Source organism: Bufo gargarizans, chromosome 6 (assembly GCF_014858855.1).
Source record: "Bufo gargarizans isolate SCDJY-AF-19 chromosome 6, ASM1485885v1, whole genome shotgun sequence".
Taxonomy (NCBI): domain Eukaryota; kingdom Metazoa; phylum Chordata; class Amphibia; order Anura; family Bufonidae; genus Bufo; species Bufo gargarizans.
In genome coordinates this window covers 379,572,757-379,644,845 of record NC_058085.1, presented here as the reverse complement: position 1 = coordinate 379,644,845, position 72,089 = coordinate 379,572,757, and the positions used below count along the sequence as shown (strand labels likewise).

Here is a 72,089-nt window from a genome sequence, read left to right as displayed (position 1 = left end):
ATATCCCGCTAAATCTGTCCTTAGTGCTGTAGCTGGGCGAGTTATTTAGTGTCCGTTCAAGCACATTTCTTGTTCTGGGTTGAAATACAATTCCCAATTTAGCAATTTCATAATTTAGTGGTTTCTGCTATATCAGAGCTATTTGAAATCTATCCCTAAAAGGGTATATAATATTCAAGGTGCACATAGGGTCATTCAGAATAACTTCACACACACGCTTCTGTGCATTTCCAAGTCTAATTCTGTCACTAAATCCATACCGGTCACCCAGCGCCTAAATACTAGGCCTCAAATTTATATCCAGCTAAATCTGTCCCTAGTGCTGTAGCTGGGCGAGTTATTTAGTGTCCGTTCAAGCACATTTCTTGTTCTGGGTTGAAATACAATTCCCAATTTAGCAATTTCATAATTTAGTGGTTTCTGCTATATCAGAGCTATTTGAAATCTATCCCTAAAAGGGTATATAATATTCAAGGTGCACATAGGGTCATTCAGAATAACTTCACACACCCGCTACTGTGCATTTCCAAATCTAATTCTGTCACTAAACCCATACCTGTCACCCAGCGCCTAAATACTAGGCCTCAAATTTATATCCCGCTAAATCTCTCGTTACCGCTGTCCTGTTGTGGCTGGGAAAGTTATTTAGTGTCCGTCAAAGCACATTTTTTGTTCTGGGTTGAAATACAATTCCCAATTTAGCAATTTCATAATTTAGTGGTTTCTGCTATATCAGAGCTATTTGAAATCTATCCCTAAAAGGGTAGATCATATTGAAGGTGCACATAGGGTCATTCAGAATAACTTCACACACACGCTTCTGTGCATTTCCAAGTCTAATTCTGTCACTAAATCCATACCGGTCACCCAGCGCCTAAATACTAGGCCTCAAATTTATATCCCGCTGAATTTGAATACAATACATTGGGCCAAATAATATATTTGTTGTTGTGGTGAACCATAACAATGAGAAAAACATCTAGTAAGGGACGCGGACGTGGACATGGTCGTGGTGGTGTTAGTGGACCCTCTGGTGCTGGGAGAGGACGTGGCCGTTCTGCCACATCCACACGTCCTAGTGTACCAACTACCTCAGGTCCCAGTAGCCGCCAGAATTTACAGCGATATATGGTGGGGCCCAATGCCGTTCTAAGGATGGTAAGGCCTGAGCAGGTACAGGCATTAGTCAATTGGGTGGCCGACAGTGGATCCAGCACGTTCACATTATCTCCCACCCAGTCTTCTGCAGAAAGCGCACAGATGGCGCCTGAAAACCAACCCCATCAGTCTGTCACATCACCCCCATGCATACCAGGGAAACTGTCTCAGCCTCAAGTTATGCAGCAGTCTCTTATGCTGTTTGAAGACTCCGCTGGCAGGGTTTCCCAAGGGCATCCACCTAGCCCTTCCCCAGCGGTGAAAGACATAGAATGCACTGACGCACAACCACTTATGTTTCCTGATGATGAGGACATGGGAATACCACCTCAGCATGTCTCTGATGATGACGAAACACAGGTGCCAACTGCTGCGTCTTTCTGCAGTGTGCAGACTGAACAGGAGGTCAGGGATCAAGACTGGGTGGAAGACGATGCAGGGGACGATGAGGTCCTAGACCCCACATGGAATGAAGGTCGTGCCACTGACTTTCACAGTTCGGAGGAAGAGGCAGTGGTGAGACCGAGCCAACAGCGTAGCAAAAGAGGGAGCAGTGGGCAAAAGCAGAACACCCGCCGCCAAGAGACTCCGCCTGCTACTGACCGCCGCCATCTGGGACCGAGCACCCCAAAGGCAGCTTCAAGGAGTTCCCTGGCATGGCACTTCTTCAAACAATGTGCTGACGACAAGACCCGAGTGGTTTGCACGCTGTGCCATCAGAGCCTGAAGCGAGGCATTAACGTTCTGAACCTGAGCACAACCTGCATGACCAGGCACCTGCATGCAAAGCATGAACTGCAGTGGAGTAAACACCTTAAAACCAAGGAAGTCACTCAGGCTCCCCCTGCTACCTCTTCTGCTGCTGCCGCCTCGGCCTATTCTGCTGCTGCCGCCTCGGCCTCTTCCTCCGCCTCTGGAGGAACGTTGGCACCTGCCGCCCAGCAAACAGGGGATGTACCACCAACACCACCACCACCACCTCCGTCACCAAGCGTCTCAACCATGTCACACGCCAGCGTTCAGCTCTCCATCTCACAAACATTTGATAGAAAGCGTAAATTCCCACCTAGCCACCCTCGATCCCTGGCCCTGAATGCCAGCATTTCTAAACTACTGGCCTATGAAATGCTGTCATTTAGGCTGGTGGACACAGACAGCTTCAAACAGCTCATGTCGCTTGCTGTCCCACAGTATGTTGTTCCCAGCCGGCACTACTTCTCCAAGAGAGCCGTGCCTTCCCTGCACAACCAAGTATCCGATAAAATCAAGTGTGCACTGCGCAACGCCATCTGTGGCAAGGTCCACCTAACCACAGATACGTGGACCAGTAAGCACGGCCAGGGACGCTATATCTCCCTAACTGCACACTGGGTAAATGTAGTGGCAGCTGGGCCCCAGGCGGAGAGCTGTTTGGCGCACGTCCTTCCGCCGCCAAGGATCGCAGGGCAACATTCTTTGCCTCCTGTTGCCACCTCCTCCTTCTCGGCTTCCTCCTCCTCTTCTTCCACCTGCTCATCCAGTCAGCCACACACCTTCACCACCAACTTCAGCACAGCCCGGGGTAAACGTCAGCAGGCCATTCTGAAACTCATATGTTTGGGGGACAGGCCCCACACCGCACAGGAGTTGTGGCGGGGTATAGAACAACAGACCGACGAGTGGTTGCTGCCGGTGAGCCTCAAGCCCGGCCTGGTGGTGTGCGATAATGGGCGAAATCTCGTTGCAGCTCTGGGACTAGCCAATTTGACGCACATCCCTTGCTTGGCGCATGTGCTGAATTTGGTGGTGCAGAAGTTCATTCACAACTACCCCGACATGTCAGAGCTGCTGCATAAAGTGCGGGCCGTCTGTTCGCGCTTCCGGCGTTCACATCCTGCTGCTGCTCGCCTGTCTGCGCTACAGCGTAACTTCGGCCTTCCCGCTCACCGCCTCATATGCGACGTGCCCACCAGGTGGAACTCCACCTTGCACATGCTGGACAGACTGTGCGAGCAGCAGCAGGCCATAGTGGAGTTTCAGCTGCAGCACACACGGGTCAGTCGCACTACAGAACAGCACCACTTCACCACCAATGACTGGGCCTCCATGCGAGACCTGTGTGCCCTGTTGCGCTGTTTCGAGTACTCCACCAACATGGCCAGTGGCAATGACACCGTTATCAGCGTTACAATACCACTTCTATGTCTCCTTGAGAAAACACTTAGGGCGATGATGGAAGAGGAGGTGGCCCAGGAGGAGGAGGAGGAGGAGGAGGAAGAGGGGTCATTTTTAGCACTTTCAGGCCAGTCTCTTCGAAGTGACTCAGAGGGAGGTTTTTGGCAACAGCAGAGGCCAGGTACAAATGTGGCCAGCCAGGGCCCACTACTGGAGGACGAGGAGGACGAGGATGAGGAGGAGGTGGAGGAGGATGAGGATGAAGCATGGTCACAGCGGGGTGGCACCCAACGCAGCTCGGGTCCATCACTGGTGCGTGGCTGGGGGGAAAGGCAGGACGATGACGATACGCCTCCCACAGAGGACAGCTTGTCCTTATCCCTGGGCAGCCTGGCACACATGAGCGACTACATGCTGCAGTGCCTGCGCAACGACAGCAGAGTTGCCCACATTTTAACCTGTGCGGACTACTGGGTTGCCACCCTGCTGGATCCACGCTACAAAGACAATGTGCCCACCTTACTTCCTGCACTGGAGCGTGATAGGAAGATGCGCGAGTACAAGCGCACGTTGGTAGACGCGCTACTGAGAGCATTCCCAAATGTCACAGGGGAACAAGTGGAAGCCCAAGGCCAAGGCAGAGGAGGAGCAAGAGGTCGCCAAGGCAGCTGTGTCACGGCCAGCTCCTCTGAGGGCAGGGTTAGCATGGCAGAGATGTGGAAAACTTTTGTCAACACGCCACAGCTAACTGCACCACCACCTGATACGCAACGTGTTAGCAGGAGGCAACATTTCACTAACATGGTGGAACAGTACGTGTGCACACCCCTCCACGTACTGACTGATGGTTCGGCCCCATTCAACTTCTGGGTCTCTAAATTGTCCACGTGGCCAGAGCTAGCCTTTTATGCCTTGGAGGTGCTGGCCTGCCCGGCAGCCAGCGTTTTGTCTGAACGTGTATTCAGCACGGCAGGGGGCGTCATTACAGACAAACGCAGCCGCCTGTCTACAGCCAATGTGGACAAGCTGACGTTCATAAAAATGAACCAGGCATGGATCCCACAGGACCTGTCCGTCCCTTGTCCAGATTAGACATTAACTACCTCCCCATAACCATATATTATTGGACTCCAGGGCACTTCCTCATTCAATCCTATTTTTATTTTCATTTTACCATTATATTGCGATGCTACCCAAAGTTGAATGAACCTCTCCTCTGCCTGTGTGCTAGGCCTAAATATATGCCAATGGACTGTTGCAGTGGTGGCTGACATGAAGCCTGATTCTCTGCTATGACATGCAGACTAATTCTCTGCTGACATGAAGCCAGATTGTCTGTTACGGGACCTCTCTCCTCTGCCTGGGTGCTGGGCCTAAATTTATGCCAATGGACTGTTGCAGTGGTGGCTGACGTGAAGCCTCATTCTCTGCTATGACATGCAGACTGATTCTCTGCTGACATGAAGCCAGATTGTCTGTTACGGGACCTCTCTCCTCTGCCTGTGTGCTAGGCCTAAATATATGCCAATGGACTGTTGCAGTGGTGGCTGACGTGAAGCCTCATTCTCTGCTATGACATGCAGACTGATTCTCTGCTGACATGAAGCCAGATTGTCTGTTACGGGACCTCTCTCCTCTGCCTGTGTGCTAGGCCTAAATATATGCCAATGGACTGTTGCAGTGGTGGCTGACGTGAAGCCTGATTCTCTGCTATGACATGCAGACTGATTCTCTGCTGACATGAAGCCAGATCCTCTGTTACGGGACCTCTCTCCTCTGCCTGTGTGTGTGCTGGGCCTAAATATATGCCAATGGACTGTTGCAGTGGTGGCTGACGTGAAGCCTCATTCTCTGCTATGACATGCAGACTAATTCTCTGCTGACATGAAGACAGATTCTCTGTTACGGGACCTCCCTCCTCTGCCTGGGTGCTGGGCCTAAATATATGCCAATGGACTGTTGCAGTGGTGGGTGACGTGAAGCCTCATTCTCTGCTATGACATGCAGACTAATTCTCTGCTGACATGAAGCCAGATTGTCTGTTACGGGACCTCTCTCCTCTGCCTGTGTGTGTGCTGGGCCTAAATATATGCCAATGGACTGTTGCAGTGGTGGCTGACGTGAAGCCTCATTCTCTGCTATGATATGCAGACTAATTCTCTGCTGACATGAAGACAGATTCTCTGTTACGGGACCTCTCTCCTCTGCCTGTGTGTGTGCTGGGCCTAAATATATGCCAATGGACTGTTGCAGTGGTGGCTGACGTGAAGCCTCATTCTCTGCTATGACATGCAGACTAATTCTCTGCTGACATGAAGACAGATTCTCTGTTACGGGACCTCCCTCCTCTGCCTGGGTGCTGGGCCTAAATATATGCCAATGGACTGTTGCAGTGGTGGGTGACGTGAAGCCTCATTCTCTGCTATGACATGCAGACTAATTCTCTGCTGACATGAAGCCAGATTCTCTGTTACGGGACCTCTCTCCTCTGCCTGTGTGTGTGCTGGGCCTAAATATATGCCAATGGACTGTTGCAGTGGTGGCTGACGTGAAGCCTCATTCTCTGCTATGACATGCAGACTAATTCTCTGCTGACATGAAGACAGATTCTCTGTTACGGGACCTCCCTCCTCTGCCTGGGTGCTGGGCCTAAATATATGCCAATGGACTGTTGCAGTGGTGGGTGACGTGAAGCCTGATTCTCTGCTATGACATGCAGACTAATTCTCTGCTGACATGAAGACAGATTCTCTGTTACGGGACCTCCCTCCTCTGCCTGTGTGTGTGCTGGGCCTAAATATATGCCAATGGACTGTTGCAGTGGTGGCTGACGTGAAGCCTGATTCTCTGCTATGACATGCAGACTAATTCTCTGCTGACATGAAGACAGATTCTCTGTTACGGGACCTCTCTCCTCTGCCTGTGTGTGTGCTGGGCCTAAATATATGCCAATGGACTGTTGCAGTGGTGGCTGACGTGAAGCCTCATTCTCTGCTATGACATGCAGACTAATTCTCTGCTGACATGAAGACAGATTCTCTGTTACGGGACCTCCCTCCTCTGCCTGTGTGCTGGGCCTAAATATATGCCAATGGACTGTTGCAGTGGTGGGTGACGTGAAGCCTCATTCTCTGCTATGACATGCAGACTAATTCTCTGCTGACATGAAGACAGATTCTCTGTTACGGGACCTCCCTCCTCTGCCTGTGTGTGCTGGGCCTAAATATATGCCAATGGACTGTTGCAGTGGTGGGTGACGTGAAGCCTCATTCTCTGCTATGACATGCAGACTAATTCTCTGCTGACATGAAGACAGATTCTCTGTTACGGGACCTCCCTCCTCTGCCTGGGTGCTGGGCCTAAATATATGACAATGGACTGTTGCAGTGGTGGCTGACGTGAAGCCTGATTCTCTGCTATGACATGCAGACTGATTCTCTGCTGACATGAAGCCAGATCGTCTGTTACGGGACCTCTCTGCTCTGCCTGTGTGCTAGGCCTAAATATATGCCAATGGACTGTTGCAGTGGTGGGTGACGTGAAGCCTCATTCTCTGCTATGACATGCAGACTGATTCTCTGCTGTCATGAAGCCAGATTGTCTGTTACGGGACCTCTCTGCTCTGCCTGTGTGCTAGGCCTAAATATATGCTAATGGACTGTTGCAGTGGTGGGTGACGTGAAGCCTCATTCTCTGCTATGACATGCAGACTGATTCTCTGCTGTCATGAAGCCAGATTGTCTGTTACGGGACCTCTCTGCTCTGCCTGTGTGCTAGGCCTAAATATATGCCAATGGACTGTTGCAGTGGTGGGTGACGTGAAGCCTCATTCTCTGCTATGACATGCAGACTGATTCTCTGCTGACATGAAGCCAGATTGTCTGTTACGGGACCTCTCTCCTCTGCCTGGGTGCTAGGCCTAAATATATGCCAATGGACTGTTGCAGTGGTGGCTGACGTGAAGCCTCATTCTCTGCTATGACATGCAGACTAATTCTCTGCTGACATGAAGCCAGATTGTCTGTTACGGGACCTCTCTCCTCTGCCTGGGTGCTGGGCCTAAATTTATGACAATGGACTGTTGCAGTGGTGGCTGACGTGAAGCCTGATTCTCTGCTATGACATGCAGACTGATTCTCTGCTGACATGAAGCCAGATCCTCTGTTACGGGACCTCTCTCCTCTGCCTGTGTGTGTGCTGGGCCTAAATATATGCCAATGGACTGTTGCAGTGGTGGCTGACGTGAAGCCTCATTCTCTGCTATGACATGCAGACTGATTCTCTGCTGACATGAAGCCAGATCCTCTGTTACGGGACCTCTCTCCTCTGCCTGTGTGTGTGCTGGGCCTAAATATATGCCAATGGACTGTTGCAGTGGTGGCTGACGTGAAGCCTCATTCTCTGCTATGACATGCAGACTAATTCTCTGCTGACATGAAGACAGATTCTCTGTTACGGGACCTCCCTCCTCTGCCTGAGTGCTGGGCCTAAATATATGCCAATGGACTGTTGCAGTGGTGGCTGACGTGAAGCCTCATTCTCTGCTATGACATGCAGACTAATTCTCTGCTGACATGAAGACAGATTCTCTGTTACGGGACCTCTCTCCTCTGCCTGGGTGCCGGGGCCTAAATATCTGAGAATGGACTGTTCCAGTGGTGGGTGACGGGAAGCCAGATTCTCTGCTATGGAACCTCTCTCCAATTGATTTTGGTTAATTTTTATTTATTTAATTTTTAATTTAATTCATTTCCCTATCCACATTTGTTTGCAGGGGATTTACCTACATGTTGCTGCCTTTTGCAGCCCTCTAGCTCTTTCCTGGGCTGTTTTACAGCCTTTTTAGTGCCGAAAAGTTCGGGTCCCCATTGACTTCAATGGGGTTCGGGTTCGGGACGAAGTTCGGATCGGGTTCGGATCCCGAACCCGAACATTTCCGGGATGTTCGGCCGAACTTCTCGAACCCGAACATCCAGGTGTTCGCTCAACTCTACTCTCCGCCCCTCCTCCTAAGGATGTCCTGTAGGCAGTACGACCATGTACAACTGTAATACACTACATAATACTAAATTTACTAAGGTAAATCCTCCTCCTTGCTCCTAAATAGTGTCATAGGTAGATATGCCTTTTAGGTTACTGGGAAAGCTGGGTTACGACCATGTGGAACTGCAATAGACTTCAGAATACTAAATATACCAAGAAAATCACCTCCTCCCTCCTAAATAGTGTCACAGCTAGGCAGATTTGCCTTTCAGGATCATGTGAAAACTAAGTTACAACCATGAGGAAGTGTAATTGACTGCAGATTAATAAATCTACCAGGATAATCCCTCTCTTCGCTCCTAAACAGTGCCACAGTTAGGGAGATTCACCTCTCAGGATCCTGGGAACACTGGGTTACAATCATGTAGACTAGAAAATGCTAAATCTACCAAGATAAATCTCCCTCCTTACTCCTAAATATATAGAAATATAATGCCATGGTTTGTAGCAACAGTCAGTGAGAAAAGATGCCTGTTCTGATGGAAACCTCCCCATCTGTCAGAAATCTATTAGATCCTCCTCTCTAGTGATGTTATTACTGAAATGTGTAAGGCTGTTATTATGGGGCATCAATGGTACAGAAATCCCAATATTCCTCTATTACATGTAGAAGGTCTGGGAAGCCGAGATCTGAGCAGCTGTTTTCAGGTTCTACAATCAGGACCGAATGTTCAATAAGGCACTAGAGGGCCGGTACCTAGGGCAGCATCCAGCAGGGGGCGCCACCAGATTGGCTTTATTTTTTTTTTTAACATAACATTTTTTCTTTTGCCATACAGATTTTATACTCCTCAACCTTCCAGGTCTCACCTCTTCACTCCTGGTCCCATTAATTGTACCGGGTTCTCAGGGTCAACACCCCATCTCACCTCAGGATCTTCATGTGCCCCAATATATATATTTTCTAGTCCACTGCCACACCCCACCGCCATATCTTGTATCCTGTACCCCACTGTACCCAGTCGCCACCCCTGCTATCTACTACCCCATATACCTCATAACTTGATAAATTTTTAACACCTCTTATAGCCATTGTCCACATATTATATTTCTACACCGCTATATCTCTACCAGCTTTCTCCTGTTATCTAACACGCTCTTATCAATCTCAGCACTCAGTCTGCATCTCTCTCTCTCCATTACTTCTCAGCACCCAGTCTGCAGCTCTCTCTCCACTACTCAGCACCCTGTCTGCAGCTCTCTCTCTCCATTATATCTTAGCACCCAGTCTGCAGCTCTCTCTCCACTACTTCTCAGCACCCAGTCTGCAGCGCTCTCTCTCCACTACTTCTCAGCACCCAGTCTGCAGCTCTCTCTCCGCTACTTCTCAGCACCCAGTCTGCAGCTCTCTCTCTCCACTACTTCTCAGCACCCAGTCTGCAGCTCTCTCTCTCCACTACTTCTTTGCACCCAGTCTGCAGCTCTCTCTCCATTACTTCTCAGCACCCAGTCTGCAGCTCTCTCTCCATTATATCTTAGCACCCAGTCTGCAGCTCTCTCTCCATTACTTCTCAGCACCCAGTCTGCAGCTCTCTCTCCATTATATCTCAGCACTCAGTCTGCAGCTCTCTCTCTCCTCTACTTCTCAGCACTCAGTCTGCAGCTGTCACAGAAGGTGTACAGGAAACAAGACAACACAAAATGAATATACGACTCACTGGATCCAAAACTAAGGAACAAAAAGGGAGACCCCTGCATCAGACCTGGCACTCTCCCTGACTGCTCAGCCTATGCGAAAATCCCAATGGTAGATGATCGCATATCCTCGTACCTCGACTGTATAACACCTGAACACCCTATAATAGTGAGGGGACACAACCACCGGCTCCCTACACTAGATACGGAGGGAGTCAGGGTCACCTGGGATCCAGCAAACAGAAAAACAGAAATGAATGCACAACACTTATCTTGTAGAAGACTGGGAAGTAGGATCAGCATGGACACACACTCCAGGAAGTAATATAAACCGCAAACTGATGCACTCTGGGGAGGAATTTAAAGGGATGCAATCAGTACAACTACATGACAGCTGAGAGAGGCTAACGAGATGAGGAACTGAAAGCAAAACAAAGGAAGCTCAAGGAGGAGGTTCTGAAAGGCATCTGTCAGAGCTTCTCAGATGTCTGGTGGTGACAGTACCCCTCTTTCTACGAGTGGACTCCGGACACTCAGAGCCCACCTTCTCAGGATGGGACCTATGGAAAGCCCTGATGAGACGAGTGGCCTTAATGTCCGTCACTGGGACGCACATCCTCTCCTCAGGACCATAACCCTCCCAATGAACGAGGTACTGGAGAGAACCGCAGACAACACGAGAATCCACAATCCTAGAGACCTGAAATTCAAGATTACCATCAACCATAATCGGAGGAGGAGGCAAAGACGAGGGTACAATGGGTTGGACATAAGGTTTTAATAAGGACTTATGAAAAACATTATGGATCTTCCAAGTCTGAGGAAGATCAAGACGGTAGGCAACAGGATTGATGACAGACAAGATTTTGTAAGGCCCATTAAACTTAGGACCCAACTTCCAGGAGGGAACCTTCAATTTGATATTCTTAGTAGACAACCACACCAGATCACCAACATTCAGGTCCGGACCAGGCACACATCTCTTATCTGCCACACGCTTATATCTCTCACTCATGCTCTTTAGATTATCCTGAATCTTTTGCCAAATAGATGACAAAGACGAGGAGAATCTGTCCTCATCAGGTAAACCAGAAGACCCCTCTCCCGAGAATGTCCCAAACTGCGGCTGCCACAAAACCCTCAACCGACTTACAAAGTGCCGGCCACCAGAATCTCCGAGCGATGAGATCCACTGTGGCTCTTGCCCCCGGGTGCCCAGCAAGGACCGTATCGTGGTGTTCCTTAAAAATCTTGTGTCTTACAGCGAGAGGCACAAACAACCTCCCAGGAGGACAAAGATCAGGAGCCTCTGACTGGGTTGCCTGCATCTCTGCCTCCAATTCAGGATAAAGAGCAGAGACCACCACACCTTCAGCCAAAATGGGACCCGGGTCTTCAAAATTCCCACCTCCCGGAAAACAACATGACAGGGCATCTGCCTTCACATTCTTAACCCCAGGGCGGAACGTGACAACAAAATTAAACCTTGAAAAGAACAAAGACCATCTGGCCTGTCTCGGGTTCAGACGCTTGGCTGACTCCAAGTAGGCCAGATTTTTATGGGCAGTAAACACGGTAATAGGGTGTCTGGCTCCCTCTAGCCAATGGCGCCATTCCTCAAAAGCCAACTTGATGGCCAACAACTCCCTATCTCCCACATCGTCATTTCTCTCTGCGGAGGAGAGTTTCTTCGAGAAAAAGGCACACGGTCGCCATTTGGCAGGAGAGGAACCTTGAGACAAGACCGCACCCACACCCACCTCAGAAGCATCAACCTCAACTATGAAGGGTAACGAAACATCAGGTTGTACCAAGATGGGAGCGGAAGCAAAACTCTCCTTGATATCAGAAAAGGCCTTACGCGCCTCTACCGACCAGGAAGAAAAATCTACCCCCTTTCTAGTCATATCAGTGAGTGGTTTAACAACAGAGGAATAATTCAAAATAAACTTCCTGTAATAATTGGCAAAGCCCAAAAAACGCATCAGCGCCTTCTGATTCTCAGGAAGCTCCCACTCAAGCACAGCGCGGACCTTCTCGGGGTCCATGCGAAAACCAGAAGCGGAGCGAAGAAACCCCAGAAATTGAATTTCTGGAACCGCAAACACACATTTTTCCAATTTCGCGTATAATTTATTCTCCCGCAGGATGAGCAAGACCTGACGTAAGTGTTCCTTATGAGTTTTGAAATCAGGAGAAAAAATCTAAATGTCATCCAAATACACTAATACAAATTTCCCCATTAAATGATAAAAAATGCTGTTCACAAAATGTTGAAAAACGGCTGGAGCATTCATCAAACCAAAAGGCATAACCAAATTCTCAAAATGGCCCTCAGGGGTATTGAAGGCCGTCTTCCATTCGTCTCCTTCTCTGACCCTGACCAGGTTGTATGCCCCTCTTAGATCTAATTTGGAAAAGACTTTAGCCCCAACAACCTGGTTAAACAGGTCCGGGATCAGAGGAAGCGGATAAGGGTCATGAATTGTGATACTTTTCAGCTCCCTGAAATCCAGACATGGTCTTAAAGAACCATCTTTTTTCTTAACAAAGAAAAAAACAGCGGCAACAGGTGACTTCGAGGGTCGTATGTGTCCTTTTCTCAGACTCTCAGAGATATAAGTATGCATAGCGATCCTCTCAGGTTGGGAGAGGTTGTATAAACGAGATTTAGGCAGCTTGGCGCCTGGGATGAGATTAATAGGGCAATCATACTCCCTGTGCGGGGGCAAATCCTGAACTCCACTCTCAGAGAAGACATCCGAAAATTCAGAGAGAAAAGATGGTACAGTCTTAGTAGCAACCTCAGAAACAGATGTCGTGAGGCAATTCTCTCTGCAAAAGTCACTCCAACCATTTATTTGCCTCGCTTGCCAATCAATGGTGGGGTTATGTTTAGTGAGCCAGGGTAGCCCCAACACTAGAGGAGTAGGCAATCCGCTAAGGACGAAACATGACACATCCTCAACATGAGCATCACTCACAATTAAACGGATATTGTGAACTATGTCTTTTAATGATTTCTGAGAAAGTGGAGCGGAATCAATAGCAAAAACAGGAATATCCTTTCCCAAAGTGCGCACCTGGAAACCATGAGTTATCGCAAATTGATTATCAATAAGATTGACAGCTGCTCCACTATCTACAAATATCTCACAAAAAAGGTTCTTGCTCTCTAGCGCCACCCTGGCAGGCAGGACAAAACGGGAACTACAAGCAAACGGAAAACCTTCAATTTCTGCCTCAACCCTGACAATGTTAACAGATGGAACATTTTTAAAGGATTTTTTCCTTTTTATTTCTTTATTATTCTCAAAAGACTGTCTTAATCTCCTAAAGGGACAAACATTTGCCAAATGATTTATACCTCCACAACAAAAACAAACCTTCTCATACGGGCTGAATCTTCTATTCTCAGAGGCAATCAACCCCAGCTGCATGGGCTCCTGCTTAGAAGGGGTTGACAGCGACTGAGACCCCTGCGCACTGAATGAGACCACTGCACTGTCCTAGGATTGAGTATGACAGGAAGGAGTGATCTCTCCTCTCTCTCTAAGACGCCTGTCAATACGAACGGCCCGAGACATGGCAGAGTCCAAGGAGGTAGGTCTCTCATGAAAGGCAAATGCAATTTTCAATCCCTCTGAAAGACCATGGCAAAATTGACTTCGGAGTGCAGCATCATTCCAACCAGTATCAGCTGCCCATCTCCGAAATTCTGAGCAGTATATCTCTGCGGATTGTTTACCCTGGCATAAAAGACGTAGTCTAGACTCAGCCAGAGCAATACGATCTAGATCATCATATATCTGACCAAGGGCTAAAAAGAATTCATCCACTGAACGGAGGGGCTGTGCCCCCACCGGCAGCGAAAAGGCCCACGACTGAGCGTTACCCCTGAGCAGCGATATAATGATCCCCACTCTCCGCTCCTCCTCACCAGAGGAATGGGGAAGTAGGCGAAAATGGAGTTTGCAAGCCTCTCTAAAACGCACAAAATTCTCACTACCCCCGGAGAACGTATCCGGGAGTGAGATCTTAGGCTCAGAACAAACTCCATGAACGCAAGCTGAACTGGTCACTTGAAACTGAGAAAGAGATCTGCTACCTCCAATAAAAGACCCTGAAGGCGTTCAGTCAAAAGTGAAACCGGATCCATGCTTGAGACGGTTTTGGCGGTTTATAATGTCACGGAAGGTGTACAGGAAACAAGACAACACAAAATGAATATACAACTTACTGGATCCAAAACTAAGGAACAAAAAGGGAGACCCCTGCATCAGACCTGGCACTCTCCCTGACTGCTCAGCCTATGCGAAAATCCCAATGGTAGATGATAGCATATCCTCGTACCTCGACTGTATAACACCTGAACACCCTATAATAGTGAGCTGACACGACCAGCGGCTCCCTACACTAGATACAAAGCAAAACAAAGGAAGCTCAAGGAGGAGGTTCTGAAAGGCATCCGTCAGAGCTTCTCAGATGTCTGGTGGTGACAGCAGCTCTCTCTCTCCACTTCTTCACAACACCCAGTCTGCAGCTCTCTCTCCATTGCTTCTCAGCACACAGTCTGCAGGTCTCTCTCTCCATTATATCTTAGCACCCAGTCTGCAGCTCTCTCTACATTACTTCTCAGCACTCAGTCTGCAACTCTCTCTCCATTATATCTTAGCACCTAGTCTGCAGCTCTCTCTCCATTACTTCTCAGCACCCAGTCTGCAGCTCTCTCTCTCCGTTACTTCTCAGCACCCAGTCTGCAGCTCTCTCTCTCCACTACTTCTCAGCACCCAGTGTGCAGCTCTATCTCCATTATATCTTAGCACTCAGTCTGCAGCTCTCTCTCCATTACTTCTCAGCACTCAGTCTGCAGCTCTCTCTCCATTATATCTTAGCACCTAGTCTGCAGCTCTCTCTCTCTCCATTACTTCTCAGCACCCAGTCTGCAGCTCTCTCTCTCCATTACTTCTCAGCACCCAGTCTGCAGCTCTCTCTCTCCATTACTTCTCAGCACCCAGTCTGCAGCTCTCTCTCCATTATATCTTAGCACTCAGTCTGCAGCTCTCTCTCCATTACTTCTCAGCACCCAGTCTGCAGCTCTCTCTCCATTACTTCTCAGCACTCAGTCTGCAGCTCTCTCTCCATTATATCTTAGCACCCAGTCTGCAGCTCTATCTCCATTATATCTTAGCACTCAGTCTGCAGCTCTCTCTCCATTACTTCTCAGCAGTCAGTACTCAGTCTGCAGCTCTCTCTCTCTCTCTCTCTCTCCATCACTTCTTAGCACAAAATCTGTAGATCTCTCTCTCCCCACTACTTCTCAGCAGTCAGCACCCAGTCTGCAGCTCTCTCTCTCTCTCTCTCTCTCCATCACTTCTTAGCACAAAATCTGTAGATCTCTCTTTCTCCACTACTTCTTAACACCCAGTCTGCAGCTTTCTCTCTCTCCATTACTTCTCAAAACTCAGTCTGCAGCTCTCTCTCCATTACTTCTCAGCACCCAGTCTGCAGCTCTCTCTCCATTACTTCTCAGCACCCAGTCTGCAGCTCTATCTCCATTTCTTCTTAGCACCCAGTCTGCAGCTCTCTCTCCATTACTTCTTAGCACTTAGTCTGCAGCTCTCTCTCCATTTCTTCTCAGCACCCAGTCTGCAGCTCTCTCTCCATTACTTCTCAGCACCCAGTCTGCAGCTCTCTCTCCATTTCTTCTCAGCACCCAGTCTGCAGCTCTCTCTCCATTACTTCTCAGCACCCAGTCTGCAGCTCTCTCTCCATTTCTTCTCAGCACTCAGTCTGCAGTTCTCTCTCTCCAATATTTCTCAGCACTCAGTCTGCAGTTCTCTCTCTCTCTCTCTCCATTTCTTCTCAGCACCCAGTCTGCAGCTCTCTCTCCATTACTTCTCAGCACCTAGTCTGCAGCTCTCTCTCTATTTCTTCTCAGCACCCAGTCTGCAGCTCTCTCTCCATTACTTCTCAGCACTCAGTCTGCAGCTCTCTCTCCATTACTTCTCAGCACCCAGTCTGCAGCTCTCTCTCCATTTCTTCTTAGCACCCAGTCTGCAGCTCTCTCTCCATTACTTCTCAGCACCCAGTCTGCAGCTCTCTCTCCATTTCTTCTTAGCACCCAGTCTGCAGCTCTCTCTCCATTACTTCTTAGCACTTAGTCTGCAGCTCTCTCTCCATTTCTTCTCAGCACTCAGTCTGCAGCTCTCTCTCCATTACTTCTCAGCACTCAGTCTGTAGCTCTCTCTCTCCATTACTTCTCAGCACTCAGTCTGCAGCTCTCTCTCCATTACTTCTCAGCACCCAGTCTGCAGCTCTCTCTCCATTACTTCTCAGCACCCAGTCTGCAGCTCTCTCTCCATCACTTCTCAGCACCCAGTCTGCAGCTCTCTCTCCATTACTTCTCAGCACTCAGTCTGCAGCTCTCTCTCCATTACTTCTCAGCACCCTGTCTGCAGCTCTCTCTCCATTACTTCTCAGCACTCAGTCTGCTGCTCTCTCTCCATTTCTTCTCAGCACCCAGTCTGCAGCTCTCTCTCTCCATTACTTCTCAGCACCCAGTCTGCAGCTCTCTCTCTCTCCATTACTTCTCAGCACTCAGTCTGCAGCTCTCTCTCCATTACTTCTCAGCACTCAGTCTGCAGCTCTCTCTCCATTTCTTCTCAGCACCCAGTCTGCAGCTCTCTCTCTCTCCATTACTTCTCAGCACTCAGTCTGCAGCTCTCTCTCCATTTCTTCTCAGCACCCAGTCTGCAGCTCTCTCTCTCCATTACTTCTCAGCACTCAGTCTGCAGCTCTCTCTCCATTACTTCTCAGCACTCAGTCTGCAGCTCTCTCCATTACTTATTAGCACTCAGTCTGCAGCTCTCTCTCCGTTTCTTCTCAGCACCCAGTCTGCAGCTCTCTCTCTCTCTCTCTCTCCATTACTTCTCAGCACTCAGTCTGCAGCTCTCTCTCCATTTCTTCTCAGCACTCAGTCTGCAGCTCTCTCTCCATTACTTCTCAGCACCCAGTCTGCAGCTCTCTCTCCATTACTTCTCAGCACCCAGTCTGCAGCTCTCTCTCCATCACTTCTCAGCACCCAGTCTGCAGCTCTCTCTCCATTACTTCTCAGCACCCAGTCTGCAGCTCTCTCTCCATTTCTTCTCAGCACTCAGTCTGCAGCTCTCTCTCTCCATTACTTCTCAGCACTCAGTCTGCAGCTCTCTCTCCATTACTTCTCAGCACTCAGTCTGTAGCTCTCTCTCCATTACTTCTCAGCACTCAGTCTGCAGCTCACTCTCCATTACTTCTCAGCACCCAGTCTGCAGCTCTCTCTCTCCATTACTTCTCAGCACTCAGTCTGCAGCTCTCTCTCCATTACTTCTCAGCACTCAGTCTGCAGCTCTATCTCTCCATTACTTCTCAGCACTCAGTCTGAAGCTCTCTCTCCATTACTTCTCAGCACTCAGTCTGTAGCTCTCTCTCCATTACTTCTCAGCACTCAGTCTGCAGCTCTCTCTCCATTACTTCTCAGCACCCAGTCTGCAGCTCTCTCTCCACTACTTCTCAGCGCCCAGTCTGCAGCTCTCTCTCCATTACTTCTCAGTAAACAATCTGCATCTCTCTCTCCATTACTTCTCAGCACTCAGTCTGCAGCTCTCTCTCCATTTCTTCTCAGCACTCAGTCTGCAGCTCTCTCTCCATCACTTCTCAGCACTCAGTCTGCAGCTCTCGCTCTCTCTCTCTCCATTACTTCTCAGCACTCAGTCTGCAGCTCTCTCTCTCTCCATTACTTCTCAGCACCCAGTCTGCAGCTCTCTCTCTATTACTTCTCAGCACTCAGTCTGCAGCTCTCTCTCCATTTCTTCTCAGCACCCAGTCTGCAGCTCTCTCTCCATTACTTATCAGCACTTAGTCTGCAGCTCTCTCTCCATTTCTTTTCAGCACTCAGTCTGCAGCTCTCTCTCTCCATTACTTCTCAGCACCCAGTCTGCAGCTCTCTCTCCATTACTTCTCAGCACTCAGTCTGCAGCTCTCTCTCCATTTCTTCTCAGCACCCAGTCTGCAACTCTCTCTCCATTACTTCTCAGCACTCAGTCTGCAGCTCTCTCTCCATTACTTCTCAGCACTCAGTCTGCAGCTCTCTCTCCATTACTTCTCAGTACCCAGTCTGCAGCACTCTCTCCATTACTTATCAGCACTCAGTCTGCAGCTCTCTCTCCATTTTTTCTCAGCACCCAGTCTGCAGCTCTCTCTCTCTCTCCATTACTTCTCAGCACTCAGTCTGAAGCTCTCTCTCCATTACTTCTCAGCACTCAGTCTGCAGCTCTCTCTCCATTTCTTCTTAGCACCCAGTCTGCAGCTCTCTCTCCATTACTTCTTAGCACTTAGTCTGCAGCTCTCTCTCCATTTCTTCTCAGCACCCAGTCTGCAGCTCTCTCTCCATTACTTCTCAGCACTCAGTCTGTAGCTCTCTCTCTCCATTACTTCTCAGCACCCAGTCTGCAGCTCTCTCTCCATTACTTCTCAGCACTCAGTCTGCAGCTCTCTCTCCATTACTTCTCAGCACCCAGTCTGCAGCTCTCTCTCCATTACTTCTCAGCACCCAGTCTGCAGCTCTCTCTCCATCACTTCTCAGCACCCAGTCTGCAGCTCTCTCTCCATTACTTCTCAGCACTCAGTCTGCAGCTCTCTCTCCATTACTTCTCAGCACCCTGTCTGCAGCTCTCTCTCCATTACTTCTCAGCACTCAGTCTGCTGCTCTCTCTCCATTTCTTCTCAGCACCCAGTCTGCAGCTCTCTCTCTCCATTACTTCTCAGCACCCAGTCTGCAGCTCTCTCTCTCTCCATTACTTCTCAGCACTCAGTCTGCAGCTCTCTCTCCATTACTTCTCAGCACTCAGTCTGCAGCTCTCTCTCCATTTCTTCTCAGCACCCAGTCTGCAGCTCTCTCTCTCTCCATTACTTCTCAGCACTCAGTCTGCAGCTCTCTCCATTACTTCTCAGCACTCAGTCTGCAGCTCTCTCTCCATTTCTTCTCAGCACCCAGTCTGCAGCTCTCTCTCTCTCTCCATTACTTCTCAGCACTCAGTCTGCAGCTCTCTCTCCATTTCTTCTCAGCACTCAGTCTGCAGCTCTCTCTCTCTCCATTACTTCTCAGCACCCAGTCTGCAGCTCTCTCTCCATTACTTATTAGCACTCAGTCTGCAGCTCTCTCTCCGTTTCTTCTCAGCACCCAGTCTGCAGCTCTCTCTCTCTCTCCATTACTTCTCAGCACTCAGTCTGCAGCTCTCTCTCCATTTCTTCTCAGCACTCAGTCTGCAGCTCTCTCTCCATTACTTCTCAGCACCCAGTCTGCAGCTCTCTCTCCATTACTTCTCAGCACCCAGTCTGCAGCTCTCTCTCCATCACTTCTCAGCACCCAGTCTGCAGCTCTCTCTCCATTACTTCTCAGCACCCAGTCTGCAGCTCTCTCTCCATTTCTTCTCAGCACCCAGTCTGCAGCTCTCTCTCTCCATTACTTCTCAGCACTCAGTCTGCAGCTCTCTCTCCATTACTTCTCAGCACTCAGTCTGCAGCTCTCTCTCCATTACTTCTCAGCACCCAGTCTGCAGCTCTCTCTCTCTCCACTACTTCTCAGCACCAAGTCTGCAGCTCTCTCTCCATTACTTCTCAGCACTCAGTCTGCAGCTCTCTCTCCATTACTTCTCAGCACCCAGTCTGCAGCTCTCTCTCTCTCCACTACTTCTCAGCACCAAGTCTGCAGCTCTCTCTCTCTCCATTACTTCTCAGTAAACAATCTGCATCTCTCTCTCCATTACTTCTCAGCACTCAGTTTGCAGCTCTCTCTCCATTTCTTCTCAGCACTCAGTCTGCAGCTCTCTCTCCATCACTTCTCAGCACTCAGTCTGCAGCTCTCTCTCTCTCTCTCTCCATTACTTCTCAGCACTCAGTCTGCAGCTCTCTCTCTCTTTATTACTTCTCAGCACGCAGTCTGCAGCTCTCTCTCTATTACTTCTCAGCACTCAGTCTGCAGCTCTCTCTCCATTTCTTCTCAGCACCCAGTCTGCAGCTCTCTCTCTCTCTCTCTCCATTACTTATCAGCACTTAGTCTGCAGCTCTCTCTCCATTTCTTTTCAGCACTTAGTCTGCAGCTCTCTCTCTCCATTACTTCTCAGCACCCAGTCTGCAGCTCTCTCTCCATTACTTCTCAGCACTCAGTCTGCAGCTCTCTCTCCATTTCTTCTCAGCACCCAGTCTGCAACTCTCTCTCCATTACTTCTCAGCACTCAGTCTGCAGCTCTCTCTCCATTACTTCTCAGCACTCAGTCTGCAGCTCTCTCTCCATCACTTCTCAGCACTCAGTCTGCAGCTCTCTCTCTCTCTCTCTCCATTACTTCTCAGCACTCAGTCTGCAGCTCTCTCTCTCTCCATTATTTCTCAGCACCCAGTCTGCAGCTCTCTCTCTATTACTTCTCAGCACTCAGTCTGCAGCTCTCTCTCCATTTCTTCTCAGCACCCAGTCTGCAGCTCTCTCTCTCTCCATTACTTATCAGCACTTAGTCTGCAGCTCTCTCTCTCCATTTCTTTTCAGCACTTAGTCTGCAGCTCTCTCTCTCCATTACTTCTCAGCACCCAGTCTGCAACTCTCTCTCCATTACTTCTCAGCACTCAGTCTGCAGCTCTCTCTCCATTACTTCTCAGCACTCAGTCTGCAGCTCACTCTCCATTACTTCTCAGCACCCAGTCTGCAGCTCTCTCTCTCTCCACTACTTCTCAGCACCAAGTCTGCAGCTCTCTCTCTCCATTACTTCTCAGTAAACAATCTGCATCTCTCTCTTCATTACTTGTCAGCACTCAGTTTGCAGCTCTCTCTCCATTTCTTCTCAGCACTCAGTCTGCAGCTCTCTCTCCATCACTTCTCAGCACTCAGTCTGCAGCTCTCTCTCTCTCTCTCTCCATTACTTCTCACCACTCAGTCTGCAGCTCTCTTTCTCTCCATTACTTCTCAGCACCCAGTCTGCAGCTCTCTCTCTATTACTTCTCAGCACTCAGTCTGCAGCTCTCTCTCCATTTCTTCTCAGCACCCAGTCTGCAGCTCTCTCTCTCTCCATTACTTATCAGCACTTAGTCTGCAGCTCTCTCTCCATTTCTTTTCAGCACTTAGTCTGCAGCTCTGTCTCTCCATTACTTCTCAGCACCCAGTCTGCAGCTCTCTCTCCATTACTTCTCAGCACTCAGTCTGCAGCTCTCTCTCCATTTCTTCTCAGCACCCAGTCTGCAACTCTCTCTCCATTACTTCTCAGCACTCAGTCTGCAGCTCTCTCTCCATTACTTCTCAGCACTCAGTCTGCAGCTCTCTCTCCATTACTTCTCATTACCCAGTCTGCAGCACTCTCTCCATTACTTCTCAGCACTCAGTCTGCAGCTCTCTCTCCATTTTTTCTCAGCACCCAGTCTGCAGCTCTCTCTCTCTATTTCTTCTCAGCACTCAGTCTGCATCTCTCTCTCTCTATTTCTTCTCAGCACTCAGTCTGCATCTCTCTCTCTCTATTTCTTCTCAGCACTCAGTCTGCAGCTCTCTCTCCATCACTTCTCAGCACTCAGTCTGCAGCTCTCTCTCTCTCTCTCTCTCTCCATTACTTCTCAGCACTCAGTCTGCAGCTCTCTCTCTCTCCATTACTTCTCAGCACCCAGTCTGCAGCTCTCTCTCTATTACTTCTCAGCACTCAGTCTGCAGCTCTCTCTCCATTTCTTCTCAGCACCCAGTCTGCAGCTCTCTCTCTCTCCATTACTTATCAGCACTTAGTCTGCAGCTCTCTCTCCATTTCTTTTCAGCACTCAGTCTGCAGCTCTCTCTCTCCATTACTTCTCAGCACCCAGTCTGCAGCTCTCTCTCCATTACTTCTCAGCACTCAGTCTGCAGCTCTCTCTCCATTTCTTCTCAGCACCCAGTCTGCAACTCTCTCTCCATTACTTCTCAGCACTCAGTCTGCAGCTCTCTCTCCATTACTTCTCAGCACTGAGTCTTCAGCTCTCTCTCCATTACTTCTCAGTACCCAGTCTGCAGCACTCTCTCCATTACTTCTCAGCACTCAGTCTGCAGCTCTCTCTCCATTTTTTCTCAGCACCCAGTCTGCAGCTCTCTATCTCTCCATTACCTCTCAGCACTCAGTCTGCAGCTCTCTCTCTCTATTTCTTCTCAGCACTCAGTCTGCATCTCTCTCTCCATTACTTCTCAGCACCCAGTCTGCAGCTCTCTCTCTCCATTACTTATTAGCACTCAGTCTGCTGCTCTCTCTCCATTACTTCTCAGCACTCAGTCTGCAGCTCTCTCTCCATTACTTCTCAGCACTCAGTCTGCAGCTCTCTCTCCATTACTTCTCAGCACTCAGTCTGCAGCTCTCTCTCTCTATTTCTTCTCAGCACTCAGTCTGCATCTCTCTCTCTCTCCATTACTTCTCAGCACTCAGTCTGCAGCTCTCTCTCCATTACTTCTCAGCACTTAGTCTGCAGCTCTCTCTCCATTTCTTCTCAGCACTCAGTCTGCAGCTCTCTCTCCATTACTTCTCAGCACTCAGTCTGCAGCTCTCTCTCCATTTCTTCTCAGCACCCAGTCTGCAGCTCTCTCTCTCCATTACTTCTCAGCACTCAGTCTGCCGCTCTCTCTCTCCATTACTTCTCAGCACTCAGTCTGCAGCTCTCTCTCCATTTCTTCTCAGCACCCAGTCTGCAGTTATCTCTCTCCATTACTTCTCAGCACTCAGTCTGCAGCTCTCTCTCCATTACTTCTCAGTACCCAGTCTGCAGCTCTCTATCCATTTTTTCTCAGCACCCAGTCTGCAGCTCTCTCTCTCTCTCCATTACTTCTCAGCACTCAGTCTGCAGCTCTCTCTCTCTATTTCTTCTCAGCACTCAGTCTGCATCTCTCTCTCTCCATTACCTCTCAGCACCCAGTCTGCAGCTCTCTCTCCATTACTTCTCAGCACTCAGTCTGCATCTCTCTACATTACTTCTCAGCACTCAGTCTGCAGCTCTCTCTCCATTACTTCTCAGCACTCAGTCTGCAGCTCTCTCTCCATTACTTCTCAGCACTCAGTCTGCAGCTCTCTCTCCATTTTTTCTCAGCACCCAGTCTGCAGCTCTCTCTCTCTCTCCATTACTTCTCAGCACTCAGTCTGCAGCTCTCTCTCTCTATTTCTTCTCAGCACTCAGTCTGCATCTCTCTCTCTCCATTACCTCTCAGCACCCAGTCTGCAGCTCTCTCTCCATTACTTCTCAGCACTCAGTCTGCATCTCTCTACATTACTTCTCAGCACTCAGTCTGCAGCTCTCTCTCCATTACTTCTCAGCACTCAGTCTGCAGCTCTCTCTCTCTATTTCTTCTCAGCACTCAGTCTGCATCTCTCTCTCTCCATTACTTCTCAGCACTCAGTCTGCAGCTCTCTCTCCATTACTTCTCAGCACTCAGTCTGCAGCTCTCTCTCCATTTCTTCTCAGCACTCAGTCTGCAGCTCTCTCTCCATTTCTACTCAGCACCCAGTCTGCAGCTCTCTCTCTCCATTACTTCTCAGCACTCAGTCTGCCGCTCTCTCTCCATTATATCTCAGCACTCAGTCTGCAGCTCTCTCTCCATTTCTTCTCAGCACCCAGTCTGCAGTTATCTCTCTCCATTACTTCTCAGCACTCAGTCTGCAGCTCTCTCTTCATTACTTCTCAGCACCCAGTCTGCAGCTCTCTCTCCATTACTTCTCAGCACTCAGTCTGCAGCTCTCTCTCCATTACTTCTCAGCAGGGGCATAGCTAAAGGCTCATGGGCCCAGGTGCAAGAGTTCAGCTTGGGCCCCCCTTCCCTCAGTGCTTTGTGGCCAGGGGCAGGGAAGCACATAGCCTTCATGCTGTCTGAGGCAAAAATTGAAACGGCACCTCCCTCCCCACCATGCCAAATTTCTGACCTAACCACTTCCCTCCAGCCGGCAACTTGACCAGTATGCATTTGCTATACAGCAGCACAAGGGTCTTTGGGCCCCCTCAGGCTCCTGGGCCCGGTAGCGACTGCTACCTCTGCACCTCCTATAGCTACGCCCCTGCTTCTCAGCACTCAGTCTGCAGATCTCTCTCCATTACTTCTCAGCACCCAGTCTGCAGCTCTCTCTCTCTCTCTCTCTCTCTCCATTACTTCTCAGCACTCAGTCTGCAACTCTCTCTCCATTTCTTCTCAGCACTCAGTCTGCAGCTCTCTCTCTCCATTACTTCTCAGCACCCAGTCTGCAGCTCTCTCTCCATTACTTCTTAGCACCCAGTCTGCAGCTCTCTCTCCATTACTTCTCAGCACCCAGTCTGCAGCTCTCTCTCCATTTCTTCTCAGCACCAAGTCTGCAGCTCTCTCTCCATTACTTCTCAGCACTCAGTCTGCAGCTCTCTCTCCATTACTTCTCAGCACTCAGTCTGCAGCTCTCTCTCCATTTCTTCTAAGCACTCAGAATGCAGCTCTCTCTCCATTACTTCTCAGCACTCAGTCTGCAGCTCTCTCTCCATTACTTCTCAGCACTCAGTCTGCAGTTCTCTCTCCATTACTTCTCAGCACTCAGCCTGCAGCTCTCTCTCCATTACTTCTCAGCACCCAGTCTGAAGCTCTCTCTCCATTACTTCTCAGCACTCAGTCTGCAGCTCTCTCTCCATTTCTTCTAAGCACTCAGAATGCAGCTCTCTCTCCATTTCTTCTCAGCACTCTGTCTGCAGCTCTCTCTCCATTACTTCTCAGCACTCTGTCTGCAGCTCTCTCTCCATTACTTCTCAGCACTCAGTCTGCAGCTCTCTCTCCATTACTTCTCAGCACTCAGTCTGCAGCTCTCTCTCCATTACTTCTCAGTACCCAGTCTGCAGCTCTGTCTCTCCATTACTTCTCAGCACTCAGTCTGCAGCTCTCTCTCCATTACTTCTCAGCACTCAGTCTGCAGCTCTCTCTCCATTACTTCTCAGCACTCAGTCTGCAGCTCTCTCTCCATTATATCTCAGCACCCAGTCTGCAGCTCTCTCTCTCCATTACTTCTCAGCACTCAGTCTGCAGCTCTCTCTCCATTACTTCTCAGTACCCAGTCTGCAGCTCTCTCTCCATTACTTCTCAGCACCCAGTCTGCAGCTCTCTCTCCATTTCTTCTCAGCACCCAGTCTGCAGCTCTCTCTTTATTTCTTCTCAGCACTCAGTCTGTAGCTCTCTCTCCATTTCTTCTCAGCACCCAGTCTGCAGCTCTCTTTCCATTACTTCTTAGCACTCAGTCTGCAGCTCTCTCTCCATTTCGTCTCAGCACTCAGTCTGCAGCTCTCTCTCCATTACTTCTCAGCACTCAGTCTGCAGCTCTCTCTCCATTTCTTCTCAGCACCCAGTCTGCAGCTCTCTCTCCATTACTTCTTAGCACTCAGTCTGCAGCTCTCTCTCCATTTCGTCTCAGCACTCAGTCTGCAGCTCTCTCTCCATTACTTCTCAGTACCCAGTTTGCAGCTCTCTTTCCATTACTTCTCAGCACTCAGTCTGCAGCTCTCTCTCCATTACTTCTCAGCACTCAGTCTGCAGATCTCTCTCCATTTCTTCTCAACACTCAGTCTGCAGCTCTCTCTCTATTACTTCTCAGCACCCAGTCTGCAGCTCTCTCTCCATTTCTTCTCAGCACCCAGTCTGCAGCTCTCTCTCTCCATTACTTCTCAGCACTCAGTCTGCAGCTCTCTCTCCATTACTTCTCAGCACCCAGTCTGCAGCTCTCTCTCCATTACTTCTCAGCACCCAGTCTGCAGCTCTCTCTCCATTACTTATCAGCACCCAGTCTGCAGCTCTCTCTCCATCACTTCTCAGCACTCAGTCTGCAGCTCTCTCTCCATTACTTCTCAGCACTCAGTCTGCAGATCTCTCTCCATTTCTTCTCAGCACTCAGTCTGCAGCTCTCTCTCTATTACTTCTCAGCACCCAGTCTGCAGCTCTCTCTCCATTACTTCTCAGCACCCAGTCTGCAGCTCTCTATCCATCACTTCCCAGCGCTCAGTCTGCAGCTCTCTCTCCATTTCTTCTTAGCACCCAGTCTGCAGCTCTCTCTCCTTTACTTCTCAGAACCCAGTCTGCAGCTCTCTCTCCATTACTTCTCAGCACCCAGTCTGCAGCTCTCTCTTCATTACTTCTCAGCACTCAGTCTGCAGCTCTCTCTCCATTACTTCTCAGCACTCAGTCTGCAGCTCTCTCTCCATTACTTCTCAGCACTATATCTGCAGCTCTCTCTCCTTTACTTCTCAGAACCCAGTCTGCAGCTCTCTCTCTCCATTACTTCTCAGCACTCAGTCTGCAGCTCTCTCTATTACTTCTCAGCACTCAGTCTGCAGCTTTTTCTCCATTACTTCTCAGCACTCAGTCTGCAGATCTCTCTCCATTTCTTCTCAGCACCCAGTCTGCAGCTCTCTCTCCATTACTTCTCAGCACTCAGTCTGCAGCTCTCTCTCTATTACTTCTCAGCACCCAGTCTGCAGCTCTCTCTCTATTACTTCTCAGCACCCAGTCTGCAGCTCTCTCTCCATTACTTCTCAGCACCCAGTCTGCAGCTCTCTCTCCATTACTTATCAGCACCCAGTCTGCAGCTCTCTCTCCATCACTTCTCAGCACTCAGTCTGCAGATCTCTCTCCATTTCTTCTCAGCACTCAGTCTGCAGCTCTCTCTCTATTACTTCTCAGCACCCAGTCTGCAGCTCTCTCTCCATTACTTCTTAGCACCCAGTCTGCAGCTCTCTATCCATCACTTCCCAGCGCTCAGTCTGCAGCTCTCTCTCCATTACTTCTCAGCACCCAGTCTGCAGCTCTCTCTCCTTTACTTCTCAGAACCCAGTCTGCAGCTCTCTCTCCATTACTTCTCAGTACCCAGTCTGCAGCTCTCTCACCATTACTTCTCAGCACCCAGTCTGCAGCTCTCTCTTCATTACTTCTCAGCACTCAGTCTGCAGCTCTCTCTCCATTACTTCTCAGCACTCAGTCTGCAGCTCTCTCTCCATTACTTCTCAGCACTATATCTGCAGCTCTCTCTCCTTTACTTCTCAGAACCCAGTCTGCAGCTCTCTCTCTCCATTACTTCTCAGCACTCAGTCTGCAGCTCTCTCTATTACTTCTCAGCACTCAGTCTGCAGCTTTTTCTCCATTACTTCTCAGCACTCAGTCTGCAGCTCTCTCTCCATTTCTTCTTAGCACCCAGTCTGCAGCTCTCTCTCTCCATTACTTCTCAGCACCCAGTCTGCAGCTCTCTCTCCATTACTTCTCAGCACCCAGTCTGCAGCTCTCTCTCCATTACTTATCAGCACCCAGTCTGCAGCTCTCTCTCCATCACTTCTCAGCACTCAGTCTGCAGCTCTCTCTCCATTAATTCTCAGCACCCAGTCTACAGCTCTCTCTCGATTTCTTCTCAGCACTCAGTCTGCAGATCTCTCTTCATTTCTTCTCAGCACCCAGTCTGCAGCTCTCTCTCCATTACTTCTCAGCACTCAGTCTGCAGCTCTCTCTCCATTACTTCTCAGCGCTCAGTCTGCAGCTCTTTCTCCATTACTTCTTAGCACTCAGTCTGCAGCTCTCTCTCCATCACTTCTCAGCGCTCAGTCTTCAGCTCTCTCTCAATTACTTCTCAGCACCCAGTCTGCAGCTCTCTCTCCATTACTTCTCAGCACCCAGTCTGCAGCTCTCTCTCCATCACTTCTTAGCACCCAGTCTGCAACTCTCTCTCCATTAATTCTCAGCACCCAGTCTGCAGCTCTCTCTCCATTTCTTCTCAGCACCCAGTCTGCAGCTCTCTCTCTCTCCATTACTTCTCAGCACTCAGTCTGCAGCTCTCTCTCCATTACTTCTCAGCACCCAGTCTGCAGCTCTCTCTCCACTACTTCTCAGCACTCAGTCTGCAGCTCTCTCTCCATTACTTCTCAGCACCCAGTCTGCAGCTCTCTCTCCATTACTTCTCAGCACCAAGTCTGCAGCTCTCTCTCCATTACTTCTTAGCACCCAGGCTGCAGCTCTCTCTCCACTACTTCTCAGCACCCAGTCTGCAGGTCTCTCTCTCCATTACTTCTCAGCACTCAGTCTGCAGCTCTCTCTCCATTACTTCTCAGCACCCCGTCTGCAGCTCTCTCTCCATTACTTCTCAGCACTTAGTCTGCAGCTCTCTCTCCATTACTTCTCAGCACTCAGTCTGCAGCTCTCTCTCTCCATTACTTCTCAGCACTCAGTCTGCAGCTCTCTCTTCATTACTTCTCAGCACTCAGTCTGCAGCTCTCTCTCTCCATTACTTCTCAGCACTCAGTCTGCAGCTCTCTCTTCATTACTTCTCAGCACCCTGTCTGCAGCTCTCTCTCCATTACTTCTCAGCACCCATTCTGCAGCTCTCTCTCCATTACTTCTCAGCACCCAGTCTGCAGCTCTCTCTCTCCATCAATTCTCAGCACCCAGTCTGCAGCTCTCTCTCCATTAATTCTCAGCACCCAGTCTGCAGCTCTCTCTCCATTACTTCTCAGCACTTAGTCTGCAGCTCTCTTTCCATTACTTCTTAGCACTCAGTCTGCAGCTCTCTCTCCATTACTTCTCAGCACTTAGTCTGCAGCTCTCTCTCTATTACTTCTCAGCACTTAGTCTGCAGCTCTCTCTCCACTAATTCTCAGCACTCAGTCTGCAGCTCTCTCTCCATTACTTCTTAGCACTCAGTCTGCAGCTCTCTCTCCATTTCTTCTCAGCACCCAGTCTGCAGCTCTCTCTCCATTACTTCTCAGCACTCAATCTGCAGCTCTCTCTCCATTTCTTCTCCGCACTCAGTCTGCAGCTCTCTCTCCATTTCTTCTCAGCACCCAGTCTGCAGCTCTCTCTCTCTCCATTACTTCTCAGCACTCAGTCTGCAGCTCGCTCGCTCTCCATTACTTCTCAGCACTCAGTCTGCAGCTCTCTCTCTATTTCTTCTCAGCACTCAGTCTGCAGCTCTCTCTCTATTTCTTCTCAGCACTCAGTCTGCAGCTCTCTCTCTCTCTATTTCTTCTCAGCACCCAGTCTGCAGCTCTCTCTCTCTCCATTTCTTCTCAGCACTCAGTCTGCAGCTCTCTCTCCATTTCTTTTCAGCACCCAGTCTGCAGCTCTCTCTCCATTACTTCTTAGCACTCAGTCTGCAGCTCCCTCTCCATTTCGTCTCAGCACTCAGTCTGCAGCTCTCTCTCCATTACTTCTCAGCACCCAGTCTGCAGCTCTCTCTCCATTACTTCTCAGCACTCAGTCTGTAGCTCTCTCTCCATTACTTCTCAGCACTCAGTCTGCAGCTCTCTCTCCATTACTTCTCAGTACCCAGTCTGCAGCACTCTCTCCATTACTTATCAGCACTCAGTCTGCAGCTCTCTCTCCATTACTTCTCAGCACCCAGTCTGCAGCTCTCTCTCTCCATCAATTCTCAGCACCCAGTCTGCAGCTCTCTCTCCATTAATTCTCAGCACCCAGTCTGCAGCTCTCTCTCCATTACTTCTCAGCACTTAGTCTGCAGCTCTCTTTCCATTACTTCTTAGCACTCAGTCTGCAGCTCTCTCTCCATTACTTCTTAGCTCTTAGTCTGCAGCTCTCTTTCTATTACTTCTCAGCACTTAGTCTGCAGCTTTCTCTCCACTAATTCTCAGCACCCAGTCTGCCGCTCTCTCTCCATTACTTCTTAGCACTCAGTCTGCAGCTCTCTCTCCATTTCTTCTCCGCACTCAGTCTGCAGCTCTCTCTCCATTTCTTCTCAGCACCCAGTCTGCAGCTCGCTCTCTCTCCATTACTTCTCAGCACTCAGTCTGCAGCTCTCTCTCTATTTCTTCTCAGCACTCAGTCTGCAGCTCTCTCTCCATTTCTTCTCAGCACCCAGTCTGCAGCTCTCTCTCCATTACTTCTTAGCACTCAGTCTGCAGCTCTCTCTCCATTTCGTCTCAGCACCCAGTCTGCAGCTCTCTTTCCATTACTTCTCAGCACTCAGTCTGCAGATCTCTCTCTATTACTTCTCAGCACCCAGTCTGCAGCTCTCTCTCCATTACTTCTCAGCACTCAGTCTGCAGCTCTCGCTCCATTACTTCTCAGCACTCAGTCTGCAGCTTTTTCTCCATTACTTCTCAGCACTCAGTCTGCAGCTCTCTCTCCATTACTTCTCAGCACCCAGTCTGCAGCTCTCTCTCCATTACTTCTCAGCACTCAGTCTGCAGATCTCTCTCCATTTCTTATTAGCACCCAGTCTGCAGCTCTCTCTCCATTACTTCTCAGCACCCAGTCTGCAGCTCTCTCTCCATTATATCTCCGCACTCAGTCTGCAGCTCTCTCTCCATTACTTCTCAGCACCCAGCCTGCAGCTCTCTCTCCATCACTTCTCAGCGCTCAGTCTGCAGCTCTCTCTCCTTTAATTCTCAGCACCCAGTCTGCTTCTCTCTCTCCATTACTTCTCAGCACCCAGTCTGCAGCTCTCTCTCCATTACTTCTCAGCACTCAGTCTGCAGATCTCTCTCCATTTCTTCTTAGCACTCAGTCTGCAGCTCTCTCTCCATTACTTCTCAGCACCCAGTCTGCAGCTCTCTCTCCATTACTTCTCAGCACCCAGTCTGCAGCTCTCTCTCCATTTCTTCTCAGCACCCAGTCTGCAGCTCTCTCTCCATTACTTCTCAGCACTCAGTCTGCAGCTCTCTCTCCATCACTTCTCAGCACTCAGTCTGCAACTCTCTCTCCATTACTTCTCAGCACCCAGTCTGCAGCTCTCTCTCCATTACTTCTCAGCACCCAGTCTGCAGCTCTCTCTCCATTACTTCTCAGCACTCAGTCTGCAGCTCTCTCTCCATTACTTCTCAGCACTCAGTCTGCAGCTCTCTCTCTCTCCATCACTTCTTAGCACCCAGTCTGCAACTCTCTCTCCATTAATTCTCAGCACCAAGTCTGCAGCTCTCTCTCCATTTCTTCTCAGCACCCAGTCTGCAGCTCTCTCTCTCCAGTACTTCTCAGCACTCAGTCTGCAGCTCTCTCTCCATTACTTCTCAGCACCCAGTCTGCAGCTCTCTCTCCACTACTTCTCAGCACTCAGTCTGCAGCTCTCTCTCGATTACTTGTCAGCACCCAGTCTGCAGCTCTCTCTCCATTACTTCTCAGCACCAAGTCTGCAGCTCTCTCTCCATTACTTCTTAGCACCCAGTCTGCAGCTCTCTCTCCACTACTTCTCAGCACCCAGTCTGCAGCTCTCTCTCCATTACTTCTCAGCACCCCGTCTGCAGCTCTCTCTCCATTACTTCTCAGCACTTAGTCTGCAGCTCTCTCTCCATTACTTCTCAGCACTCAGTCTGCAGCTCTCTCTCTCTATTACTTCTCAGCACTCAGTCTGCAGCTCTCTCTTCATTACTTCTCAGCACCCAGTCTGCAGCTCTCTCTCTCCATTACTTCTCAGCACTCAGTCTGCAGCTCTCTCTCCATTACTTCTCAGCACCCAGTCTGCAGCTCTCTCTCCATTACTTCTCAGCACCCAGTCTGCAGCTCTCTCTCTCCATCAATTCTCAGCACCCATTCTGCAGCTCTCTCTCCATTACTTCTCAGCACTTAGTCTGCAGCTCTCTTTCCATTACTTCTTAGCACTCAGTCTGCAGCTCTCTCTCCATTTCTTCTCAGCACTCAGTCTGCAGCTTTCTCTCCATTACTTCTCAGCACTCAGTCTGCAGCTCTCTCTCCACTACTTCTCAGCACCCAGTCTGCAGCCATCTCTCCATTACTTCTCAGCACTCAGTCTGCAGCTCTCTCTCCATTACTTCTCAGCACCTAGTCTGCAGCTCTCTCTCCATTACTTCTCAGCACTCAGTCTGCAGCTCTGTCTCTCCATTACTTCTCAGCACTCAGTCTGCAGCTCTCTCTCCACTACTTCTCAGCACTCAGTCTGCAGCCATCTCTCCATTACTTCTCAGCACTCAGTCTGCAGCTCTGTCTCTCCATTACTTCTCAGCACTCAGTCTGCAGCTCTCTCTCCACTACTTCTCAGCACTCAGTCTGCAGCTCTCTCTCTCCATTACTTCTCAGCACTCAGTCTGCAGCTCTCTCTCTCCATCACTTCTCAGCGCTCAGTCTGCAGCCATCTCTCCATTACTTCTTAGCACCCAGTCTGCAGCTCTCTCTCCATTACTTCTCAGCACCCAGTCTGCAGCTCTCTTTCTCCATCAATTCTCAGCACCCAGTCTGCAGCTCTCTCTCCATTACTTCTCAGCACTCAGTCTGCAGCTCTCTCTCCATTACTTCTCAGCACTTAGTCTGCAGCTCTCTTTCCATTACTTCTTAGCACTCAGTCTGCAGCTCTCTCTCCATTTCTTCTCAGCACTCAGTCTGCAGCTTTCTCTCCATTACTTCTCAGCACTCAGTCTGCAGCTCTCTCTCCACTACTTCTCAGCACCCAGTCTGCAGCCATCTCTCCATTACTTCTCAGCACCCAGTCTGCAGCTCTCTCTCCATTACTTCTCAGCACCCAGTCTGCAGCTCTCTCTCCATTACTTCTCAGCACTCAGTCTGCAGCTCTGTCTCTCCATTACTTCTCAGCACTCAGTCTGCAGCTCTCTCTCCACTACTTCTCAGCACTCAGTCTGCAGCCATCTCTCCATTACTTCTCAGCACTCAGTCTGCAGCTCTGTCTCTCCATTACTTCTCAGCACTCAGTCTGCAGCTCTCTCTCCACTACTTCTCAGCACTCAGTCTGCAGCTCTCTCTCTCCATTACTTCTCAGCACTCAGTCTGCAGCTCTCTCTCTCCATCACTTCTCAGCGCTCAGTCTGCAGCCATCTCTCCATTACTTCTTAGCACCCAGTCTGCAGCTCTCTCTCCATTACTTCTCAGCACCCAGTCTGCAGCTCTCTTTCTCCATCAATTCTCAGCACCCAGTCTGCAGCTCTCTCTCCATTACTTCTCAGCACTCAGTCTGCAGCTCTCTCTCCATTACTTCTCAGCACTTAGTCTGCAGCTCTCTTTCCATTACTTCTTAGCACTCAGTCTGCAGCTCTCTCTCCATTTCTTCTCAGCACTCAGTCTGCAGCTTTCTCTCCATTACTTCTCAGCACTCAGTCTGCAGCTCTCTCTCCATTACTTCTCAGCACCCAGTCTGCAGCCATCTCTCCATTACTTCTCAGCACTCAGTCTGCAGCTCTCTCTCCATTACTTCTTTGCACCCAGTCTGCAGCTCTCTCTCCACTACTTCTCAGCACCCAGTCTGCAGCTCTCTCTCCATTTCTTCTCAGCACTCAGTCTGCAGCTCTCTCTCCATTACTTCTCAGCACCCAGTCTGCAGCTCTCTCTCCATCAATTCTCAGCACCCAGTCTGCAGCTCTCTCTCCATTACTTCTCAGCACTCAGTCTGCAGCTCTGTCTCTCCATTACTTCTCAGCACCCAGTCTGCAGCTCTCTCTCCATCAATTCTCAGCACCCAGTCTGCAGCTCTCTCTCCATTACTTCTCAGCACTCAGTCTGCAGCTCTATCTCTCCATTACTTCTCAGCACCCAGTCTGCAGCTCTCTCTCCACTACTTCTCAGCACTCAGTCTGCAGCCATCTCTCCATTTCTTCTCAGCACCCAGTCTGCAGCTCTCTCTCCACTACTTCTCAGCACTCAGTCTGCAGCCATCTCTCCATTTCTTCTCAGCACCCAGTCTGCAGCTCTCTCTCCACTACTTCTCAGCACTCAGTCTGCAGCCATCTCTCCATTACTTCTCAGCACCCAGTCTGCAGCTCTCTCTCCATTACTTCTCAGCACCCAGTCTGCAGCTCTCTCTCCATTACTTCTCAGCACCCAGTCTGCAGCTCTCTCTCCACTACTTCTCAGCACCCAGTCTGCAGCTCTCTCTCTCCATTACTTCTCAGCACCCAGTCTGCAGCTCTCTCTCCATTACTTCTCAGCACCCAGTCTGCAGCTCTCTCTCCATTACTTCTCAGCACTCAGTCTGCAGCTCTCTCTCTCCATTAGATCTCAGCACTCAGTCTGCAGCTCTCTCTCCACTACTTCTCAGCACCCAGTCTGCAGCTCTCTCTCCACTACTTCTCAGCACACAGTCTGCAGCTCTCTCTCCATTATATCTCAGCACTCAGTCTGCAGCTCTCTCTCCATTATATCTCAGCACTCAGTCTGCAGCTCTCTCTCTCTCCATTACTTCTCAGCCCTCAGTCTGCAGCTCTCTCTCCATTACTTCTCAGCACTCAGTCTGCAGCTCTCTCTCCATTATATCTCAGCACCCAGTCTGCAGCTCTCTCTCTCCATTTCTTCTTAGCACCCAGTCTGCAGCTCTCTCTCTATTACTTCTCAGCACTCAGTCTGCAGCTCTCTCTCCATTACTTCTCAGCACACAGTCTGCAGCTCTCTCTCCATTATATCTCAGCACCCAGTCTGCAGCTCTCTCTCTATTACTTCTCAGCACCCAGTCTGCAGCTCTCTCTCCATTACTTCTCAGCACACAGTCTGCAGCTCTCTCTCCATTATATCTCAGCACCCAGTCTGCAGCTCTCTCTCCATTATATCTCAGCACCCAGTCTGCAGCACTCTCTCCATTACTTCTCAGCACACAGTCTGCAGCTCTCTCTCCATTATATCTCAGCACCCAGTCTGCAGCTCTCTCTCTCTCCATTACTTCTCAGCCCTCAGTCTGCAGCTCTCTCTCTCTCTCTCCATTACTTCTCAGCACTCAGTCTGCAGCTCTCTCTCCATTACTTCTCAGCACCCAGTCTGCAGCTCTCTCTCTCTCTCTCCATTACTTACAGCTACTCTCGTCCACTCTCCCACCTGTCTATGTTCCCATTGAACACACTGGTGGCATTCTCTGCTCATTTTCTGAATTTCTGCGATTCTTCGTCTTATTTCAAAACAATTGAGCTTCAGGCGAAGATGAAATTCCTCGCTTTGTCAGTGACCTGGATGACCTCCCGCATGGGGCCCCTATTAGAAATAACAACCCCAACAAAGAATCTGGGTTAAAGGAAACGTGTCAGCAAAATATGTCTGCCAGGTAAAACCAAATAATGACACATTTGCTTTTTATCTAATCAGATTTTATCTTCTGATTGCAAATTTTTATTTTTCTATTTCCTGAACATGATTATGGGGGCGGCCATCTTGCCTGAGCCGCTGTTAACAGCATTTACACAGCCCCATGGTCCATAGACACATGGTCAGGAGGGGACCTCATTGACTTCTATGGGAGAGCTTTCTAGGCTCTGTGACCTGCGCAGAGGTCATTGTACAGGGAGGGAATAGATAAGATGTGATAATCACCTATTGTGAATGGTGGATCCTGTCTTATCTATACACAGAGGTGGTATCATTACAGGCAGGATTAGAAGGAGTCAACTGCAGTAAACTGATCTTTACAGACCAAGAAGTGGCGCCAATTATTAAACATAGCGGCCAGTGCAAAAACTGCAGGATTTTACGGGTTTTGTTTAAATATAGATGTTGAAAATGAAAAATAGCATTATCAAAAATTATTTAAGAATATGTTAAACATAAAAACGTGATTTAAACAATAGGTTTTCTGTGCAGTTTTAGTGCGGATTTGGGGCCGGAAATCGGTCTGAATCTCCTCTGAAACCACTTCCTATTGTCTTCAATACATGGGATGAAAGGAGGCAGACAATAGGGTCGGCCTGGACAACTTGTGGACCTCATGGTGCAAACACGACCAGGACCATGAGATGATTTAAATCGCTTTATCGGTGACCCCGAGTTACCAACCAAGTGTTTGAAATCATCTCATGGTCCTGGTGGTGCCGGGAGGTGTCCGTGGTGCAGGCCGTCCCTATTGTCTGCCTCCTTCTATCTGTTCTTTTTACTCCTACGGGAGGGTGGGCTGCCCCATGGTCTGAAGATCTGGAGACAGCGGCAGCACCGACCCATTGTGCCGCCATACATTCACTAGTCTACGGGTCCACATGAACATCCACAGCAGAACCCGCGGCTCCGCAGTTCCTGCTGTGGGATACGCAGGGGATTTTTTTGGGGGAGACAAAATCCTTCATGTCAACATATCCTTACACACCAGTCTCAACGCGTGAGACAGGCATAATGAGTAATGGAGACGCTCTACAGAAGGGCGCCCCCCAGAGTATAAGACGACAAATGCAACAATGTCTCAACAGGAAACTCTAGGGAGATTTAAAAAGTTTAAAAAAAATTGTTTTCCCACTTTTGGTGCATTTTGCTCACGGCGTCTCCTTCGCTCTTAATGACTTTGCTCATTTCCTGAAACGCGTGAGTTGATTTAATAATGCATCTGATCTCCAGGAAGTAAAGACGTCCAACCCCCTCCCAGAGACGAATTCTACAAACAGCTGAGATTCTGGTTTTTCCCTCCTTACCGGGGGGGTTTAGACAAAAAGACACTAAATTCCCCTGAACCCGTCGAGGTGCTCGTACAGGGAAATTCCCGGCGGATCGGATTTCAGACGCTCTGCGCGTACAAATAGCTGAGAGCCGGGCAGTGTCAGCGACCTGTACTCAGCTCACCTGCAGAAGAGCACCTGTAAGTACCGCAATGAATGGAAAAGGGGTCAGGTAACAGGTAACTAACTCCTTATGTTATCTGGGTAACTAAGGAAGAGCCTGTCCGTAAGGCGAATAATCAGGTAGTCAGTGGCCAAACTTCCCCACACCTGCCATAGTTCAGGACGATGAGGGTTCTCATCATACTTCTTGCACCACGAGTCTCAAGACAGAGTATTCTGCTGGGGAACGATGGCCGGTAAGTCCTATGCATTTAAAGGGACAGTACACCTGGCTGTTTCCCTATAGGGCATTGTAGTAAATGGGTTCAGTGTGACTGTCGTCCCCTGCGCATGTGAAGCAGGCTTTCCTGTGCAATGTATCCAAGGATAAGCAATTAGGTTATTGTAGTTGTAAGTGGCTGAAAGTGAAGGGTCCCTTTAATTACAGTGTGAATCTGGATACGCGCTTCTAGGATTCAATGTCCACTTTGCGTGTTTTGCTGCTAGACTTTGTATTGAAGGCAGTTCCTGGTTGGATGTTCATGATGACTAATGGTGAACTGATGCATATGTCAGCTCTAGGCAATTGCATATGCAGAATACAGAATACCATCAGCCTGACCTAAGCGGTCGGTACCCGCAGCGGCGGAGACCACTGGCAAGCGCTGACGAGCGGCAGGGGAGAAGGTGCTAGTGCCATCTATGCAATCCCCCAACACACGGTGCGAGCGCCGGCGGGGGTAAGTGCTGCCGGAGTCATCCGTGTTCTGCTCTCCGTGACTAGGTCACATGATGTGCTGTGAGAACCTGCATACACGGCACCTGCAGGGTTAAACACTCTGATCGCTCTCAGTATTAGGGCTCATTCAGATGACCGTATCCGTTTCTTGCGGTCCGCAATCCGGTACATGAATACTGGCCGCGTGCATTCCGCATTTTGTGGTGATGGACCAGAATAGGAAATTTTTTGCGGTGTGCTGTCTGCATCTTTTTCGGCCCCATTTGAATTGAATGAGTCCTCATCCAACCCGCACAAAATGCAGATCAGACGCCCAAAAAATTAGGGAACAGCCACGCGTAGGGTGCAGTTTTTGAAGCAAAAATGAGAAGTGAAGTAAAAGTGAAGTTGTATCCGTCCTTTATTCTTACTGGGGGACATTCATCGAGCTTGTCTGTTATTAGGTGTAAGATTGGACATCAGACAGATTCCATTCGTCCGTTTTTCTTTTGCTCTTGCTTTCTTTTGAGTATTTATTAAAAGTCGCACGGCAGTTGATGAACTAGACTCGGTGTATTGCTGTCAGTCTGCCCTCTGATGGTTGCTTTTCAGTATGACAGGTTCATATTCGCTCAGACTTGTCTAATGTATTTGCGCATAAAAAATAGTCGCATCTGTGCAGAAAAAAAGCTGCACATCTCGCTGAAACTGCGACTTTTAATGCACAAAGAGTTCCGCTTTACCACTCGAAAATGTAGAATAAAAATAAGCGAGCCCTGGAGTAAAGAAAAATAGTTTTTGGCCTAATTTATGAGTAAATAAGGCACAAAAACGACAGTGGATGAGCCCCAATCTCTTTTTGGGATCCACTCCTGATTTTGACTTCAGAAACTGCAGGCAGAAACCTGACGGGGTGGCGGTGCCCTCAGGGTCTAGTTACACGGTGACGTGTCGCGGGACACAAACAGGTCTGGCCACATGTGTTGCGCGACATTTGATGCAATGTATCTCAATTGTGTTGCAACTGCGATGCGACATTTGCAGAAAAATCCAACTTAGATGGATTTCTTGCAACTGTTGCAGAATGTCGCGTTGGGCCATCACTGCCGTGTATTCCGTGTAGTGGAATCTGCGTGGTAGTGTAGTACAGGCAAAGTGTATATAATCCCACAAATCTCACGTACACCTTGCAGATTGTTTCCCTGCAGAAATTGACCTGCATTGTGGATTTCCCAATCCGCAGCCTGTCAATTACGTTTGCGGTTTTAGCTGCAGATTTTCACCCTTTTCATTAAAGGGTGAGATCCGCAGCAAAACCGCCATTAGAAATGCAAGATTTTGGTGCAGATATTCTGCAGAAACTCTCAGAAATCTTCTGTGTGGATCTTCTGCGCGTTCACTCGTGTGCAGACGGCATCGCTACAGAAACGTCCACAACTGAAAATCAGTTCCGTTCACCTGAATGGCGGTTGCAGGAATCCATGTGCTCGCCGCCCCATGCACATGAATGGAACTCATTTTCAGTTGTGCAAAAGTCTGCAGTGTGTGAAGGCCCTTAGGTCACCTGCACCTGATGCGGCATACGTGCGTTTTTTTCTGCGCAGTTTTTCCTGCGGAAACCCCCCCCCCCCCCCACACAGCATATTACAGAACCAGCAAAGTGTACGACATTACACTGATCTTATGCACTCTTTGTCTGTGGGGAAATTGACCAACTGCGCGGATTCAAACAAAATAACGGCAATTATTGTAGTTTTAGCTGCGGATTTCACACTTGTAATGAAATCTGCGGCAAAACCGCATCAAATCTGCACCAGAAACCGCTGTTAGGCATTGCAGATTTTGGTGCAGATATGCCGAAGAAACGCACATAGGTCAGCACGGAAATGAGTGCGGATCTTAAACGTCTACTCGCACTCGTGTGCAGTGGCCTTACTGTATCGGCACACGGATGCAGGATTACAAACAGAAAATCCACACAGAGGCACACAGACCCTGGGGTGTAGCTCACGTAAGGGCCGACTGTCCCCATATGGTTCAGCCCATGGACACTAACTAAGGCTACCGTCAGTCGCTATATGCCAGGAAGCTGTGTACAGGTACCAGGGAGTCTCTAGATAATAATCACCTGAGCCAGGTGTAAGGGGGAGACACTCCGGCGGAGGCTCTGCTGGACTCGGGGAGTCTGGTGACCCTAGTAAGGGCTACCCTGGTGCGACCCGCTGAGTTTGCTGGCCGGAAAGTCGAGGTATTGTGCATACATGGTGAAAAAAAAGACTAGCCCACCGCTCTGGTGTCTTAACCATGAATCCTCCTGCCGGCAACCGTGAAGTGGCCGTCGCCACAAATCTACACTATGAGGCAATAATAGGAAGCGACTTCCGGTGCTTCCCGGAACTGTGGCCAGCTATGAGACTTATTGGTCCCCAAGAGTCAGGGATAACCCCAGTGGATTGGCCATGCTCAGGTGGGAGGCCAGAACCCTGGGAACCTGAGGCCGAAGGGCCAGCGGTAGGGGTGACCTCCACTTCGGTGAAAGAGGGGGGAACAACCCCGCTGAATGTAACGGTTGGGGAGGTGGAGGACTTGCCGCTGGGCCCTTAACTGGCAGACTTGAATGTCTCCGGTGATAATTTTGGCACCGCACAACACCGGGACCCGACATTATTCTGAGCTTGGGAGAATGTGTTAATGATCAATTGAGAACCACAACAACCGGGGGCCAAGTCGATATTTCCAAGTTTTGTGGTTCTCCATGATTTGCTGTTTTGTGTAAACCAACTACGGGGTGAGAATATTGAATAGTTGGTGGTGCCCCGGGCTTATTGCAAATTGGTACTAGATCTATCGCACCAACATGTTCTCGGGGGTGATCTGGGAATGCAGAAAACACAGGACCGTATTCTACAGCGGTTTTACTGGCCCAGTGTGTTTAGAGAGGTGGAAGAGTTTTGTAAGCCTTGCCCGACCTGCCAGATAACTAGCCCCCAGCACCATTTCCGTAGTCCCCTAGTACCTCTCCCGATCATCGAGGTCTCGTTTGAAAGAATAGCTATGGATCTCATAGGCCCAGTACCAAAGTCCGCTAGAGGGCATCAATACATCTTAGTCACGCTAGACTACGCTACCCGGAGGCGGTGCCACTGCGGCATATGTCGGCCAACTCATAGCTAAAGAGTTAATGGAGATGTTTTCCCGAGGAGGACTACCTAAAGAGGTTCTGACCGACCAAGGGACCCCGTTTATGTCCAAGGTCATGAGGGAACTGTGCAAATTGCTGCAAATAAAACAGTCATGGACGTCTGTTTACCATCCGCAAACGGACGGACTGGTAGAACGGCTTTACCAAACCTTAAAAAATATGTTAAAAAGAGCGGTGCCTAAGGATGGGAAGGACTGGGACCTCCTTCTGCCCTATCTCATGTTCACAGTTTGAGATGTACCCCAGGTCTCTACTGGGTTCTCGCCCTTCGAACTGCTATATGGCAGACACCCTCGCGGTCTCTTGGACGTGGCCAATGAGGCGTGGGAACAACAACCCACTCCACATAAAAGTGTCATTGAATATGTTACCCAGATGCAAGATCGGATAGAGACAGTGTTAACTCTTGTTAGGAAGCATATGGAGGCCGCTCAGCGAGCCCAGAGTCGGGTCTATAATCGGCAGGCTCGGGTCCGGATCTTTAACCCGGGTGATCGGGCTTTGGTTCTGGTGCTGACCGTGGACAGTAAGTTCCTGGCTAGGTGGCAGGGGCCCTATGAGGTTATAGAGAAATTTGGAGATGTAAACTACAAGGTGCACCAGCCAGGGAGGCGAAAGCCGGAGCAGGTTTACCATGTGAATTTACTCAAACCGTGGAAAGATAGGGAGACCTGTACAGAAGACAGCCCGCGGCCGGGTGTTCTAGGAGAAGAGGTTCCGGCTCCTCTGTCTGATGCTAGAAAGGCGGCTGCCACAGTAAGAACTGCTGACAGCCTCTCCTCTAAACAGACTCAGGAGGCCAGGGAGTTTGTTAGTCGGAACACGGATGTGTTCTCGGACCTCCCTGGACGCACTTCCACAATTCGGCATGACATTGTCACTGAGCCTCAGGCAAAAGTCCGGCTAAAACCATTCCGGGTACCCGAGGCTCGGCGACAAGCCATATCGGAGGAGGTGCAGATGATGTTGCAACTAAACCTTATTGAGGAGTCTAAAAGTGAGTGGGCCAGTCCTATAGTATTAATACCCAAGCCGGGTACTGGCAGGTGCCCTTAATGGAGGCTGCCAAAGAGAAAACGGCCTTCATCACCCCTGAGGGGCTGTACCAGTATAATGTCTTACCCTTTGGTCTGCATGGCGCCCCCGCCACTTTTCAGTGACTAATGGACATCATGCTTCGTCCACATCGTCGGTACGCTTCGGCTTACCTGGACGATATTGTCATCCACAGTACCGACTGGGAAAGTCACCTACCCAAAGTGCAGGCTGTAGTGGACTCCCTTCGGAAAGCTGGACTAACCGCTGACCCAAAGAAATGTGCGACAGGGTTAGAGGAGACTAAGTACCTGGGGTATGCCATTGGGCGCAGAGTCATCAAGCCCCAAGTGGCCCCGACTTGTCACCACTAGGCAAGTAAAGTCATTCCTGGGAATGGTGGGCTATTACATGAGGTTTGTCCCCCACTTTGCTACGGTGGCCGCACCATTGACAGGGCTCTTGAAGGGACGAAAATCAGTGATGGTTCGCTGGGATTATTGGGCGGAAGAGGCTTTCTCCGCTTTGAAGTCGTCCCTGTGTGGGACGCCCGACTTCAAGCGGGAATTCATAGTGCAGACAGACGCCTCCGAAGTAGGCCTCGGTGCGGTACTGTCTTAGGAAGTCAACGGGGAGGAGCATCCCATTGTCTTCCTAAGCCGCAAGCTCACCCCAGCCGAGACCCGGTACAGTATAGTGGAGAGAGAGTGCCTGGCCATCAAGTGGGCTCTCGAGTCTCTCCGCTATTAACTGTTGGGGAGAAAGTTCCGCCTGGTGACCGACCACTCCCCTCTCAAGTAGATGAGCCAGGCCAAAGAGAGGAATGCCCGGGTCACCAGGTGGTTCTTGTCATTACAGAACTTCAAGTTCTCGGTAGAAAACAGAGCAGGTCGGTCCCGGGTGCATTGTCTGGCGTGTGTCCACCCCTTCAAGGTTGAACAAAGAAGGGGGGGGGATATGTGACACAGTGAAGGGAGTCGTATGGGGAGGCAGGTGGTTTCCTCCCAGTGTGTGCTGCTGGGCTGATTAGCGGCCAGTTGAGGACAAACACCGGACTGGATCTCAGGTGCTGGTCCGGGTTTTGGAAACTAGCTGCCTTAAAAAGACAGCTGGACTCAGCAGAGAATATCCCTCAGTACTGGGATCTGAGGCTGGTGCCGGGCTGAGACCAGTGTGAGGGGAAACTGGCCACCTAAAGCCTGCTCATGGAGTCTGAGGCAGAACTGCGGGCAGGTGTGAACTAACACCAAACCACAAGGTGACTTCTTGTTTATGAACTTGCCAAGAGTGTGAATAAACACTGAGCTGTTTGACTTCAGAACTGGTCGGTGCCTCCATACTGCGTCCGCTTATCCTGTCTACCAGAGCGAAACCCCACACCGTTTATAGCTACGCCCCAGGGTCTGTGTGCCTCTGATACCTCTGCACCCCCTATAGCTACACCTGGGGTCTGTGTGCCTCTGATACCTCTGCACCCCCTATAGCTACACCTCGGGGTCTGTGTGCCTCTGATACCTCTGCACCCCCTATAGCTACACCCGGGGTCTGTGTGCCTCTGATACCTCTGTACCCCCTATAGCTACACCCCAGGGTCTGTGTGCCTCTGATACCTCTGCACCCCCTATAGCTACACCCCAGGGTCTGTGTGCCTCTGATACCTCTGCACCCCCTATAGCTACACCCGGGGTCTGTGTGCCTCTGATACCTCTGCACCCCCTATAGCTACACCCCAGGGTCTGTGTGCCTCTGATACCTCTGCACCCCCTATAGCTACACCCGGGGTCTGTGTGCCTCTGATACCTCTGCACCCCCTATAGCTACACCCCAGGGTCTGTGTGCCTCTGATACCTCTGTACCCCCTATAGCTACACCCCAGGGTCTGTGTGCCTCTGATACCTCTGCACCCCCTATAGCTACACCCCAGGGTCTGTGTGCCTCTGATACCTCTGCACCCCCTATAGCTACACCCGGGGTCTGTGTGCCTCTGATACCTCTGCACCCCCTATAGCTACACCCCAGGGTCTGTGTGCCTCTGATACCTCTGTACCCCCTATAGCTACACCCCAGGGTCTGTGTGCCTCTGATACCTCTGCATCCCCTATAGCTACACCCCAGGGTCTGTGTGCCTCTGATACCTCTGCACCCCCTATAGCTACACCCCAGGTTCTGTGTGCCTCTGATACCTCTGTACCCCCTATAGCTACACCCCAGGTTCTGTGTGCCTCTGATACCTCTGTACCCCCTATAGCTACACCCCAGGGTCTGTGTGCCTCTGATACCTCTGCACCCCCTATAGCTACACCCGGGGTCTGTGTGCCTCTGATACCTCTGTACCCCCTATAGCTACACCCCAGGGTCTGTGTGCCTCTGATACCTCTGCACCCCCTATAGCTACACCCCAGGGTCTGTGTGCCTCTGATACCTCTGTACCCCCTATAGCTACACCCCAGGGTCTGTGTGCCTCTGATACCTCTGCACCCCCTATAGCTACACCCGGGGTCTGTGTGCCTCTGATACCTCTGCACCCCCTATAGCTACACCCCAGGGTCTGTGTGCCTCTGATACCTCTGTACCCCCTATAGCTACACCCCAGGGTCTGTGTGCCTCTGATACCTCTGCACCCCCTATAGCTACACCCCGGGGTCTGTGTGCCTCTGATACCTCTGCACCCCCTATAGCTACACCCCAGGGTCTGTGTGCCTCTGATACCTCTGCACCCCCTATAGCTACACCCCGGGGTCTGTGTGCCTCTGATACCTCTGCACCCCCTATAGCTACAGCCGGGGTCTGTGTGCCTCTGATGCCTCTGCACCCTCTATAGCTACACCCCAGGGTCTGTGTGCCTCTGATACCTCTGCACCCCCTATAGCTACACCCGGGGTCTGTGTGCCTCTGATACCTCTGCTCCCCCTATAGCTACACCCCAGGGTCTGTGTGCCTCTGATACCTCTCCACCCCCTATAGCTACACCACAGGGTCTGTGTGCCTCTGATACCTCTGCACCCCCAACAGCTACACCCCGGGTCTGTGTGCCTCTGATACCTCTGCACCCCCTATAGCTACACCCGGGGTCTGTGTGCCTCTGATACCTCTGCACCCCCTATAGCTACACCCCAGGGTCTGTGTGCCTCTGATACCTCTGCACCCCCTATAGCTACACCCCAGGGTCTGTGTGCCTCTGATACCTCTGCACCCCCTATAGCTACACCCCAGGGTCTGTGTGCCTCTGATACCTCTGCATCCCCTATAGCTACACCTGGGGTCTGTGTGCCTCTGATACCTCTGCACCCCCTATAGCTACACCCGGGGTCTGTGTGCCTCTGATACCTCTGCACCCCCTATAGCTACACCCCAGGGTCTGTGTGCCTCGGATACCTCTGTACCCCCTATAGCTACACCCCAGGGTCTGTGTGCCTCTGATACCTCTGCACCCCCTATAGCTACACCCCGGGGTCTGTGTGCCTCTGATACCTCTGCACCCCCTATAGCTACACCCCAGGGTCTGTGTGCCTCTGATACCTCTGCACCCCCTATAGCTACACCCCGGGGTCTGTGTGCCTCTGATACCTCTGCACCCCCTATAGCTACACCCGGGGTCTGTGTGCCTCTGATACCTCTGCACCCCCTATAGCTACACCCGGGGTCTGTGTGCCTCTGATACCTCTGCACCCCCTATAGCTACACCCCAGGGTCTGTGTGCCTCTGATACCTCTGTACCCCCTATAGCTACACCCCAGGGTCTGTGTGCCTCTGATACCTCTGCACCCCCTATAGCTACACCCCAGGGTCTGTGTGCCTCTGATACCTCTGCATTTCTAGCTATGCCCCTGATTTCTAGGACTGGTTCCAGCCTCCAGTAACCAGTAATATTCTCTCTTCATAGCCAGTAGGAGCTGGTTCACAATGGGCCCCAGAAGGAGGAGCTCCGAGACAGGTAAGAGGAACCCGGCACAACTACAACGTCCCCGAATGTTACTACACGGTGTAAAGTACCAGGACATTGCGGCAGAATTGTGTGCAGATAATGTGCAGAGTTTACAGGAGCAGCAGAGAGGACCCGTCCTGTGTGCACGTACCCTGAAGGGATCTCTGCCTCAGTCACACGTCAGTGTTCGGTCAGTGATTTCCATCCGTGATTTTGAGCCAAAACCAGGTGCGGCTGTAAACACAGAACAGGAGCAGATCTTTCCCTAAGGCTGGGTTCACACCTGAGCGTTTTACAGCGCGTTCAAACGCGCTGTAAAACGCTCAACACATGAAAACCAATGCTTCCCTATGGGAATGGTTCTCACCTGGGCGTTTTACAGCGCGTACGATCGCGCTGTAAAACGCCCGACGCATAATCAAGTACTTGAGCTTCTTTGGGGCGTTTTGACGCGCGTTTGTGGCCATAGGACACTGCAGTCAATCACACAAACGCGCGTCAAACGCGCGTTTACTATTACAAAAAACGTGCATAAAAACGCGCGACAAAAACGCGCGTAAAACGCGCGTTTGAGAAACGCTCAGGTGTGAACCCAGCGTTACACCTGATGTCTGTGGAGGCTCCAGTCCTGGTTTTGGCTCAAAATCCTTGATGGAAATCACTGACCGAACACTGACGTGTGAATGAGCTGATCATAAAGTGTCCGCTGCTAGGAATCAGCTGGAATGGTAGCGGACCCCAGCATCTTATATCACTTTCTCATATACAATAGATCACTCCCATCATCCCTGACCCCAAGAGCTCACAGTCTAATCCCCCTATCTCACACACAATGTATTACTCCCATCATCCCTGTCTCCAGGATGGATTTACAGGGAATGTCAGGACGGATGTTGCTCGTGTGCGGCTCCGTCTTTCTTATTTCGTGATACCGGATCTTTAGGTATTTGAGATTTGTCAGGATGAACTTGTGGCTTCTTCACAGATGAGCAGATCATCAAACAAGGCCGCCTGATCAAGTCCCCGCCGTCCTACGTCTTCAACAACAAGGTAACGCCCTCTGGCATCTTATACACAGCCGCCATGTTGTGTTCCCTATTACAGTCCCTTAGTTCTATCTGTTTCTGGGAAAGCTGAGTGACAACAAACACAACTCCTCCTATGAGGGGTCCAGCTTTCCCAGACGAGTTCCGGGGATGAAAGGATTGCTCCGTATTGTGGCGTATTTTTCCCTTTAAGGCCTCTTTCACACGAGCGTTACGGATTCTCTCCGGATCTGTTCAGGAAAAAACTGATGGTTTTGCAGGAAAGTTCCGTCAGTTTTGTCTGCAATTGTGTTCAGTGTTTCACTTTTTCCGTGCGGTGCAATCAGTTTTTGATACGTTTTTCATGCACGTGAAAAAAATAGCATATAGAATCCTCTGACTGATACATTTCACCCGCTCTTGATACAAAGTAACCGACTTGTGCTGCTGAAGTGTTAGGCTAAGTCTACATGACGACATGTGCGCGACAAATAGGGCACCACTACACTGCAACATGTCGCACGACAATTTTTATAATGATAGTCTATGGTGTCGCAATGCGACCTGCTGCGGCTGCGACGTGATAGTTGCAGAAAAATCTATCTTTTTGCAACTGTCGCGTCACAGCGCGACACCAGAGACTATCATTATAAAAATTGTCGCGCAACAAATGTCGTCATGTGGACCGAGCCTTAACCTCATGGAGGATTGTGTACACTGCATAGAACTGTAACAAACCCTCAGCTGTGTGAACAGAACTAAGTCAGGATGGGTGTTCAGCCCCTAGATGCAAATAGGAATGTTTCTATTCACTAATGGCAAGCAGAGATCTTGAACAAGGTGAGAAACTGAAACTCCAAGTCTATCTGAAAGTTGTAGAACGTTTTTACTAGAACAGCTTTATTTCTATGATGGTGGTCGGGCCCCTGATGCCCGGAGCCCCGGTGTGAGGGGTCATATACTTGTTTCGTATTTCAGGCCTCATGGAAATGGCGACTATTGAAACTGTGCAGAACGGCCCTAAACTCCTTCATCCTGCGCTACTATGCGTACGAGAGCTTGAACGAGGAATGGAAGGGGGACATTCATATAAGCGAGTGAGTATGACTTCCGAGACACTCCCAGTACGCCCCATTCACTTCTATGGGAGTTCTGAGAACAGCTGAGTGCATGCTGGGAGTTGTAGTTTACAAGAGCTGGAGGTTGCTGACCCTGAGTTTCAGTATGGCTGCCTCATCCCCTGTCATCAGTAAAGTTTCTAGGGTCCCGCGGTGGATGTACGCTGTAGATGCCCTGAATGTGGACCCCATGTATTAGCCAAGGTGGAGGGCCACTGCGCAGAGCTCTTACGCTGGAGGACCCCGTCCTATCGTAACGCTGCATCTAAATGAGCGCAGCCGCTTCTATTGGGGATCACACCTGATGTCTGGGGGCTGCAGCAGATGACCCCCTATCTATAGTGGACCAATGATCGCACTGTACAGCTGCCTGTCTGCGATCTTGTTTCCACCATAGTCTGGGATTAAAGGAGCGCTCCAGGAAAACATGGCTGCACTACAGCTTCCAGCAGTGACCCAGCTTTCTGCCTAGTACTGCAGCAGTATGGGAAGGGGGGATGTTGGGGACCCCCCGCCGATGGTGAGCACTAAATCTTCTGCTCTTTTACAGTGTAAAATCCATAGAAGTGGGAAGGAGCACGATGGAGAGAATCGCCACCATCACGCGCCTCTTCAACAACCGCCCCGAGAACATCCTGTGTATAAGGACCGACAAACGCGACTTCTATCTGGTGGACGGCAGCGTGTAAGTTCTGGGGGTCTCCCTCCTGGGTCACGTGTGGCCATGGAGGCGTCACCTGAGGTTATCTGCAGGGAGGGAGGCACCAGGTGTACACCCCACTGTGATACCTGTGCAAGCGGAAGCCTCCGCCAGGCAGAGAACCGGAGCGTCCTGTCTAGAAGGTTCCTGGCCCCCAACACAGCCTCTACCAGGGCCCCACCAGTGTCATGAGATGAGATCGGTGTCACCTTATGTCACAGTACTATGTTACTATGTTACTATAGAAGCCGCCGATGTGACTCCATAGTTGGGCTGATTTGCCTTTTAAGACTTTTGAAAGCTGGATGACCACCGCGGTGTGAGCTGTCATGGCCGCCATATCGGGTGCCACCCAACTTTCACAGCAGCAGAAATAAGTAAGAAAACATCTTGACTGAAGAAGTCGACTCCATGACCTTAATTCCGAAATTTAATGCTGAACTGGGGTAAATGTGAACATTCCTTGGTTTTCCCTTTTTTCAATATCTATTTGATTGCTACAGCAAAGCGTAGTGTGAACATGGACTGACGGGGCCTCCACTTTGATGTCATTTCAGCTTTACCCTGGGTTCACACCTGAGCGTTTTACAGCGCGTTCCTACACGCTGTGAAACGCTCAACAAGGAGAAACCAATGCTTCCCTATGGGAATGGTTCTCACCTGGGCGTTTTACAGCGCGTACGATCGCGCTGTAAAACGCCCGACGCCCCAAGAAGTACAGGAGCTTCTTTGGGGCATCTTGTCGCGAGTTCCCGTACATAGACTTTCGGGAACGCACGACAATAGGCGTTCGCTTGTCTCTGTATGCGCGATTGCAAACGCCCGTACAATCGCGCATACAGAGCGCTCCTTTCAGAACGCTCAGGTGTGAACCCAGCTTTAGTGCTCGTCACAGTGTGTCGGCTTTCTCACAAGCAGTAGGATTAGCAGACGACCTGATACATTTTACTAGCACTTGATACATTGTAACCATCGGCACAGGCGAGAGGATTGTCAAGACTGCAGGACTTTCTGAGACTGCGCCGTACAGTAGTATGAAAAGTCACGGAAAGTGTGAACGCGGCTGAGACAGCGGCCAGGACCGGACACACAATTGTGCTACTGCTGATGTTCTCAGCTCACACAGTAACACATTGGACACGTTTAATCCTTTAATTCTATAGGGTTCACCTCTAGCCTGGACACGAGATGAGGTACGGCCTCTAGCCTGGACACGAGAGGAGGTACGGCCTCTAACCTGGACACGAGAGGAGGTACGGCCTCTAGCCTGGACACGAGAGGAGGTACGGCCTCTAGCCTGGACACGAGATGAGGTACGGCCTCTAGCCTGGACACGAGAGGAGGTACGGCCTCTAGCCTGGACACGAGAGGAGGTACGGCCTCTAGCCTGGACACGAGAGGAGGTACGGCCTCTAGCCTGGACACGAGATGAGGTACGGCCTCTAGCCTGGACACGAGAGGAGGTACGGCCTCTAGACTGCACACGAGATGAGATACGGCCTCTAGCCTGGACACGAGATGAGGTACGGCCTCTAGCCTGGACACGAGATGAGGTACGGCCTCTAGCCTGGACACGAGATGAGGTACGGCCTCTAGCCTGGACACGAGATGAGGTACGGCCTCTAGCCTGGACACGAGATGAGGTACGCCCACTAGCCTGGGCACGAGATGAGGTACGGCCTCTAGCCTGGACACGAGAGGAGGTACGGCCTCTAGCCTGGACACGAGAGGAGGTACGGCCTCTAGCCTGGACACGAGAGGAGGTACGGCCTCTAGCCTGGACACGAGAGGAGGTACGGCCTCTAGCCTGGACACGAGATGAGATACTGCCTCTAGCCTGGACACGAGATGAGGTACGGCCTCTAGCCTGGACACGAGATGAGGTACGGCCTCTAGCCTGGACACGAGAGGAGGTACGGCCTCTAGCCTGGACACGAGAGGAGGTACGGCCTCTAGCCTGGACACGAGATGAGGTACGGCCTCTAGCCTGGACACGAGATGAGGTACGGCCTCTAGCCTGGACACGAGATGAGGTACAGCTGGGCCAGTAGATCCTGCACACTCATAGAATGGTGAAACTGGCATCCCTGCAGGTCCCGTAAATGCTGGATTGGTGATGAATCTAGTGATCGGGCAGCCAAGGAAGTGCTGTAATCTGGAGGAGACATTCCTGGGAAACCCTTCTGTGTGCGGGCGAGCATTATCCTGCCATGAGAGGAACACATGAGGCGGCAGGGTGTCCGCTGTTAGTGTCCCTCGTATCACTACCAGGGGTGACCGACTGTCATATGTAATGGCTCCCCCGATCATCACCAGCAGTGTGTCCTCCACAGGCAGGACTGCAGAGCCCACCACCAGGCCTCCATACTCCAACATGACCGTCACCGGATCCCAAACAGAACCTGGATTCATCGCTAAAGACGATACGGTTCTGTTCTGGAGCAGTCCAGGTTTCTCATTCATGACATCACTGCAGATGAAGGTGCTGGTGGCTGTCAATGGCAGGACATGTAATGGGCACTTGGAAATGGTCCAGGCAGAGACAGAGGTGTAATGAAGGAGCCGCCTGTGTCTGGATCCTCTTCACTGGTGTCTGTTCACCATATGTGCCCTCATGTAACCACTGCTCCCAACATCCCTAACAATTCAGTAAGAATGGTCTAGATGGTGGCAATTCATCGAAATGACCATCCTGCTTCTCTCGCTCCAATGATGATCTCCCTCTTAAAGGCTGTCAGCTGGGCAAAATGTCTTCCAGTCTGTCGTAGAGGGATGCTATCAGACAACCATTCCTCCCCAGGAGGTGCACTACCCAAAAGTAGCCTCTGAGAGCAGAAGGGAAGAACTTTTACACCCTCTTTTGGCAAGACCCAGAATCTAATTAGAAGGCACCTATAATCTTTACAAATGTGCCTGAGACAGAACTGCAGGATGAGTTACAGCAATCTGATATTTCTGAGTGCAGGACTTTGTGTGACCATTTCTCCCCAGGCAGTGGCGTCAGTCACACCTTTATATACTGCACTTACTGGCAGCATGATATCTGCAGTGAGCAATGTCCTAAATGTACTGCAACATGAATGGCAGCCGGACGTGTGGTGCATCACAGAACCTGGTCTCGTGTCTTACTACCTGTTCCATCTATTGCCCCCTGTTATCAGCCATTTCAGGGGAGAGGATGACTGTAGGACAGGAGAATACAGTCTATTGCTCCCTGTTATCAGCCATTTCAGGGGAGAGGATGACTGTAGGACAGGAGAATACAGTCTATTGCCCCCTGTTATCAGCCATGTCAGGGGGGAGGATGACTGTAGGACAGGAGAATACAGTCTATTGCCCCCTGTTATCAGCCATTTCAGGGGAGAGGATGACTGTAGGACAGGAGAATACAGTCTATTGCCCCCTGTTATCAGCCATTTCAGGGGAGAGGATGACTGTAGGACAGGAGAATACAGTCTATTGCCCCCTGTTATCAGCCATTTCAGGGGAGAGGATGACTGTAGGACAGGAGAATACAGTCTATTGCCCCCTGTTATCAGCCATTTCAGGGGAGAGGATGACTGTAGGACAGGAGAATACAGTCTATTGCCCCCTGTTATCAGCCATTTCAGGGGAGAGGATGACTGTAGGACAGGAGAATACAGTCTATTGCCCCCTGTTATCAGCCATTTCAGGGGAGAGGATGACTGTAGGACAGGAGAATACAGTCTATTGCCCCCTGTTATCAGCCATTTCAGAGGAGAGGATGACTGTAGGACAGGAGAATACAGTCTATTGCCCCCTGTTATCAGCCATTTCAGGGGAGAGGATGACTGTAGGACAGGAGAATACAGTCTATTGCCCCCTGTTATCAGCCATTTCAGGGGAGAGGATGACTGTAGGACAGGAGAATACAGTCTATTGCCCCCTGTTATCAGCCCATTTCAGAGGAGAGGATGACTGTAGGACAGGAGAATACAGTCTATTGCCCCCTGTTATCAGCCATTTCAGGGGAGAGGATGACTGTAGGACAGGAGAATACAGTCTATTGCCCCCTGTTATCAGCCATTTCAGGGGAGAGGATGACTGTAGGACAGGAGAATACAGTCTATTGCCCCCTGTTATCAGCCATTTCAGGGGAGAGGATGACTGTAGGACAGGAGAATACAGTCTATTGCTCCCCTGTTATCAGCCATTTCAGGGAGAGGATGACTGTAGGACAGGAGAATACAGTCTATTGCCCCCTGTTATCAGCCATTTCAGGGGAGAGGATGACTGTAGGACAGGAGAATACAGTCTATTGCCCCCTGTTATCAGCCATTTCAGGGGAGAGGATGACTGTAGGACAGGAGAATACAGTCTATTGCCCCCTGTTATCAGCCATTTCAGGGGAGAGGATGACTGTAGGACAGGAGAATACAGTCTATTGCCCCCTGTTATCAGCCATTTCAGGGGAGAGGATGACTGTAGGACAGGAGAATACAGTCTATTGCCCCCTGTTATCAGCCATTTCAGGGGAGAGGATGACTGTAGGACAGGAGAATACAGTCTATTGCCCCCTGTTATCAGCCATTTCAGGGGAGAGGATGACTGTAGGACAGGAGAATACAGTCTATTGCCCCCTGTTATCAGCCATTTCAGGGGAGAGGATGACTGTAGGACAGGAGAATACAGTCTATTGCCCCCTGTTATCAGCCATTTCAGAGGAGAGGATGACTGTAGGACAGGAGAATACAGTCTATTGCCCCCTGTTATCAGCCATTTCAGGGGAGAGGATGACTGTAGGACAGGAGAATACAGTCTATTGCCCCCTGTTATCAGCCATTTCAGGGAGAGGATGACTGTAGGACAGGAGAATACAGTCTATTGCCCCCTGTTATCAGCCATTTCAGGGGAGAGGATGACTGTAGGACAGGAGAATACAGTCTATTGCCCCCTGTTATCAGCCATTTCAGGGGAGAGGATGACTGTAGGACAGGAGAATACAGTCTATTGCCCCCTGTTATCAGCCATTTCAGGGGAGAGGATGACTGTAGGACAGGAGAATACAGTCTATTGCCCCCTGTTATCAGCCATTTCAGGGGAGAGGATGACTGTAGGACAGGAGAATACAGTCTATTGCCCCCTGTTATCAGCCATTTCAGGGGAGAGGATGACTGTAGGACAGGAGAATACAGTCTATTGCCCCCTGTTATCAGCCATTTCAGGGGAGAGGATGACTGTAGGACAGGAGAATACAGTCTATTGCCCCCTGTTATCAGCCATTTCAGGGGAGAGGATGACTGTAGGACAGGAGAATACAGTCTATTGCCCCCTGTTATCAGCCATTTCAGGGAGAGGATGACTGTAGGACAGGAGAATACAGTCTATTGCCCCTGTTATCAGCCATTTCAGGGGAGAGGATGACTGTAGGACAGGAGAATACAGTCTATTGCCCCCTGTTATCAGCCATTTCAGGGGAGAGGATGACTGTAGGACAGGAGAATACAGTCTATTGCCCCCTGTTATCAGCCATTTCAGGGGAGAGGATGACTGTAGGACAGGAGAATACAGTCTATTGCTCCCTGTTATCAGCCATTTCAGGGGAGAGGATGACTGTAGGACAGGAGAATACAGTCTATTGCCCCCTGTTATCAGCCATTTCAGGGGAGAGGATGACTGTAGGACAGGAGAATACAGTCTATTGCCCCCTGTTATCAGCCATTTCAGGGGAGAGGATGACTGTAGGACAGGAGAATACAGTCTATTGCCCCCTGTTATCAGCCATTTCAGGGGAGAGGATGACTGTAGGACAGGAGAATACAGTCTATTGCTCCCTGTTATCAGCCATTTCAGGGGAGAGGATGACTGTAGGACAGGAGAATACAGTCTATTGCCCCCTGTTATCAGCCATTTCAGGGGAGAGGATGACTGTAGGACAGGAGAATACAGTCTATTGCTCCCTGTTATCAGCCATTTCAGGGGAGAGGATGACTGTAGGACAGGAGAATACAGTCTATTGCCCCCTGTTATCAGCCATTTCAGGGGAGAGGATGACTGTAGGACAGGAGAATACAGTCTATTGCCCCTGTTATCAGCCATTTCAGGGGAGAGGATGACTGTAGGACAGGAGAATACAGTCTATTGCCCCCTGTTATCAGCCATTTCAGGGGAGAGGATGACTGTAGGACAGGAGAATACAGTCTATTGCCCCCTGTTATCAGCCATTTCAGGGGAGAGGATGACTGTAGGACAGGAGAATACAGTCTATTGCCCCCTGTTATCAGCCATTTCAGGGGAGAGGATGACTGTAGGACAGGAGAATACAGTCTATTGCTCCCTGTTATCAGCCATTTCAGGGGAGAGGATGACTGTAGGACAGGAGAATACAGTCTATTGCCCCCTGTTATCAGCCATTTCAGGGGAGAGGATGACTGTAGGACAGGAGAATACAGTCTATTGCCCCCTGTTATCAGCCATTTCAGGGGAGAGGATGACTGTAGGACAGGAGAATACAGTCTATTGCCCCCTGTTATCAGCCATTTCAGGGGAGAGGATGACTGTAGGACAGGAGAATACAGTCTATTGCCCCCTGTTATCAGCCATTTCAGGGGAGAGGATGACTGTAGGACAGGAGAATACAGTCTATTGCCCCCTGTTATCAGCCATTTCAGGGGAGAGGATGACTGTAGGACAGGAGAATACAGTCTATTGCCCCCTGTTATCAGCCATTTCAGGGGAGAGGATGACTGTAGGACAGGAGAATACAGTCTATTGCCCCCTGTTATCAGCCATTTCAGGGGAGAGGATGACTGTAGGACAGGAGAATACAGTCTATTGCCCCTGTTATCAGCCATTTCAGGGGAGAGGATGACTGTAGGACAGGAGAATACAGTCTATTGCCCCCTGTTATCAGCCATTTCAGGGAGAGGATGACTGTAGGACAGGAGAATACAGTCTATTGCCCCCTGTTATCAGCCATTTCAGGGGAGAGGATGACTGTAGGACAGGAGAATACAGTCTATTGCTCCCTGTTATCAGCCATTTCAGGGGAGAGGATGACTGTAGGACAGGAGAATACAGTCTATTGCTCCCTGTTATCAGCCATTTCAGGGGAGAGGATGACTGTAGGACAGGAGAATACAGTCTATTGCTCCCTGTTATCAGCCATTTCAGGGGAGAGGATGACTGTAGGACAGGAGAATACAGTCTATTGCCCCCTGTTATCAGCCATTTCAGGGGAGAGGATGACTGTAGGACAGGAGAATACAGTCTATTGCCCCCTGTTATCAGCCATTTCAGGGGAGAGGATGACTGTAGGACAGGAGAATACAGTCTATTGCCCCCTGTTATCAGCCATTTCAGGGTGAGGATGACTGTAGAACAGGAGAATACAGTCTATTGCCCCCTGTTATCAGCCATTTCAGACTGGGGAGAGGATGACTGTAGGACAGGAGAATACAGTCTATTGCCCCCTGTTATCAGCCATTTCAGGGTGAGGATGACTGTAGAACAGGAGAATACAGTCTATTGCCCCCTGTTATCAGCCATGTCAGGGGAGAGGATGACTGTAGGACAGGAGAATACAGTCTATTGCCCCCTGTTATCAGCCATTTCAGGGGAGAGGATGACTGTAGGACAGGAGAAAACAGTCTATTGCCCCCCTGTTATCAGCCATTTCAGGGGAGAGGATGACTGTAGGACAGGAGAATACAGTCTATTGCCCCCTGTTATCAGCCATGTCAGGGGAGAGGATGACTGTAGGACAGGAGAATACAGTCTATTGCTCCCTGTTATCAGCCATGTCAGGGGAGAGGATGACTGTAGGACAGGAGAATAGTCATCTGCAGTCAGTGTTATCCAGGTGCAGAACCCCCAGCCGCTCTTCTTATAATGCTCCTGCACTAATATAAGCTCCATACTACAGGGCTCGAGGCTTTTACTCCTTTATTATCCTGTAGGTTGGCTCTTGGTTTAGTCCCACTCATACAGCTGAGGATTTATAAAAACATATCCAGACTAGACCATCTTGTGTGACTAGTTCCATCAGCAGCACAGATCTCTCTCCTGTCCTGATGCTTGTATATACTGTAGAGCAGCTTCTCGCTATGGCCTTGCCTTCTTGATAGCGGCGCTGACTGCGGCTGGACAGTTATTCAGCGCTCTGGGAAGACAGGACGATCATACACTGTCGGCACTCGCCGTCTGTCTCTCCAATCCAGTAGATCTGGTCATTTATAGGATTACATGAGGCAGCAGTGAGCCCAGCGTCTTCACAGTTCAGTACTGCGCTGCGAAGATGGAGAAAGTGCTGCTATGGGACACTTCAGAGGAATTTCCCTAGAAATGTACAAATTTGCTAAAAAAAAGAATATTAGAAAAACATTTTTGTATTACTGTCCCTACAAATTAGAAGAAAAATTAGTGAATGGCAGTTACCCTGTAATGGACTTTACATTACGTCTCTCTCCGTGCTATGACATGGAATATGGCAATTCCCTGGATTGTGGTGTGTAATATGGAAGTACCCCAGACCATGACATGTAGTATTTCAGTACCCCGGACCGTGATGTTTAATATTGCAGAACCCTAGATGGTGATACAGTATGTAATATGGCAGTATCCCAGACAGTGATGTGTAATATGACAGTATCCCGGACCGTGACGTGTAATATGACAGTATCCCAGACCGTGATGTGTAATATGACAGTAACCCAGACCGTGACATGTAATATGACAGTATCCCGGACCGTGACGTGTAATATGACAGTATCCTGCACCATGACGTGTAATATGACAGTATCCCGGACTGTGACGTGTAATATGACAGTATCCCGGACCGTGACATGTAATATGACAGTATCCCGGACCGTGACATGTAATATGACAGTATCCCGGACCGTGACATGTAATATGACAGTATCCCGGACCGTGACATGTAATATGACAGTATCCCGGACCGTGACATGTAATATGACAGTATCCCGGACCGTGACGTGTAATACGATAGTATCCCGCACCATTACGTGTAATATGACAGTATCTCGCACCGTGACGTGTAATATGACAGTATCCTGCACCATGACGTGTAATATGACAGTATCCCGGACTGTGACGTGTAATATGACAGTATCCTGCACCGTGACGTGTAATATGACAGTATCCCGGACCGTGACATGTAATATGACAGTATCCCGGACCGTGACATGTAATATGACAGTATCCCGGACCGTGACATGTAATATGACAGTATCCCGGACCGTGACATGTAATATGACAGTATCCTGCACCGTGACGTGTAATATGACAGTATCCTGCACCACGGCGTGTAATATGACAGTATCCAGCACCATGACGTCTAATATGACAGTATCCTGCACCATGACGTCTAATATAACAGTATCCTGCACCATGACATGTAATATGACAGTATCCCGCACCGTGACGTGTAATATGACAGTATCCTGCACCATGACGTGTAATATGACAGTATCCTGCACCATGACGTGTAATATGACAGTATCCTGCACCGTGACGTGTAATATGACAGTATCCTGCACCACGGCGTGTAATATGACAGTATCCCGCACCGTGACGTGTAATATGACAGTATCCCGCACCGTGACGTGTAATATGACAGTATCCCGGACAGTGACGTGTAATATGACAGTATCCCGGACAGTGACGTGTAATATGACAGTATCCTGCACCATGATGTGTAATATGACAGTATCCCGCACCGTGACGTGTAATATGACAGTATCCCGGACCGTGACGTGTAATATGACAGTATCCTGCACCACGATGTGTAATATGACAGTATACCGGACCGTGACGTGTAATATGACAGTATCCTGCACCATGACGTGTAATATGACAGTATCCCGCACCGTGACGTGTAATATGACAGTATCCCGCACCATGACGTGTAATATGACAGTATCCCGCACCGTGACGTGTAATATGACAGTATCCCGCACCGTGACGTGTAATATGACAGTATCCCGCACCATGACGTGTAATATGACAGTATCCTGCACCATGATGTGTAATATGACAGTATCCCGCACCGTGACGTGTAATATGACAGTATCCCGGACCGTGACGTGTAATATGACAGTATCCTGCACCATGACGTGTAATATGACAGTATCCCGCATCATGACGTGTAATATGACAGTATCCCGCACCGTGACGTGTAATATAACAGTATCCCGCACCGCGACGTGTAATATGACAGTATCCCGCACCGTGACGTGTAATATGACAGTATCCCGCACCATGACGTGTAATATGACAGTATCCCGCACCGTGACGTGTAATATGACAGTATCCCGGACCGTGACGTGTAATATGACAGTATCCTGCACCATGACGTGTAATATGACAGTATCCCGCACCGTGCCGTGTAATATGACAGTATCCCGCATCATGACGTGTAATATGACAGTATCCCGCACCGTGACGTGTAATATAACAGTATCCCGCACCGTGACGTGTAATATGACAGTATCCCGCACCGTGACGTGTAATATGACAGTATCCCGCACCATGACGTGTAATATGACAGTATCCCGCACCGTGACGTGTAATATGACAGTATCCCGGACCGTGACGTGTAATATGACAGTATCCTGCACCATGACGTATAATATGACAGTATCCCGCACCGTGCCGTGTAATATGACAGTATCCCGCATCATGACGTGTAATATGACAGTATCCCGCACCGTGACGTGTAATATAACAGTATCCCGCACCGTGACGTGTAATATGACAGTATCCCGCACCGTGACGTGTAATATGACAGTATCCCGCACCGTGACGTGTAATATGACAGTATCCCGCACCGTGACGTGTAATATGACAGTATCCCGCACCGTGACGTGTAATATGACAGTATCCCGGACCGTGACGTGTAATATGACAGTATCCTGCACCATGACGTATAATATGACAGTATCCCGCACCGTGACGTGTAATATGACAGTATCCCGCATCATGACGTGTAATATGACAGTATCCCGCACCATGACGTGTAATATGACAGTATCCCGCACCGTGACGTGTAATATGACAGTATCCCGCACCATGACGTGTAATATGACAGTATCCCGCACCGTGACGTGTAATATGACAGTATCCTGCACCGTGATGTGTAATATGACAGTATCCTGCACCGTGATGTGTAATATGACAGTATCCCGCACCTTGACGTGTAATATGACAGTATCTCGCACCGTGACGTGTAATATGACAGTATCCCGCACCGTGACATGTAATATGACAGTATCCCGCACCATGACGTGTAATATGACAGTATCCTGGACAGTGACGTGTAATATGACAGTATCCTGCACCGTGACGTGTAATATGACAGTATCCTGCACCGTGACGTGTAATATGACAGTATCCTGCACCGTGACGTGTAATATGACAGTATCCCGCACCGTGACGTGTAATATGACAGTATCCCGCACCGTGACGTGTAATATGACAGTATCCCGCACCGTGACGTGTAATATGACAGTATCCCGCACCATGATGTGTAATATGACAGTATCCTGCACCGTGATGTGTAATATGACAGTATCCCGCACCGTGACGTGTAATATGACAGTATCCTGCACCGTGATGTGTAATATGACAGTATCCTGCACCGTGATGTGTAATATGACAGTATCCCGCACCATGACGTGTAATATGACAGTATCTCGCACCGTGACGTGTAATATGACAGTATCCCGCACCGTGACGTGTAATATTACAGTATCCCGCACCGTGACGTGTAATATGACAGTATCCCGCACCGTGACGTGTAATATGACAGTATCCCGCACCGTGACGTGTAATATGACAGTATCCCGCACCGTGACGTGTAATATGGAATTCCTCGGTTTGCATCTTAAGGGCTATTGTTTCTCACACAGGGAAAACATTGCCGAGTGGCAGAAATATCTGACAGACGCCTGGATGAAGACCCACCAGAAAGTGACAGTAAGTGGCCCTTAGTATGTGACCTCCACGCCCCAGAAACTGTATATGTAATACTATGTATTCTTGTTTAAGATTGAAGGACCCACGCGTACGTCTGCAAGTCCGCTGGCAGTCATTCCGGATCAGGTAAGACGCCCCCTAGTGGAGGGCATTCCCGAGGGCAGGATTAGATTATGGGAGCTGCCAGAAAGGGTTTGCATAACGTTAGGAAATGATGGAATGCACACGGCAGTCACCTGCGTGACAGACCTACCACCTATCACATAGGAGCCCCCGGTACATTACAGTCAGCACACCCTGAATATGCCATCTGCCACGTCAGGGACAACAAATGCCACGTGGCATGCGCCACCAGCTATCTGCAACCAATTGTTTACTGCTTCAGAGCAAAGAAAAGAATAAAGAATCTTTGTATGTAATCTCTTCCACTTTGTGTATGAGGCTTCGATACAGACCTACTTGTCTCCATGGCAACAGACTACAGATCCTGTGTAGTCAGCCTACTTCTCTGTTACTCTGATAACCTCCAAGGAACAAAACATGACGGCAGGATCAGACTACACGGGTTGTATTGTAGTCTGTACACATGAAGACACGTAGGTCTGCATAGGAGCTGTGTACTCAAAACGGTGGTATATTTTTAGATGAGACTGTATCAGAGAAATGTGTAATTCTGGTCTGACATGGGCACTTTCTTCTGGTTATGCACATTTACAGAACCCTCTGCAGGAAGAAGTAACGAGGCCCAAATCATATCCTACCGATTATCCGCGCACCGAAACGTTGTTGGTCGAGGTAAGACACAAAGGAATGAGACGTCTTGGAGCCCGATGTCTCTGACCCACACAAAGCACAAGACACTTTGTTACCTGCAGGAAAACGAGATCTCAGGGGTTAGAGAGACCGCTCCGGACCCTCGTCTTTATCATTGACTTCTGGTGTGTCATTCAGCCTCATTACCACAGGTGTATAACATCCAGCCTCTAGCCATGCAGTCTACCATTACCACAGTGTATAACATCCAGCCTCTAGCTGTGCAGTCTACCATTACCACAGTGTATAACATCCAGCCTCTAGCCATGCAGTCTACCATTACCACAGTGTATAACATCCAGCCTCTAGCCATGCAGTCTACCATTACCACAGTGTATAACATCCAGCCTCTAGCCATGCAGTCTACCATTACCACAGTGTATAACATCCAGCCTCTAGCCATGCAGTCTACCATTACCACAGTGTATAACATCCAGCCTCTAGCCATGCAGTCTACCATTACCACAGTGTATAACATCCAGCCTCTAGCCATGCAGTCTACCATTACCACAGTGTATAACATCCAGCCTCTAGCCATGCAGTCTACCATTACCACAGTGTATAACATCCAGCCTCTAGCCGTGCAGTCTACCATTACCACAGTGTATAACATCCAGCCTCCTAGCCATGCAGTCTACCATTACCACAGCGTATAACATCCAGCCGTTAGCCGTGCAGTCTGCCATTACCACAGTGTATAACATCCAGCGTCTAGCCGTGCAGTCTGCCATTACCACAGGTGTATAACATCCAGCCTCTAGCCATGCAGTCTACCATTACCACAGTGTATAACATCCAGCCTCCAGCCACTGATCTCATTAAATAACTCTGCTCACCTGATACATCATGGGTTGATAGTTGCACCCGCTGTTAAACATGATAGTAGGATGCCAGCAGTGCAGAATCACAGCCCCTTTTGCTTCCCAATAATGCTGACTGTACCCCCCTAATGACTTAGTCACCTAGGAAACAATGTGGATGCAGGAAGGGGCGATTAAGGAGGCACCAAGTATAACCTCCATGATGTTTGTCTGCAGGATCCGAACAGGAAGAGATGCCACACCGAGGGCTGGAAGGGAAATCGGTCGACCCCCAACAACTACAGAGAATTTAAGGTGAACATATACAGCAGCCAATCTGAAAAAGCAGGGCTGCAGTGTAAAGCACAGGGGGAGGCACAGTACAGCATTCTGAACCTTGAGACAAGTGGTGGAATCCAGAATAGCCAATGCAGCCGAGCTGGAATCACTAATAATACTTGTGACCTCCTGGAGCAGTGCTGCAGTGTATAGCATGGGAGAGTGGCAGCCTGAGATGAGGCAGGCGGACAACACAGGGGTATCCCAGTCATATAATGCAAGCACTAATATTGCCCTTCATCTAGGATGTAATCTCGGAAGAGCAGGACAGCAATACGCTGCCAGTCTATAGCCAAACTCCATCAGGCGAGTACCATCAGCCGCAGGAAGCGAGGAGATACTCATCAGCAGCTTCACCACAGGTATCCATTACCCCCCACCCACCAGGATGTAATTCTGTGCTATTATATTATATCTCCATCCTTCTATATTGACAGGAGCTTATTTCAATGAAATGCCTTGATACAATCCCTGCAGCCACCACTAGGGGGAGCTCATTCTGCACATGTAAGCAATATGGAATTTAGTAATCCTTCCATATGTAGCCCCCTAGTGGTCACTGCCAGAACTGCATCTTGCATCTATGACTATGCAGGGGATTTGGAGCTCTGTATCAGAAAATAACATGTCTGAAGACATTAATATCAACAGAGAAAGGTGGAGATTCCCTTTAATGACTGCGCCAACGCTCAGCTCTTCTGTGTTGTTCACAGGATGATCCAGAGAGACGCAGGTTCAGTGACGACATGGCGGATCCAGCGTACGGCAGCGAACAGGAGTCCATTTATGACACGCCCCGATCCATACCCCTGGTACATAAGATGACTCCACGTCCTGGGACCACCATTATGGCTGCTCCCACCCAATCTACAATCATCTGTAGTGATGAATTCAGGAGGAAGGAAAGCTGGGTGGTGACCCCGGTGCAGCTGTGATAGAAAATAAAGGGGCTATCCTTACATAGATGAGGGTCCCAGAGGCTGAGCGGGAGTAGGGATGACGGGGGCGCCGAGCTTGTGCCCTCCACTGAGATCTATGGGGGCTATTGTTATATTGCAAAGAGGATGTCCGGGAGCCTCACCCCCCAGGGGTGCACCACCAATGAGGCCGGGCGCAGCAAGAGGGGGCAGCCATGGGCAATGAGCGCTTTTATTGTGGCAAAGGGGTTCGGTTAAGAAATGAACATTGGGGGGGGGGGGGGGGGGCAGAAAGGCTAGGAGCACCCCTGACGGTCAGACACTGGCTCACGGTCCCCATCACCCCGCGCTCTGATGTCTTCCAGGGTTTCAGTCTCTTTCCATTCTCCACAGAAAATGATTGACTCTCAAGAATCACAGAAGGAAATGGAAGCAGAAGAGGAATCGGGGGAGGAAGAGGAGGAATCGGGGGAGGAAGAGGAGGAATCGGGGGAGGAAGAGGAGACCAGTGACCTGGGATCTGAGGAGGTCGGAGTCTACGAGCAGATGTCCTCCTTGTAAGAAACTTCTTCCTACTGTCATAAGCGGCATTCTCAGTGATGTCACCGCTGATCTCTAGTGATGGATAGGCGGCATTCTCAGTGATGTCACCGCTGATCTCTAGTGATGGATAGGCGGCATTCTCAGTGATGTCGACGCTGATCTCTAGTGAATGGATAGGCTGCATTCTCAGTGATGTCACCGCTGATCTCTAGTGAATGGATAGGCTGCATTCTCAGTGATGTCACTGCTGATCTCTAGTGTTGGATAGGCTGCATTTTGCATTTTCAGTGATGTCACCGTTGATCTCTAGTGAAGGATAGGCTGCATTCTCAGTGATGTCACCGCTGATCTCTAGTGAATGGATAGGCTGCATTCTCAGTGATGTCACCGCTGATCTCTAGTGATGGATAGGCGGCATTCTCAGTGATGTCACCGCTGATCTCTAGTGAATGGATAGGCTGCATTCTCAGTGATGTCACTGCTGATCTCTAGTGATGGAGAGGCTGCATTTTGCATTTTCAGTGATGTCACCGCTGATCTCTAGTGAATGGATAGGCTGCATTCTCAGTGATGTCACCGCTGATCTCTAGTGAATGGATAGGCTGCATTCTCAGTGATGTCACTGCTGATCTCTAGTGATGGATAGGCTGCATTTTGCATTTTCAGTGATGTCACCGCTGATCTCTAGTGAATGGATAGGCTGCATTCTCAGTGATGTCACCGCTGATCTCTAGTGAATGGATAGGCTGCATTCTCAGTGATGTCACCGCTGATCTCTAGTGAATGGATAGGCTGCATTCTCAGTGATGTCACCGCTGATCTCTAGTGAATGGATAGGCTGCATTCTCAGTGATGTCACCGCTGATCTCTAGTGAATGGATAGGCTGCATTCTCAGTGATGTCACTGCTGATCTCTAGTGAATGGATAGGCGGCATTCCCAGTGGTGTCACCGCTGATCTCTAGTGAATGGATAGGCGGGATTCTCAGTGATGTCACCGCTGATCTCTAGTGATGGATAGGCGGCATTCTCAGTGATGTCAGAGCTGATCTCTAGTGATGGATAGGCGGCATTCTTAGTGATATCACCGCTGATCTCTAGTGATGGATAGGCGGCATTCTGAGTGATGTCACCGCTGATCTCTAGTGATGGAGAGGCGGCATTCTCAGTGATGTCACCGCTGATCTCTAGTGATGATAGGTGGCATTCTTAGTGATGCCACCGCTGATCTCTAGTGAATGGATAGGCGGCATTCTCAGTGAAGTCACCGCTGATCTCTAGTGATGGATAGGCGGCATTCTCAGTGATGTCAGAGCTGATCTCTAGTGATGGATAGGCGGCATTCTCAGTGATGTCAGAGCTGATCTCTAGTGATGGATAGGCGGCATTCTTAGTGATGTCACCGCTGATCTCTAGTGATGGATAGGCGGCATTCTGAGTGATGTCACCGCTGATCTCTAGTGATGGAGAGGCGGCATTCTCAGTGATGTCACCGCTGATCTCTAGTGATGATAGGTGGCATTCTTAGTGATGTCACCGCTGATCTCTAGTGAATGGATAGGCTGCATTCTTAGTGATGTCACCGCTGATCTCTAGTGATGGATAGGCTGCATTCTTAGTGATGTCACCGCTGATCTCTAGTGATGGATAGGCTGCATTCTCAGTGATGTCACCGCTGATCTCTAGTGATGGATAGGCGGCATTCTCAGTGATGTCACCGCTGATCTCTAGTGATGGATAGGCGGCATTCTGAGTGATGTCACCGCTGATCTCTAGTGATGGATAGGCGGCATTCTCAGTGATGTCAGAGCTGATCTCTAGTGATGGATAGGCTGCATTCTTAGTGATGTCACCGCTGATCTCTAGTGATGGATAGGCTGCATTCTCAGTGATGTCACCGCTGATCTCTAGTGATGGAGAGGCGGCATTCTCAGTGATGTCACCGCTGATCTCTAGTGATGATAGGTGGCATTCTTAGTGATGTCACTGCTGATCTCTAGTGATGATAGGTGGCATTCTTAGTGATGTCACCGCTGATCTCTAGTGATGGATAGGCTGCATTCTCAGTGATGTCACCGCTGATCTCTAGTGATGGATAGGCGGCATTCTCAGTGATGTCACCGCTGATCTCTAGTGTTGGATAGGCTGCATTCTCAGTGATGTCACCGCTGATCTCTAGTGATGGATAGGCTGCATTCTCAGTGATGTCACCGCTGATCTCTAGTGATGGATAGGCGGCATTCTTAGTGATGTCACCGCTGATCTCTAGTGATGGATAGGCAGTATTCTGAGTGTACACATATAGCAGTACTAGGTGCGGCGAGTATATTGCTCGGAGCGTTCTGACGTGTGCGCTTTTCAGGGTCATTGACGAGGTCGCTCATGTGCCTTTGAAGCCGCCGCGAAACTTCAAACCTTCACCAAGAAGCAGGAACTTGAAGAGCAGGAGAAGCCAGCTGAAGAAAGCGCAGATCCTGAAAATGATGTAGTAAGTACGTCCGAAAAAACTGCTGCTGATCCCGCTCCGACAGAGGCGGTCACCCAGCTTTCCCAGGCTCCTGAACGGCAGAGGTGCCTCGCCATGCAATCCACCCCTACAGTGACATGAACTGCGGCAGTGGTGCCAGGACTGTGCCGCCCGCTCAGAGCCAGGCAGCTGCTGGAAAGCGTAGATGGCAGGATCCGACCTCTATTAATTAGAACTTTCTGCCTCGATTTCTTTCAGTGAGCGGAGCAGCGATTCTGACCTGGTACCGGTCACCGTTATGGTGCCCACAGAACATCTGCAGAAGTACCTGGGACTTCAGGAGGTCGGAGATCGCTTGTGGTGAGACTGTCAGGAGTCCTCCGCACATCCACCATACAGAACCCACGTAGCAGAGCCGCACAGTAATCACTGCAGAATCGTACACTGCCCAACGAAAACTGCCACATAACAGTACCAGGTGTCGTGCTTGTATAATACCGCACATATAACAGTACCCACCAACCTACCTGTATAACAGTACCAGGCGTCGTGCTTGTATAATACCGCACATATAACAGTACCCACCAACCTACCTGTATAACAGTACCAGGCATCAAGCTTGTATAATACCGCACATATAACAGTACCTGCCAACCTACCTGTATAACAGTACCAGGCGTCGTGCTTGTATAATACCGCACATATAACAGTACCCACCAACCTACCTGTATAACAGTACCAGGCGTCGTGCTTGTATAATACCGCACATATACAGGTAGGTTGGCGGGTACTATTATATGTGCGGTATTATACAAGCACTATGCCTGGTACTGTTATACATGTAGGTTGGCGGGTACTATTATAACAGTACTCACCAACCTACCTGTATAATAGTACCAGGCGTAGTGCTTGTATAATACTGCACATATAACAGTACCCACCAACCTACCTGTATAATAGTACCAGGCGTCGTGCTTGTATAATACTGCACCTACAGTTAGGTCCATAAATATTGGGACATGGACACAATGTAACATTTCTGGCTCTATACACGACCACAATGGATGTGAAATGAAACGGACAAGATGTGCTTTACCTGCAGACTGTCAGCTTTACCTGCAGACTGTCGGCTTTACCTGCAGACTGTCGGCTTTACCTGCAGACTGTCGGCTGTACCTGCAGACTGTCGGCTTTACCTGCAGACTGTCGGCTTTACCTGCAGACTGTCAGCTTTACCCGCAGACTGTCAGCGTTACCCGCAGACTGTCAGCTGTACCTGCAGACTGTCGGCTTTACCTGCAGACTGTCAGCTTTACCTGCAGACTGTCGGCTGTACCTGCAGACTGTCGGCTTTACCTGCAGACTGTCGGCTTTACCTGCAGACTGTCGGCTTTACCTGCAGACTGTCAGCTTTACCCGCAGACTGTCAGCGTTACCCGCACACTGTCAGCGTTACCCGCAGACTGTCAGCTTTACCCGCAGACTGTCAGCTCTACCTGCAGACTGTCAGCTCTACCTGCACACTGTCAGCTCTACCTGCAGACTGTCAGCTTTACCTGCAGACTGTCAGCTTTACCTGCAGACTGTCAGCTCTACCTGCAGACTGTCAGCTTTACCTGCAGACTGTCAGCTTTACCTGCACACTGTCAGCTGTAATCTGAGGGGATTTACATCCACATCAGGGGAACGGTGCAGGAATTACAGCAGTTTGCATCTGTACCTCCCACTTGTTAAGGGACCAGAAGTAATGGGACGATTGTCTTCTCGGCTGTCCCGTGGCCGGGTGTGTGTTATTCCCTCATTATCCCAATTACAATGAGCAGATAAAAGGTCCAGAGGTCATTTCCAGTCGGCTATTTGCTATTTGCATTTGGAATCTGTTGCTGTCAACTCTCAAGATGAGATCCAAAGACTATCAGTGAAGCCATCATTAGGCTGAAAAACACAACAAACCCATCAGAGAGATAGCAAAAACACCAGGCGCGGCCAAAACAACTGCTTGGAACATTCTTAAAAAGAAGGAACGCACCGGTGAGCTCAGCAACACCACAAGACCCGGAAGACCACGGGAAACAACTGTGGTGGATGAGCGAAAAATTCTTTCCCTGGTGAAGAAAACACCCTTCACAACAGTTGGCCAGATCAAGAACACTCTCCAGGAGGTAGGTGTATGTGTGTCAAAGTCACCAATCAGGAGAAGACTTCACCAGAGTGAATACAGAGGGTTCACCACAAGATGGAAACCATTGGTGAGCCTCAAAAACAGGAAGGTCAGATTAGAGTTTGCCAAACGACATCTAGAAAAGCCTCCACAGTTCTGGAACAACATCCTATGGACAGATGAGACCAAGATCAACTTGTACCAGAGTGATGGGAGGAGAAGAGTATGGAGAAGGAGAGGAACTGCTCATGGTCCTAAGCATACCACCTCATCAGTGAAGCATGGTGGTGGTAGTGTCATGGCGTGGGCATGTATGGTGCCAATGGAACTGCTTCTCTTGTATTTATTGATGATGTGACTGCTGACAAAAGCAGCAGGATGGATTCTGAAGGGTTTCGGGCAATATTATCTGCTCATATTCAGCCCAATGCTTCAGAGCTCATTGGACGGCGCTTCACAGTGCAGATGGACAATGACCCAAAGCATACTGCAAAAGCAACCAAAGAGTTTAAGGGAAGAAGTGGAATGTTCTGCAATGGCCGAGTCAATCCCCGGACCTGAATCCGGTTGAGCATTTCACCTGCTGAAGACAAAACTGAAGGGAAAATGCCCCAAGAACAAGCAGGAACTGTAGACAGTGGCAGTAGAGGCCGGGCAGAGCATCACCAGGGATGAGACCAGCGTCTGGGGATGTCTATGCGTTCCAGACTTCAGGCTGTAACTGACGGCAAAGGATTTGCAACCAAGTATTAAAAAGTGAAAGTTTGATTTATGATTATTATTCTGTCCCATTACTTTTGGTCCCTTGACAAGTGGGAGGCACAGACGCAAACTGCTGTAATTCCTGCACCGTTCACCTGATGTGGATGTAAATTTCCTCAGATTACAGCTGACAGTCTGCAGGTAAAGCTGACAGTCTGCAGGTAGAGCCGACAGTCTGCAGGTAAAGCTGACAGTCTGCAGGTAAAGCTGACAGTCTGCAGGTAGAGCAGTTACAATTGTGTCCATGTCCCAATATTTATGGACCTGACTGTATAATAGTACCAGGTGTAGTGCTTATATACTAGTATATATTAGTCCAACCAAGGTACCTGTATAATAGGACATGGGGTGGTGCCCACATGGCAGAATAGCCATATCAGTGCACAAATGAGTCATCTGGTATCAGTGGCCATATAACCGTATTATTCATTTACTCCAGGGTAATACTGCTCATAATAGTGCCTATATATTAGTACCAGCAATGATCCCTACATACTGGTAGTAACCATATTAGTTTCCATATATTGAAACCAACCATAAAACCCCAAAGTAGTACCATAGTAACCATGTAATATCAATCATAAGTACCCATATAATAGTACCATTAATAATTCCCATACAGTAATACATTAATAATGCTGGCTATGGTTCCCATATAATTATACATATAATAATACCCGTATACAAATGCATATAACAGTACAAATCAGAATACCTAGATAATAATACATATAATAGTGCCAGCCATAGTTCCCATATAATATATAAGTATCAGCCATAGTATTAATATAATAAATATAATAGTACCTTAGTTCACATAATACTACATATAACAGCACCAGTCATAGTCCCCACTATAAGTGCACCGGCCCCAGCCCCCCTATAAGTGCACCGGCCCCCCTATAACAGCCCCAGCCCCCCTATAAGGGCCCCGGCCCCAGTCCCCATACATTGGTGCTACCCTTGCAGTCCACAGTCCCTGACATTCTTCGAATGCTCTTCTCGCAGTGTGTCCAAGTGGAAGGGTCCTCTACACATCGGCTGCTTGTTTCATCATGGCGACCACATCGAGTCCATTAACGGCTTCCGGTCGGGAAGTAAAGATTTTTTCTTCCAGATGTTGAGTCAGTGCATTTCAGATGAGGTGAGATATGAAGAAACGCGCGCCATCCGCTCCAGGGCAGGCAGCATGCTGGCACTAATAGTGCACCACATCAGTAGGATCAGCGACTCCAGCTGCATTGTCTGTTAGTATTGTGTAGTGTTGTGATCAGAGGCTAAAATTACTTTCTAGACCTTTCACCATGCTTTACACTGCAGCTCAGATTAGGCACACACACTCAGCAGGAGGTCAGTGGATGGAATGCTGATTTCCATTACAGTAAAGTCTAAATGTTGGCATCACAGGGATAGCGGAAGCAGCCTGTACGGTAAAGTCACCATCAAGCCCCAGACTGTACCAGATGTGTGCAAGAGCGCCGGTGCATGTCCGACTAACACTGGTCACCGCTGACGGGATCGCAGAGGACTGCACCGATACACTGTAACAAACCCTCAGTGGTTTCAGCAGATCTATACAGGTTTTAATGTTTCCATTTATTGGCAACAAGCAGAGATCTTGAAAATGGTGAGAAGCAGAAGACAAGCCTGTGAGGGTCGCAGCACTTCTCTGGACTGGGGGGGACTTACCTACTGCGCTTCTCTCCCTAGGTCAGTCTGGTGCTGAAGAGGAATATTAAAGCTGACGTTTTCCACCTGGAAGGTTGTAATTGTGAAAGTTCATGATGACGGCGCCTCCTGCAGGAAGAAAGGTGCATCTATATATCAAGATATCTGCAGCACATCTGCTGTATAATACAGAAGGGGAGGGGCTTCCAATCAGCCACGCCCATTATAAAAAGGCATTGTTCCAAAATGTCCCATGAGAAAATGACACTTTGTAGCATTCCGCTGCCGCATGTCTGTGCTTATCCCATTGCTCTGGGGTCTCCATGGTAACATCAACTGTCTGACTGCAGAGCTTCATGTCACGTGACCCCTGCTTCTAGCAACACATTCATGAATGAAGGTCACATGACAGGAAGTCCATGCACAAGAGTTGTTGGTTGAGGTTACCATGGAGACCCCAGAGCAAGCACAACATATACATTATTACAGCACCTGGAACATCAGGGGCAACATCGCTTTTGGGCATTTTTCCCACTGATAACTCTGCCCGGGGAGATGTCACAGCTCTGGGGATATTTTGCCAGTATTCATGGATTCCACGTAATTTATTTTTATTTTGTAGATGTTGGATCCGTAAATGTTACAGTGGACGGGAATGAACCGCACGCACAATACACATAGTACACGGCTTATAACCCATGGGGACCACGAGGAGCAGATCCACGGCGGCCATCATCAGCACATGGATGTCACGGTGTATCCAGCAGCTGATAATCAGGGGGCACACCGACGGATGAAGACACCCAAACTCATCTGGCATCCAGTAATCCGGAAAGTCTAATAAAGACTGAACACAGCAAATCAATGAAGACTGCAGCTGCCTTTCTGCGACCACCTGATAATCCAGAATGATGCGGAATTGAAGGAATTTGTGGCGGCTGTTCAGCAATATAAACTATGAGCAAGCGTGTATAACTACAACTCCCATCATCAGGGTGGGGAACATTGCTTTAAGAAAACATAGTAAAATCCGTCATTATTGGAAGTTTATGGGTGCTGGATTATAGGACAGTAACGGATACAATTCTGTATATCCGTATCCAGGACGTCTTTGTAAATTGTTATCCTTTGTATATAATGTATTTACTGTAAGTATCGCATCAGCCCTGGAATAAAGCGTAGAGCGCAGTGTGTGCCGCGTACCACTAGATGGCAGAATACAACCACTGATAAACTCCCATAAGCTTGGTCGCCCTAATACCAGCGAATACTTCCTTTTACTGTTCCCTTTGACTCGCTCCTATCCCTGCGTTGTGTTCCAGTGTGAACGCTGCCATGTTGCAGACCTCCTGTACGAGAATCTCTCCACTGACTTCAATGGGAAACTTATTCTGCAGAAGAAAATCCACACCCTTATTCCCCACGTAAAAATCTGCAGATTTTCCGCCACGTGTGTATGTGTAGCCCTACAAATGGC

At 49.5% G+C, this 72,089-nt stretch overlaps 1 protein-coding gene across 2 annotated transcripts; it reads left to right on the top strand.

The window, feature by feature from the left end:
• The first annotated feature begins 36,277 nt into the window (after positions 1 to 36,277).
• Positions 36,278 to 71,800, top strand: PLEKHS1 (pleckstrin homology domain containing S1). 2 transcript variants are annotated; one of them, XM_044298093.1, is made up of 17 exons: positions 36,278 to 36,503; positions 45,304 to 45,354; positions 46,331 to 46,395; positions 47,349 to 47,467; positions 48,039 to 48,173; positions 60,077 to 60,143; positions 60,216 to 60,269; positions 60,861 to 60,938; positions 61,994 to 62,071; positions 62,341 to 62,457; positions 62,809 to 62,907; positions 63,406 to 63,569; positions 65,917 to 66,042; positions 66,280 to 66,381; positions 69,953 to 70,088; positions 70,655 to 70,755; positions 71,235 to 71,800. In XM_044298093.1, the coding sequence occupies exons 2-16, from the start codon at positions 45,324 to 45,326 to the stop codon at positions 70,727 to 70,729; spliced, it is 1,446 nt and encodes a 481-aa protein (XP_044154028.1). In that variant the 5' UTR covers positions 36,278 to 36,503; positions 45,304 to 45,323; the 3' UTR covers positions 70,730 to 70,755; positions 71,235 to 71,800. The 2 variants fall into 2 exon arrangements, with proteins under 2 accessions (XP_044154028.1, XP_044154027.1); XM_044298092.1 differs by lacking the exon at positions 36,278 to 36,503 and adding an exon at positions 36,545 to 36,722.
• Positions 71,801 to 72,089: the final 289 nt, after the last annotated feature.

Coding starts and splice junctions, on each gene's coding strand:
- PLEKHS1 (XM_044298092.1), top strand. Junction 46,396..47,348: donor CCTACGTCTTCAACAACAAG/GTAACGCCCTCT, acceptor TTCGTATTTCAG/GCCTCATGGAAATGGCGACT. Junction 60,144..60,215: donor AGACCCACCAGAAAGTGACA/GTAAGTGGCCCT, acceptor TTCTTGTTTAAG/ATTGAAGGACCCACGCGTAC.